General features: G+C 48.7%; 2 protein-coding genes and 1 pseudogene across 2 annotated transcripts; 1 reads left to right on the top strand and 2 right to left on the bottom strand.

The window, feature by feature from the left end:
* Positions 1 to 14,061: 14,061 nt before the first annotated feature.
* On the bottom strand, positions 14,062 to 21,688 carry LOC144110529 (uncharacterized). Its single transcript, XM_077643521.1, has 3 exons — positions 21,350 to 21,688; positions 15,551 to 15,772; positions 14,062 to 14,547 (listed from the first exon to the last, which is right to left on the bottom strand). Exons 1-3 carry the CDS (start codon positions 21,578 to 21,580, stop codon positions 14,359 to 14,361), a joined length of 642 nt encoding a protein of 213 aa, XP_077499647.1. The 5' UTR covers positions 21,581 to 21,688; the 3' UTR covers positions 14,062 to 14,358.
* A 1,725-nt stretch (positions 21,689 to 23,413) lies between these two features.
* LOC144109642 (uncharacterized) lies at positions 23,414 to 60,096 on the bottom strand. The gene is made up of 8 exons (XM_077642457.1): positions 59,595 to 60,096; positions 59,361 to 59,497; positions 58,684 to 58,788; positions 56,486 to 56,617; positions 47,381 to 47,629; positions 34,967 to 35,130; positions 24,699 to 25,020; positions 23,414 to 23,440 (listed from the first exon to the last, which is right to left on the bottom strand). The coding sequence occupies exons 1-8, from the start codon at positions 60,094 to 60,096 to the stop codon at positions 23,414 to 23,416; spliced, it is 1,638 nt and encodes a 545-aa protein (XP_077498583.1).
* A 6,346-nt stretch (positions 60,097 to 66,442) lies between these two features.
* Positions 66,443 to 69,592, top strand: LOC144109641 (uncharacterized; annotated as a pseudogene).
* The last annotated feature ends 2,091 nt before the right edge of the window (positions 69,593 to 71,683 follow it).

The following is a 71,683-nucleotide window of genomic DNA, read 5'->3' as shown; positions in this document are numbered from 1 at the left end:
ACCTTCTCCCTCCCACACCGCACACGGGACCTCATCACCATTCACCCCGTCCCCAAGAACATGCATCCCGAGCATCACGCGGCTCGTCGTGCTGCTCGGGCTGCAGCCCTACACAAACACTATGGCGCACAGCCGCAGAGCGTCTACGTCGACGCAGCCTCTTACACCTCCTCTTCCGCCTTTGCCCTGGCGGTAGTGTCCAATTCGTACACCCCTATTACGGCAGGCACTGTCATTGCCTCCACTCCTGCGGAACCGGAGGAGGCAGCCGTAGCCTTAGCTATCGCTACTACATCGGCGACCCACATTATCAGCGACTCAAAGACCGCGGTCCGTAACTTTGCGAAAGGCCGCATCTCCGAACCCGCTTTCCGGCTTCTAAGCCGGTCTCCCGCCCCTACCTGACCTATTCAGCTTCTCTGGGTCCCGGCCCACGCCGGCCACCCAGGTAACGAGGCGGCTCATTCTTTAGCTCGAGGTTTCGTCAGCCGAGCAGGAGCCGCCGACGCCTCGGGAGACGCTCGAGATCGAATAGTCGCGTATCACGAGATCACTCTACACTACCGTGAGCACCGGCTAACGTATCCCCCTCCGCACAAGTCTCTCAATAAATTGCAGCAGGTGACGTGGCGACAGCTACAATTCCGCACCTTCGTCACCCCTGCCCACTTAGCCCTGGTTCACCCGGGAATGTTCACGCCAGTACGCACCCTCTGCGGCGCTCCGTAAGCGGATTTTGTACACATTCTTTATTCTTGCTCTGAGCTCCTTCCACCAGCCGATTGGCAACTCAAAGACCTCGAGCGATGGAAGGCTGCGGTGTCCAGTTCTGACCCGGCTGCCCAACGGCAGCTAGTGGACTGGGCTTTGGAAGTCGTTGAGAAGCATCACCTTCCGGCCACGACACGCATCCAAGAGAAATCCCATAACTAGGATGTAACAATTAAGGCTTGCTCTACTTTATAAATTTTTTCACCACCACCACCGTGGTCGGGTTCGAACCCGGATACTCCTGATCAATAGCCGACAATTACAAGGGCCTTAATTGCGGGCAGCCCTAGTAGAGGCATGCGCAGGTTTTTCCCGACGTACACTGACTGCTCGCAGCGACTGTCTTTCCATCCGATTTCGGCCTGAAACTTTCCGCGCGTGCCAATGCTTGCATCACTTGGTCCTCTCAGGTTTTCTGCTTTGTCAAGATAATGCAGTATTCCTGGGAAAGTTTCCCCCACGACCATGACTTCTGCTCCAGTATCAACTTTCATTTTCACTTCATGGTCATTTATCTGTATCGTCACGAATAGCGCAGACGCCCTGTTTTGTTGCCGTGTCACTGTGCCGAGGAATTGGCCTCCGTTATCAGGTTCTATTACCCCGTCGAGTTTTCTTTCTCGGCTCTTAATGCGACAAGACTTTTCGAAATGCCCAAACTTCTGGCAGTAAAAGCATTTTTTGCTGTTTCGCTGGACAACTAGTTCCCGGGTGCGTTTAATCTGCTCAATAATTGCAACTTTTTGGAGAAGCGTGCTTCGGGCGACACGCAGCTGTAACATTTCCTTCTTCTTCTTCTCCTTCTTCTTCCTTCTCTTTTCTGTTTTCTTCCTCTTCTTCATCACTTCTGGCACGTATGCTTTGGCACTCGTACCTTCACGCCCTATCAAGTCTGCTTGCTGCCGCTTTACTGTTTCGCTTGTTCTGCCTTTCGCTAGTGCGGTGGCCAGTGTTAGCTTGGGATCCATTTGAAGCTCTTCCGACAGTGCTTCGTCCAGAAGGTTAACTACAAAGCGAACCCTAATTAAACGATTCTTCATGATACTCAATTTGCATCGTTCTGCTAACTTGTGGAGCTCGGTTGCAAACTCGGGTACAGTTTCCCCTGGCTGTTAAAGATATTGACTAAAACTGGAGCTCTCATGAACGGTATTCTTTGTGTGCACGAAATAGGCTTCAAACTGAGGGTTTATGATCATGAAGTACTTCAGGTTTTCGTCTCTGACAGCTAGGCGACCGAAGAACTTCTCTTGCCTTCCGGCCTATCGTGTAAAGAAGGTTCCTTACTTGAATTTCTTCGGTTTCCTCGCGGAGGCCGGATGCGAAGCTGTAGTCCTAGAATTCCTCAATCCAAGTAGGCCAGTCTTCGGCATTGTGGAAATCAAATGGCTGCGCACGCTTTATCCCCACCATTGTGATGTGATGCTTGCTGCTGCCGGTACTTCCGTTAAGACTTGCACCGCATGGAAGCTGCTGCTCCGCCCCGCCGGAATGCATATGCCTCTGACGGTCTATCTCGGGAGCGAGCCTCCCACTTCTGACAACATTTCCGACAGGCATCGTTGGACGGTGGTAAAGAACTGCCTTTTCGTTTAATACTTGATCATTTTTGTGAAAGACCTCTTTGTTGTTTTACATGGTGGGAATTATGTGTGCTTTGTTGATTAGTTCTAGTACTGTTTCCCTTGAAGTATTAAGTGTTTGTTGTAATGCTCCTTTATTATTTATTTGTGTAATGTTCTTTTAGTGCTGTATTTGTAGTTGCTGCAATGGAATTCTCTAGGTTCGATGTCTGTATTTTTTTTTATCTGAAAAAATGCAGTTTCCGAACAAAGAAAGGGTACAGGGACCTAGTCAGGTACACAGTACCTTTTGTCCGTGATCCTTTAGCTTTCTGTACGCAGAAAGGTAAGAACAAATGAAATGAAATGCTTAATATATACAGAAGCGCTGGTCACACGACTTCTGTGATAACGCTAATGTCAGAGCGAAAGAAGCGCGCTCATTCTTATGGACAGGCTGACGTCACAACGATCAGAAAGTGATACCGAGGGATCGCTAACGCATACTTTCGTTTTTTTTTGTGCGGTAGCTCATATAGTGGCCATTCCCAACATTTAGACGTTGTGTGTTTGTCTGTCTGAAGCCGATTTTTGCGGCATTCTGATCACGTGCCCACGAGGCCTTGTGTAACCTGCTCACCGTGTCGGGAACAAGGAGCCCATTTAATCGTGGGATTCTGCTTGGAAAGAGCAACCTGAGTCGCAACCAAACGCAAGCAACCCAAGTCACATGAAAACACCTGCCATAGCACCTGCCCTGCGCCACTGTGCCACTGGTCACCTGCCCACCGGGTGGCTTACGTGTCAAGGTGTAGCCGGTGGCAACCAGGCGAGAACCTGGAGTGCTAATCAGGCGGCACCGCCCCTAAGCGCAGAGAGCTAAGCGGAATGAGCAGCAGCGGTTAGGAGGAGAACTTGATTCGAATGATGCTTGTATACACTAGCTAAACGGAAGAAGTTGGGGTAGTAATTAGGTGGCAACCTGTCACCACCTAGTAGGTGGTAGCTGCAACCTACAATTGACGTCATGCTAGCCCACGTATCCGCATTTGGCCCAATTACCCAAATCGACTCGCATTATTTTTATTTATGACATACCACCCGAACAATTCCTATGTACGACAGCTTTAATTCCGGTATAAAACCTTGGTTTTATCGGAGAGCGGGACGTACAACCTAGGGACGACGCGATGGAAGGCCGATTCTAAATATATTCCCTCTAACCAATGTTAACAGAGAGCCTTGCGTGACCGACACAAAGGCACCGGCACGAGAAAGGAAATTCGTACACGACAGCGCACAGTGTCCAGATATTCGCATGGAGCACAGCGTACATCTGTACAATTAGCCTCGGCGCGTGGCTTAATCCTGGCCCTCCCTTCGTCGCCGCAAATAAGGTTCGCAGCCCGTTGAACGATGCCACCTGCAGGATGCACCCGGCAGGTGGTTCTACGCTGTGTCGCGACAGACTTCCCAAGGTAATCAGTTTCCCTCTCACGCGGTAGCGTATACAGCGCCTTCGGCCGAAAAGCTGTTGGCGTGGTATAGTAGTCAACACCGGGTGTCGGAAATAATCGGGGGGCTGCGTAACAAAAATCGTATCACGGTAATTTGTGGTTCTAGCGATTGATGATTGTCTAGTGGGTGATAGTTGATGGCGAATTAATGATATTGTAACCAATCGATTAATTAAAGAAATAAAATAATTGAAAAAGGCGGGTTCAAAGCTGTCGGAATGCTAAAAATGAAAAGGCAATGCTTGATGATGCTAAATAAGAAAATTTACAGACTTTAACTAATCAATTAATTAATAGAAACAATAGTCAAAAATGAAAAATGCGTTCAAAGGTGCCAAACTGTTCATAATGGAAAGCCAATCTGATGCTAAGTATCGGTGTATATCGTCGTCCTAATAAAGGAATCTTGAAAAAACAAGTTCTGAAGAGTTGCATCAGCATCAGATGGCGCACCAAACAGCGTAAACTATCGCGTCAACTCATGAGCGCAGCATGGGAGTCCTCCTTCGTTTTTTCTAATCTTTTCGCTGCATGTGGGTCACCGGGTGTGAGCTATACTTTACCGGCACTGGTTCTATGTGCAGTTCACTGCCCGTTCCCGCAGCATTGCCCGATGGCTCAAGTATTTTGACATAGTGTTTGGTGTGCTCGACAATATCGAGCTCCCGTTGCGTAGTGTCACAGGCCAAACGAGCGGAAAACGAAAGCGAACGCTGCTGTCGCGTTCGGGTTCGAACCAGACCGCGGAGGCCGCGTGTTGACGGAGGCGAAACGCTAAGGCGCCCGTGTGCTGTGCGATGTCAGTGCACGTTAAAGATCCCCATAGTGGTCGAAATTATTCCGGAGCCCTCCACCACGGCACCTTTCTTCCTTTCTTGTTTCACTCCCTCCTTTATCCCTTCCCTTACGGCGCGGTTCAGGTGTCCGCCGATATGAGACAGATACTGCGCCATTTAATTTCCCCAGAAACCAATTATTAATTATTATCACACGCACTGAAACTGTTCATCTTTTTCTGATACGGACCTCTACACTTCTGCGTTTTACATTCTTCTCTAGGGCAAGAATTTTGTAGCGATAGTTATATTACGATAGCATTTCGAGCCTTCAGCGTGGCAGCGCCGCCACACTGTCACGTGGTACGGAGCACCTGCCGGCGGTGCGGCGCAGTGGCTGATCACGTGGTTCTTCACGTGGCTGGTCATCAGCCACGTGGTGCGGAGCAGCTGCTGCTGCCGGCGGCTGGCACTCGGCGAGCTGTAGCTATCGCGTTACTCCAGGTTTAACCAAAGCTAAACCACCGCTAATTTTTTTTATTAACGTCGCACAAAAACTATTCCGGAGGTTTGCCAAGGAATACGCAGAATGAAAAATAGGTATGTTATCGTTAACTTCTCAAGGAGTAGTTATAACCTTTCATTAGTGATACCCATTGTCAACTGCAATAGTGACTTGTTCTGTGTCGTACATACAGAAAAGATACCGTTACTGCAAGTAAGGTGGTGGAGGACGGTGTAGCACCGTCCTGTGCTCGTCTTTCTTTGTCCCGTCTTTACGCTACGTTTTTGTTAAGAGCGGCCGATGAAAGGGGATAGTCCTCTCCCCGCATTGTCACGCCAGCCGGGCCACGAGAATTGGCCAACACCAATGGCTAGAAGGGAGTACTTTGAATTACCCGCCGCGGTGGCTCAGTGGTTAGAGCGCTCGGCTACTGATCCGGAGTTCCCGGGTTCGAACCCGACCGCGGCGACTGCGTTTCGGAGGCGAAACGCAAAAGGCGCCCGTGTGCTGTGCGATGCCAGTGCACGTTAAAGATCCCCAGGCGGTCGAAATTATTCCGGAGCCCTCCACTACGGCACCTCTTTCTTCCTTTCTTCTTTCACTCCCTCCTTCAACCCTTCCCTAAGGGCGCGGTTCACGTGTCCGCCGATATGTGAGACAGATACTGCGTCATTTCCTATCCCCCAAAACCAATTATTATTATTAGTAGTAGTAGTACTTTGAAGGGGAAAAGCCGTTTTGCGCCTTTTTTAGAAATGCGTAACCGAGACAGATAGCTAGCTTCGTTCAGTATATGATCGTTGCAAATTTCGTAAGTCAAAAGCGTTTAAGGTTTTTCGAGTTCGTTCTTCATGCTGCTATGAATTTCAGCGCGCACAACAGAGAGGGCATCAAAACAAATTTTCATGTTATGTCTGTTGTATGCCACGCAGCTGGCAATTCTACTTCTGCATGGCTCGCCGCCGTACCCCTTCTGATTTGCTCCGCTTTAAGTGCAGGACGCGATAGCTAATGGGTTAATGCCGACACATGCACAATTGATGTTTTTTACTTAACAATAATACATCTACCACTCCTGGCGCAGTTGTGCAGGCGTTAAGCCATGCGGCACTGCCCTGGGATGGCAGGTGCTGCCGCCAGTGGAATTTGTGCGCTACAGGTTGCTCTTCCCGAACAGCCTCGCGCGACCAATAATTAATTTAACCGCCACCTGCCAGGTTGCACGACGACGCCATTTTTTTCGAAGCGAAAGCTTCACTACGCCATGTCTTCACAAGAGGGTACCGTCAGTGCATCCTTGAACAACTTGGGTCGCAGAATCCCTAGTGTGGCTGTGGTAGCAGCAGCCATTTGCCAGTCAGTGGCACATTACTTAACCGTTGGCCCACTGGCTGGCAGTGGCATGAGGACTGGCCGCCATTTTTGAATATTAAGTAGAGAATTAGCAATTATGCGAATATGGAAATAAACCGCAAAATACATCGCGCCATGCCCTTAAGGCGGAGCTTAAGTGTCTCCTGCAATTGAAGAATCACCACCTGCTTTCGCACGTCTGCTCAGTTTAACTAATTTAAACCCCTACCTATTTGTATGGGTACCATTCAGTCTTAACACACACATACAAAGGGGTTCTCGCTCAATGGGGCAAGTAATGATGACGGCTTAATACTCTATTCTTGATTAACCATTTTTTCTCCATAGCCTGTCAGTTCCATATTTTTTGTGAAATTTAGTTATGGCTGGACATCGCTGCGCTTAATCCCCTCATTGAGACTGGGACGCAAAGCAGAAGTACACAGGAATGTCTCGGCGCTATATTCTATGGCTGCGCCCGATTTTTGCCCTCAAAAAAAGGTTTGGCAGCCGTGGTGATGGTGCTTGCACTGATCAGTGAAGCTGCTTTCCAGTTTTGAAATGGGTCGAAGCCTAGTTCCGTACTGGAACCATCTGCTAGCAATCGGTGCTAGCTTCTGACCTATAGCAGACGATGCGCTTGGGAAGCAAAACAAGCGGTTGACGACGGCACACATTGGATGCACCGGCATAATCTACAAAGTTATCATATAAGCGGTAGAAAAAAAATCGTAACCTACAAAACTACCAACTAAGCTTGACACACTTCAATCGCTCTTTTTCTTCGCTCGTTCATTGTGTCCTTTGCGCTGTTGTGCATAGCTTAATGCGGTTTAATTCAAAGCGGTTGCCTATCTGGCACGCGATACCGCTCTCATACAACGTTTTCGCGTCTCAGTATCCTAGCACTTTGACAGAAATCAATGATTCCCTGTGTATCGTCCTTTGCGTGGTTTTTGTTCTTAGTTAATGATTACACCTCTAGAAGCTTTGGACAGTGTTGTTGTGGCTGTTGTTGTGGCAGCCAGGGATTGTCACACGGGCTGTGCACATTTATCCACCTCCACTGCAGGACGCGTGCCTGGCTGTGTCGTACCTTTTAACAATGCTCTTGCGAATTTCTTCAATATGCGCCTACTACAGTTCACAATGTAGTGGATATCCTCGCTCCACATCATATTCTAAGGACTGCGGGGTCATGTACACTTCGTCTGGAATTTATGCTTCTACCGTTGCTTTATACCATTCCTTCCTACCAGGCTACGTTATGCGGCGAAGTAAAAATTCTAATAAAAACATTGATAATCGGTAGTCGAGGCTTTCATGCTACTTCCAGAGGAGTTAGCTCCCACCAAACTATACTCTTCTCTGGCCACTGTGGATTCGGTCCTTTGATTACCTGTGACGTTTCGTCGCAAGCAGCAACTTGCTCGTCGAGCTAATTGGGCGAATATTAACGCAACAGCGTTAAAAGGAGCTTGTCTCGTAGAAAGTCCGGCGTCGTCGCCGCTTTAGTTGGCAGTGAGCGAATATAGATAGACAAAGTTAATGAAACGAAGGCAAAGACATTGGCCAGAAAGACTGAAATTTGGCCTAGGAGGCAGGGCGGGCCCCCGATTTGTGAGCAAGCTTACTACCTTGGCAGGTGGCAGTTAAATTGATGATTCAATTCATTTTATTTTACCGGAAGTTTGGAAGGATATCTGGACTAAAAGCTGTGAATCACAGCTTGACATGGCCCAGACAACCTCTACAAGACAGTGCCGACATAGTTTTTAACAATAGTTACGAAAGCCAATGGATAGATCTAGAATAGCAGATACTATTGATCGCGATAGATTGATCGCGAGAGATCACTCAGGAAAATCAACCTGGGTCGCGAAGCCCGTTGACAGCCCCTCCCACTGCAGGGCAGTTGCGCATCACTAACCGCTGCACCACTGCGCCAAGAATGGTATCAGGAATCCCAGAAACCTATTAGTGTTAAGTAGAGAATGATTAATTCTGTATATATGGGCATTACCATGCTAAACCTATCACGTCATACCCTTAAAGCGGAGCTTAAGCGTTCCTTCCAATTTTTTTTATTGACTTGTCTGGTCTCGGGGAGTCTTCACCTCTCCTCATTCGTGGATAGTCGATTACCAAACTTCTGCAGCATTTCTCTGATACCTCCTACAGCGCCATTCGCTGCATCGTCAAGCAGGTATATTGTCAAGTGGTGGAAACAACATTGCGAACATCAGACGAGTGGACTGAGGTGTCATTGAAACGAACTTTCTTTATTGGGCTCACTTGCGCCTACAATAATAATAATTGGCTTTGGGGAAGGAACGAGCGCAGTATCTGTCTCATCTATCGTTGGACACCTGAACTGCGCCGTAAGGGAAGGTATGAAGGATAGAGTGAAAGGAGAAAGGAAGAGAGAGGTGCCATAGTGGAGGGCTCCGGAATAATTTCGACAACCTGGGGATCTTTAACGTGCGCTGACATCGCACAGCACACGGGCGCCTTAGCGTTTTGCCTCCATAAAAACGCAGCCGCCGCGGTCGGGTTCGAGCCCGGGAACTCCGGATCAGTAGCCGAGCGCCTAACGACTGAGCCCCCGCGGCGGGTTCGAAATTAATGCGGCTGCGGCGATAGCAAGAAACGCGCTGGACGGTTGTCGAAGAACGGGACCCCTGCCACTGCCGGCTGCGCTCAGTTTTAAGTAGAAAAGAAGCCTTCTAGACAAGGCAGAAAAGTAACTACGACAGTCTAGAACCACTTACAGCTGCGCGTGGCTGGCATCACACGAGACAACTGTCGTTACATGTAGCCTCACAAAGTTTTTAAGCCGAGCGCCACTGGCTTTGAACATGAACGGAAAACATTCCCCTCTCGAAGATGCATCGGCTAGATGCTTTAACGAAAAGAGTGATGAGTAAAAATGAACACAGAAAAGTAAAAATGAAAAGGCAAAAGGCAGAAAAAGCAAAAGGCTGCCATTGCCCTAGCGGAGGCAGAGGGCTACCGTGCTCAAAGGTCCTTAATAATTCTAACAGGCTCGCAAACAGCGTGCAGAAACTACATGAATGGCAAAATATGGGCGCAGCGCTCCACACCCTAAAGACAGGCAAATTACCGCCGAAGGAAAAACAATTGCAACACATAATAATGTGGGCACCGTTACACACAGGCATCGCGGGGAATGCCGAGGCGGATAGGAGAGCTCGACAGCTTACAAACCGAGCCTCCAACCAAACCAGCCTCGAGCAACCCGAGGCGGAACCAGTGCCCTTAAGATACTCAGAAATTTTGAATTACTATAAGGGGGTCAGGATTAGATGTCCCCCACTTCACTAAAATCTCTACCAGCAGGAAGCGGTCGATTGGAGACAGCTACAAACGGGAACTTTCCCGAACCTAAACATGCTAAGCACGATCCACCCAGGGCTATACAGCAGCAAATGCCCGTGGTGCGAGGACAAAGCCACGTTAATTCATACAATGTGGCGTGAAAAGAGAACAAATGCGGCTTCAATAAACAGAATCCCGAGTGCGGAGCAGTGGGAGAGGATGCTTTCCAGCGAGGATCCGGCGCTCCAGGCAGAACTGGTCCGGAAAGCCTACCTGGCGGCAAGACTCAGTGGGGCCCTGGGCTAAGGGCCCCAATCCTGCCACAAGAGCCACAGACCACGGCAGAAGATGTGAAGAGTGGCTCGAAACCGAGACCCACCCATATATTTCTATGAATAAGGTTACTACCCCCCCCCCCCGAACTTCCTCGGCAAATGGAGGAATTTTTTTCACTATCCGATGGATGGAGGAGGAAGACGAGAAACTTTTATTTCGGCCAGCAAACAGTATGCAATTGACTACAGTCCGCTTCCAACGGTTCATGCAACTGCAATCCTTGACTCACGAGCCTCTCCTTGCTGCAGCGGGCTTTCAGCATTTTGCTTTCCCTTTGAGTGTGCGCTTATGTTGTTCACGGACATGCGAGGTGTCTGTGTCCCTCTTGCGGTGTACAATTCCACGACAAAATCTATATTTGTTCCTATCGGGGTTCTCCCTGTCGAACCTTTGTGCAGCATGCGGTGAAATCGAAACACTAGGTCGTTTTCTTCTCTCCTGTCGATCGTTTGCTTATCTGCAATTCCCGTGGCTCGATTAGGGCTTCCCTTTCCTAGTCCGGTTCTTCTCTTCTTTGGGGCAAGCGCCACGGGATCTGGGAGACTCATTTCTTAATTATAGTTCACAATTTTTTCCCAAGCCCAAATTTCAACCTTAACAACCTAAAATGAGTCTAAATTATTTGACTGTACAAGACACCCTGGTCAATCACCAAAAGTGGGTATGCGCCACTACGATAGAGTACAACGAAGCCCCGATGAAATGAGCGCTTGCTCCGCCAAAGCGCGCTGATAATCTGCAGTGCCCGAATGAAGCCAAGCACTCCAGCAAGGAGAGGAAGGGTAAGGAAAATAAGCAGAGGTAACGGCATTGTTACATTACTAGCGCGTACTCCATGGGACTCTGGGTTCGCCGGCTTCTTTACTGGCTTCGCGGGATGGCTGAAGTGCTTTTTAGTGGATTCCAGCAAAAGGCGAGATCTCTAGAACCTGGACTTCCATGGCTTGTCCAGAAGCAAGTCCCGGTCAGGCACCGAGCTCGTAAAAATCGAAAACTAGCAAGCAGTGGTCAGGCCTTTACGGACCGTTAGGAAGAAACCACTGCATATCCACTGTACACTTTTTTCGCCGCCCCGGAAGCGGCGTTCGCACGTGCCATGCAATGACCATCGCACAGCACGCGGGCCTCTGGAATTTCGCCTACATCGAAATTCGACCGCCGCAACCGGGACCGAACCCGCGTCTTTCGGGTCAGCAGCCAAGCGCCACAACCACTTAGCCACCGCGGCAGCAACTACTAGCTATTGAAGAACGCCGGCTGTTCCTTAGAATGAAAGAAAAAATCGCCTGCTGCTGAAAGTGGACCGCTTTGCACATGCAGGCGTGGTAGAAACGGCGTCCGTCCAATATTAAGACCGAAGATAAGTGCCTTTGAACTTTGTGAAAAGCCGAGAGAGTGGTACCGCAATTACGTGACGGGAGGTAGAAATATTACCGAGCGGTAATCGCTTTTATTCAACCGTCATTATGTAGCAACGATGGAAATAAATGCCATTGAAAAATTTTTCGCAAATTTAGACAAAGCATCTCACACTCCTTTGCAATAGCTTTAATTGGAAGGCCAATAAAATCTTCTCATTGCATTCCCTACAATGTCTATAAAATTGAACTCTGCCAAAAATCTCCCAGCAACCTAAGTTACAAGCGCTCGGTGACTAAGAAAAAAAATGAATGTTACACAGTTCCTTCGGAGAGAAGCGACTTTACCCGTTACCTGTTTGCTCCATTATGATAATTCAAACCGATTTCTTTCAAATGGTATCATGCCAATATTTTAGAATTTATAGAGTACACTATTCAATAAATGCTATTTATTTGTAGTTTGCTTCCTCTGAAGGAAGCAACTCTCCTAAAGGGTCGAAAGCTCCCCGTCGCGTATCTAGATACGCACCCGGACAAACTCACTATCTTGAATTCATTTACATTAAATTCTTTACCATCTTCTCTCGACTATTTCGGTTATTTGGGTCAAAGGTTATTCATGGAAGGGAATATTGCTGTCAACCATACTGACAGAAAAAAAAATGCTTCAAAAAGCGCGGTGTTGGTTCTTTGCCTACCTTCATTTTTTTTTCAAGAAATTGAAAAAACGCTGGAGGACACTTATGCTGTGCTTATGAGTTGACGCGACAGCCTACGCCTCTCGGTGCGTCATCTGATGCTGCTGCGACTCTCTAGATTTGATTTTCTTTGAAGCGATAGCTTCACTACGTCATGTAAAGCCAAGGTCACTGGGCCGAGCCGGAGCCGTTAATGCGCATGCGCCTAGCAGGAGGCGCGCCGCACGTGACGGTATTGGACTCCGCAGCCTCGCTGCGCGCGTCACGCATGCGCAGTAGCTAGAGGTACGCTGCGCATGCGCAGTTGGGCAACAGATGCGCGGCAGTGCTCGGCCACTTTACAAACAGAGGGTGCGAAGCGCTCGTTCTTCAGATGAGACATGAGTGAAGAAGCGGAAAGTTAGCGTGTATACTGCAACCTTCATCGACGGCGACTGCGGGAAGCCGCGTCGACGGATCCCGAAGCTGTGGCGTGGTATAGGGCGAGTCGACAACGAGCCCAAGAAGCCAGGAATGCCAAGCCGAGACAACGATAGGAACGGCTCGCCAAAACGACGCCGTCAAGAAGCGAAGAAAGACATCGACATGCCGCGAGCGAAGCTACGTCAGCTTCGTGTCAGATATCGCGTACGCACTAGGTTTAACAGGAGCTAGACCATCAGCATTTTTTACAAGAATATTTTAAGGCGAAGGCCTTTAATGGCTCGTGCTCACGCCCGTCCGTTCGCTACGCTCTTCAACACGATAAGAAAAAAAAATCCTTATGCACCGGGTGATTCGAACCACTATCCCTCTGTTCCGCAGCCGAGCGTGCTAACGACTACGCTCCTTCCTGCCGAAGCATATGTAGTTCTCCTTGTCTAGGATGCTGGAGAGTGTTTGCAGAAAGGCGTCGAATCAGACGGATGCCTCCCAGAAGCCCTCCAGTGTCTCCAGCATTCAAGATTCACAAACAATTAACATCTTAACCACACATCAGTGGCACAAGCAGCAACACCGCACTAAAGTTTTTGGCCTCACCGCACTTTAGGTCAACGAAGTCCCCCCTGAATTTTTTAGGACGACGATATACACCAATAATTAGCATCAGAAAACATTGGCTTTCTATTCTGAGCAGTTTGACACCTTTGAACGCATTTTTAATTTTTCGATTGCTTCAATCGATCACTTACGCACTAAATTTTAATTCGCATCATCAAGCACTGGCTTTTCATTCTTAGCATTTTGCGACCTTTGAACCCCCCTTTTCCGATTTTTTCATTCATTTATTTATTGAACTAATGACAATTTCATTCACTCGTCATCGCCTGTCACACATCAAGTTATCATCACTAGAATCACAAATTACCATACAATGTTTTACACAGCCCCCGATTACTTCCGACACGCCGTGCATACTACGCCGACGGTTTTTCGACCAAACAAGCTGTACACGCTATCACGTGAAATCTTAAAAAAATTCAGCATATATAGGCAATATGCACTAGGTGCCTAGATGTCCGCGCCCCCGCGCAAGGTGCTATCATTCTTTGAAGAGCCCCACGCCGCCTCGGCCAGCTGTGACCCATAGCAACCACCATTGCACACCCCAAGCTCCTAGACAGCAACAAGCCGCTGGTCGCTGGGGACGCGTGCATTTATTCTTATGGGGCAAGATGACGATGGTAATGTGTGTCGCATTGAACGAACTGCTCCTTTATTAGCTAAAGGATGTGTAGTTTCCCAGCACAACCCAAAGGTGCGAATGCACTGGCTGTTGACGTCAAACGTCTGAATATGCAGACACATGTTAGGCCTTGGGTGCGAAGAGCAATCTATACGTGTTACGTTAAATTACATTGAATTCGCGGGTATATGACCTAAAATTTACCTGTATACGTATTCTCGATTGCTAGGTGCATAAGCGTGCGTCCGGCGTTGCTTTTTAGAGCGAGTAGCTACTACAGAGATGGCCTCCGTAGCTTAATTGTAGCCCCGGCCCAACGCTCCCAAACAATACTCAGACTCAACATCCGAGGTCAAACTTCACAGTACGCTACTGCAAACGTGACAGCTTAAAAAAAAGCAATGTCAACTGCCCGCTGGGACATGTCCATTCCAGGTCGCATCACCGGGGAGACCTGGAATAGAGGGGGCACAATTATCGACCAGGCCCTGTCTCAGCGATGGTCTGGAGCAGTGGTGCCTCCATGTCTGTGTCCTTGCATTGCTTGCGGGGGTCATCGTCCAGGAATACGTCGAACACCGCCACGGGTGCCTCGCCAAAGCCTTCACCGTACGACCTCAGCATGCGACGCTTCAGCTCTTGAGGTCCCGCCAGAGCCGCCACCTGCAACCACACAGCAGTCCATCAAAGACAGCGTTCGCTGGACAGAAACATGGTGCGAAAAAGTGTATCCGTCCATTCAAGACACATATTTCGGCAACGTGTAGTTGCGAGCGTAGTTAAGCTGCGAGTTCCTGAATATCTGACTTTGCTGAAATGCAAGCCGTGCGGTAAGCCTAAACATCGTGTAGCACTGAGCAGCGTAATACCCAGGCTACAAGGAACTTGCCTACGTGTTTTTCTCAAAAGGCTACTTTCATGCTCGTTGTTAACCCTCAAACAAAATTACAACTTAAGGCGCTTGTAAGAAGTTCTTGGTAGTGAACAACCGAAGAGCTTCGCGGGTGTTTTTTGTAACGATTAGTAGGGAGTCCGGAACTTTTTTGAGTTGGGTGGGGGCAAGACTTCGAGCTTATTTTGTTATTTATTTAATGCTCATTTACATATTAATTTTATATTTTCATTATTTAAGCTGCCGTGGTGGCTCAGTGGTTATGGCGCTCGGCTGCTGACCCGAAATAATGGTAATTTAGGAATGTTTTTCATCACCGGAAAAATTCAGATCTGACTTCGGTTCGCCTTCTTTAATTCGAAGGGCGAACATATTTAGGCAAAGGAAGAGCCATAAAATATACATACCGTTCGGCCAGGGCGCCCCCATTGAGCCCAAGAAGGGGACGGGACAAGGACTTGGAAGCAAGCCCTGCCCACGCCAGCTGTACACCCCAAATATAACTCTCTATGGCGTAACGCACGGTAGTCCATAACACAAGGTTAATCAAAGCAGCCAGGAAAAAAGGAAAGAACCAAGACCGGAGGATAAACAGGACAGCTGTAAGAAAGGCTCAAGTCTGGCTACAGGTATTCAAGAACGTCTAACGAGTATATAAAACAAATGAAAACGAGCGAATTACATGCCGCAGCTGGCCTGCGGACATGGGCTATGACGTGATGGAATCTTTCATAGCAGCCAGGGCTGAAGGCATTCACTCTGAGCATCACCCACCTCCTCAAGAATGCCGTCTATTCGGCTGAAAGTGCTCCGGCCCTTCACGACCCGACACTCTCCATCGGCGTCTTGATCCTCGGTCAACAGCTCACACACGTCCTTGTAGCTTGTCTTCCCCCACATAATTTCTCTCCCGTTGAATACTGAGGAGATGCGCAAAATTGGCGCTAGGTATCTAACTTCCGTCTCGTGCGCCAGATGGTAGATGTCTGCGCCCACCTGGAAAGGGAACAATTCTCAGCAAGTGTAATCTCGCGAGCATGGAACAGCGGCACCTTAAGTGTTCTTTTTTCGACTAATCAGCGATCTCAATGCTAGAGATTATAGATTTGACATGCATTGCAACCTTTGCTGCTTATCACCCTCTGAATGATACTAATATAGCAATATATATTACTTATATAAAGCATTCTAGTAACCACCTATAGTGCCAGTCTAGCCTTCGGTGTAGGATTGTACTGGACAGCTAATATATCTGCTGTATTTTGAGGCCTATTTGAGCGTACTAACTGATATGGCTATTACTGACAGCCAGCTACTAATCTAACTGCAATGAAGCGCCTAAATCTAAGAGTTAAAAAGTTAATTATTGAAAATAAGTGCTGCGTTTTTATGGAGCCAAAACGCCAAGGCGGCCGGGTGCTGTGCGATGTCAGTGCACGTTAAAGATCCCCAGGTGGTCGAAATTATTCCGGAGCCCTCCACTACGGCGCCTCTTTCTTCCTTTCTACTTCCACTCCCTCCTTTATCCCTTAACTTACGGCACGGTTCATGTGTCCAACGAGATATGAGACAGATACTGCGTCATTTCCTTTCCCCAAAACCAATTATTATTATTATTATTATTGAAAATTAGTGAACCAGCTTGGTTAAGGCGCTCGTCTACTGAGCTGGAGTACCCGGGTTCGAAGCCGACCGAGGCCGCCGCGTTTCGATGGAGGCGAAACGCAAAAGGCGGCCGTGTGCTGCGATGTCGGTGCACGTTAAAGATCCCCAGGTGGTCGAAATTATTCCAGAGCCCTGCACTACGGCACCTATTCCTTCCCTTCTCTCAGTCCTTCCTTTATTTCTTCCCTTACGGCGCGATTCGGGTGTCCACCAAGGTATGTGAGACAGTTACTGCGTCATTTCCTTCAATTCTAAAATTTTCAAATTTTAAGCCTGGAACTCAGCAAAAACGCTTGCTAAACGTATGATGCTCGTTCGAGGGTAAAATTGAAATTATTGATTGAAAGGAATGCGCAGTAAACTGTCTCACATACCTGGCCTGGACACCGAATCCGCAGCCGACAAGGAAGAAATAAAGGAGGGACTGAGAGAGGGAAGGAAAGGTGCCGTAGTGCAGGGCTCCTGGAATTATTTCGACCACTTGAGGGCATCTTTAACGTGCACCGACATCGCATAGAACACGGCGCCTTTGCGTTTCGCCTCATCGAAACGCGGGCGGCCTCGGTCGGGTTCGAACCCGGGTACTCCGGATCAGTAGCCGACCACACTAACCACTGAGCTACCGCGGCGGGTGAGCTTTGGTTGAAAAATTGGTTTTTCGAGAAAGGACACGGTGCAGTATCTGTCTTACATATAGGCGGACACCTGAACCGCACCGCAAGAGGAAAGGATAAAAGCGGGCTGAGAGAAGGGAAGAATAGGTGCCGTAGCGGACTCCGGAATAATTTCGACCACATGGGGATATTTACCATGCACTGACATCGCACAGCACACCGGCGCCTTTGCGTTTCGCCTCCATCGAATAGGCAGCCGCTGCGGTCGGGTTCGAACCCGGGAACTCCAGATCAATAGCCGAGCGCTCTGACCACTGAGCCAGCGCGGAGGGTCCATGGCAGTAGCCAAGTTAAGCCGCTGCCAATTTTTTATTTTTCAATGATATGATTGAAATGACAAAAGAGAGCCCCTATACCCCAGCCCCCTAAGGCCAGGAAGCTACACCAGTCCCGCAGGCCAACCCATCCTTCATGGGTTTTCAACACCTTTCCGGTGTTCGTGAGAACCCTAAGACCAAGGCTGCTCAGGAACACCCTTAAAGTGTTGAACACAGTTGAAGGATGCTAGCCTGGGACAAGACCGATGCGCCTTTAAGACTTTATGGTGTTAGGATGTTCATGAACACCTTAAAGTTTATAAATCTAAGTGTGTTAGCCCTAGCACACTCTTGTACACATTTTTTACACTTTTAACAAGTGTAGGAAAGCTACATGTAGTTTCCTGCACAGAAGCTTCCATGGAAAATTCTAACTTCCAAAAAGGTGATTAATAGAGCTAATCTGAAAAATTGAAAATTTATCATTTGTTTTTTTTTGCGAAACGATAAGGCGCCCATGTGCTGTGCAATGTCAATGCACGTTAAAGATCTCCAGGAGGTCGAAATTATGCCGGAGCCCTCCACTACTAAATCTCTTTCTTCCTTCTCTGTTTTTTTGTTTTCCCCGCCGCGGTGGCTCAGTGGTTAGGGCGCTCGACTACTGATCCGGAGTTCCCGGGTTCGAACCCGACCGCGGCGGCTGCGTTTTTATGGAGGAATAACGCTAAGGCGCCCATGTGCTGTGCGATGTCAGTGCACGTTAAAGATCCCCAGGTGGTCTAAATTATGCCGAAGCCCTCCACTACGGCACCTATTCTTCCTTTCATCTTTCACTCCCTCCTTTATCCCTTCCCTTACGGCGCGGTTCAGGTGTCCAAAGATATATGAGACAGATACTGCGCCATTTCCTTTCCCCAAAAAACCAATTATTATTATTATCCTTCTCTGTTTCTCCTTTACCCCTTCCCTGACTGCGCTGTTCGGGTTCCCACCGAGGTGTGAGGCAGATACTTCGTCATTTCCTCTCCCCAAAAACCAATTCTTCCTCAATTTTTCGCCCGCCGCGGTGGCTTAGTGTTAAGGGCGCCCGGCTACTGATCCGGAGTTCCCGGGTTCGTAGCACACCGCGGCGGCTGCGTTTTTAAGGAGGCAAAACGCCAAGGCGCCCGTGTGCTGAGCGATGTCAGTGCACGTTAAAGATCCCCAGGTGGTCGAAATTATTCCGGAGCCCTCGACTACGGCACCTCTTCCTTCCTTTCTTCTTTCACTCCTTCCTTCATCCCTTCCCCTATGGTGCGGTTCAGGTGTCCAACCATATATGAGACAGCTACTGCGCCATTTCCTTTGCCCCAAAACCAATTATTATTATTATTATTATTATTATTATTATCAATTTGTCTTTGAGGGAAGGAAATGACGTAGTAATGGTCCCACATCTAGGTGGACACCAGCACCGCGCTGTAAGAGAAGGCAGGAAGTTGGAAGTGAAAGAGGAATGATGGGGTGCCGTAGTGGAGGGCTCCGGAATAATTTCCACCACATAGGTATCGTTAACCTGCACAGACGTCACACAGCACACGGGCGCCTTTGCGTTTCGCCTCCACCCCTTCCGACTAAAACCCGCCGCGGTGGCTCAGTAGTTAGGGCGCTGGGCTAGTGATGCGGAGTTCCCGGGTTCGAACACGACCGCGGCGGCCACGCTTTTATGGAGGCAAAACGCTAAGGCGCCCGTGTGGTGTGGGATATCAGTGCACGTTAATAATCCCCAGGTGGTCGAAATTATTCCGGAGCCCTCCACCACGGAATTATTATTATTATTACTTCACTCCCTACCCCGCCGCGGTGGCTCAGTGGTTAGGCGTTCGACTACTGCTCCGAAGTTCCCGGGTTCGAACCCGACCGCGGCGGCTACGTTTTCATGGAGGAAAAACGGTAAGGCGCCCGTGTGCTCTGCGATGTCAGTGCACGTTAAAGATCCCCAGGTGGTCGAAATTATTCCGGAGCCCTCCACTACGGCACCGCTCTCTTCCTTTCTTCTTTCACTCCGTCCTTTATCCCTTCCCTTACGGCGCGGTTCAGGTGTCCAACAATATATGAGACAGATACTGCGCCATTTCCCTTCCCCCCCAAATACCAAAAAAAAAACAATTATCCTTCTCTCTCTCCTTAAGCCTTTCCCTTACGGCGCGGTTCAGGTGTCCGCCGATATGAGACAAATATTGCTTAATTTACTTTTCCCAAAAACCAATTATTATTATTATTAGTTCCGACTAAGATGAACAAGGAAAACCATGATGGTCGATGTCTGTCGCGGGCGAATGCCCTGTACCACCACTATGGCTGAAAGAAACACTTTACGTGCGCATTGCAGGACCCTACCACTTCAGGGGGAATGGTACACGGCTGCAGTCACACACGAAAGAAAACAGGTAGACGGCCTCACGTTCAGAGCGCCCAGCTCAACGCATGCGGAGGAGGTAGCGATCGCCCTCGCAGCCTTCCATGAAATGAAAATTAAAATGGCTGTTCGGGAAATGAAATGGCGTAGTATGTCTCACATATCGGCTGACACCTGGATCGCGCAGCAAGGGAAGGAATAAAGAAGGGAAAGAAAGAAGTAAGAGATGCCGTAGTGGAAGGCTCCTGAATAATTTCGACTACCTGGGACCTTTAACGTGCACTTACATCGCACAACACACGGGCGCCTTAGCGTTTCGCCTCTATCGAAGCGCAACCGCCACGGTCGGGTTCGAACCCGGGAACTCCGGATCATCAGTAGCCGAGCAAGCTAACCACTGGGCCACTGCCGACTCTAAATTCATCCTCACAGTCTCCCACGGAGCCTGTCGTAACTTTGAGCTCGGTTGGAACGCTCCCCTTGCTCACCAAATCCTTCGCCACAGTACTCGCGACTGCGACTATCGCTCAATCACATGGGCCCCCGGCCACCAATGCATGCCAGACAACGAAGTCGCCCATGAGGCAGTCCGAGGACTCACCGGGCACTAGGCATTCCTTGGGAGGACCTTAACCCAGATCACAGCCCCCTCCTTTCAATATTACTAAGCACTATCGTGCCGAACACCGGCGCGACCCTGCTCCTATGAAGGGAAATCCTTCTCTCCCCCTCAACGGCCCTTCCCCTAGCCGAGAGGACAGGGAGGCGGCCCTGCTGGGCTGCCGGGAAATACCGCCCCAACAGGCCTTGGTTAGGTGGACTAGTCAGGACCAACGGGATCCCGGAATGCGGACTATTGTAAGTTGCGAGACCCACTAGAGGCCTCTCCCCGAGCACGTCTCTGTAAATATAGTAAAAAAATTTGCAGTGGCTTAACTTGGCTAACCCTGGAGTTCTGCGAAAAGCAAGCCCGTTTAATAATCATCTGAGGCTCGCCCATGGCAGCTCCCCTGCATGCTCGCGACAGCCGTTCTATATATATATATATATATATATATATATATATATATATATATATATATATATATATATAACTACACGACCACGTGGCTATGACGTGGTATCACATGGGCTTACGACAGTCTTAACGGATGTTATCACGTGGCTCCACATCAGCCTATCGGATATTCTTAAGGTAAAAAGAATAACCCAAAGGTAACCCAATGTTAAGGGTCAAAGGTGAACTCAAGGTCAGAGGTCAACTGAAGGTTATGGGTCATGGGCAGACATCAAGGATTCGACCCCATAACTGTGCCACATATGGTCATACACGGCTAACGTGGCTGGGCTGAAGGTCGTTCAAGGTCATTCTCCGGCCTACGCGACCACTGCTTTACCTGGCGTAGTGAAGCTTTTCGCTTCGATAAACGCTTTTCACCACCACCACCACCGAAACGCGGCCGGTGAAACTGGGAGTCGGAACGCTGAAAATGCGTAATGAGCCCGAGACTACTCGGCAGAAACAAATTCCTTGGACACAGAAGCGTTACATGCGCGGAGTACATGTGCTACGACGCACCGATATGCTGTAGGCAAACTTTCGGAGCGTCTCGATGTCGTCTCTCGATTTGACGAACTGGTCCCTGATCTTGCGGTAGGCCACCGCTGCCAAGGCCCGTTCGCCGGTGCACGCGACCACTCCTGGCCGCCGGAGCTTGTGCGTCGCCACGACCACGTACTGCAATTTTGGCAGCACAATCGACAAGTTGTAAGCTTCTATGAATTCGGGCAGCGGCGGCACCGTGAACATTATCTCGTACTGCTTCACTGATGAAACAAAGTCGATCAGTGATTGGCTCCTTTGGAGCGAGTTTCCGTGTCCGACGCATGCGTCTCCCGGCCTGTTCCAGTCGAGATTGATGCCCTGCGATAGGGGAGACAACAGAACAGATGGCAGTGGGCTCACGCTGAAAGCGGTGGACAATCAGTTGCTACCATCCTATCAGTTTATATGCGGTATAATTGAAAGTCCCGATATTAGACAGCTTAAGTATCACGTACAGGGTCGGTAAAAAGTTCCCAGGCCAAAGGGTCTGCTCTTGAGCAGTACAGTAAACCAGTTGCGACACCTCTGCAGCTCAAAATCTGTAGAGGATAGAGGTAGTGTCGGTACAACATCTCATAACCTTGACAGCTTTCGTCATCATTTATTTTGTGAACCAATACATCAAATCTTTATTCAACCCACAGCCAGCTCGGCTAGTGAACGGTCCAAATACAAGATATTTACTGCCAGGATATACCGGCGAAAAGCAAACCCTTTGGCCTGAGATTTTTTGACCAACCCTGCACGTAGAAGCTTCGCGTACGTAGCGCTCTTACGTATGACCATTGCGCATGCGCAGAATGCAAATGGACTGCGTATGTCTCACGCACGTACGTGAGAAATGGATTTTTACCTTGCGGTCACGGGACAAGCTCACTGTTACACCGTGGTTGCGGTATTTGCGTTGCTTCCGTACGTAGCCTTGACATCATGGCGGCGCCCCACCCGCCCGCTTCATAGTGATTATAACAGCTTCGTTGATAATTCTTCGACTCGATTTCGGCATTTTAACTGTTGTATTCGCCCTCAATTTGCCCATTCTTACGCACGCATAAAGCTTCAAGCGACGAATGGCTTTTGTTCTTCCAGACAGAAGGGCGAATTCTCAGCTGTGAAGCCTGGCGAAGTACCGTTTGTAGTCGTCATAGCAATGCTCCGACGCAGTTCGACAAACTTGGTTTTGACTCGTCTTGTATTAGACTGGCTACAGCAGTGCCTGTATCGTTTAGTGTATATTACTAGGAACACGCGGCGTGCGTTGCGTACGTATAACTGTAAGGGATTCAAATGACATGCGTGTAGCCTACGTAGAAAATTAAAAATCGGTTTTGGGCGATCGCCCCGCCGCGGTGGCTCAGTGGTTAGGGCGCTCGACTACTGATCCGGAGTTCCCGGGTTCGAACCCGACCGCGGCAGCTGCGCTTTTATGGAGGAAAAACGCTAAGGCGCCCGTGTGCTGTGCGATATCAGTGCAAGTTAAAGGTCCCAAGGTGGTAGAAATTATTCCGGAGCCCTCCACTATGGAACCTATTTCTTCTTTCACTCCCACCTTTATCCCTTTCCTTACAGCGCGGTTCAGCTGTCCAACGATATATGAGACAGGTACTGCGCCATTTCCTTTCCCCAAAAACCAATTATTATTATTATTATTATGAGGGGATGGAAATGGCGGAGTATCTGCCTCACGTCTCGGCGGACACCTGAACCGCGCCGTAATGGAGTGGATAAAAAGGACTGAGAGAAGAAGGACAGAAAGAAAGAAAGGAAGAAAGAAAGAAGGAAAGAAAGGAAGACGGCCCGTAGTGGAGAGCTCCGGAATAATTTCGGCCACCTGGGGATCTTTAACGTGCACTGACATCGCACAGCACACGGGCGCCTTTTGCGTTTCGCCTCCATCGAAACGCGACCACCGTGGACGGGTTCAAACCCGGGTACTCTGGCTTAGTAGACGGGCGCCCTAACCACTGAGCCACCGCGGCGGGTCCATTGCAAGGCGCACATCTATGACTAGCATTTAAGGTACGATGAGCTAAGGCATCATTCATTGACAGGCTTCAGGCACTCCTGAGGGTTTCAAACAGCCCATGTATTGCGAAGGCTTTAAAAGTTAACAATTACAGGGTGTGTCACCTGATATGTTCTGAAATTAAAAAAAAATATGTGTCTTGCTATAGAAGAGCACTTTTTAAACATAGCATTTTTTAGCTTTTTAAACATAGCTACAGCCAAAATGTGGTAAATAGCAGGCTGGTTGACTAATATTGAGTAGTGAACTTTTATCTCGTACTGTTAGTCGCCTTAGTTGTTGAGGGGTGCATATTTGAAAATAAGTAACTAGCCATATCAGTCTTTAGAATTTCGATAACGCAGTTACAATCGGCACTGTGGCCCAACAAATTCTGGTTAAACTGTGCCAAAATAGATGCACTTTCGAAAAAGCTTTGCCGGCAAAGCAACTCTTCCAGTGCACGTAACTCATGGAAACATCCAAAACTTGTTGGGCCACAGTGCGAAAGGTAACTGCGTTTTCGAATTTCTGAAAACTGATATGGATATTGCGGTGCTATATACGTCTCTCGATAATTAAGGAGGCTGACAGCAATATCATAAGTACTCAATATTAGTTAACCAACCTACTAATAAACAAGTCTTAGATGTATTCTGATGCGCTATATCGCTGACAATGCTAAGGCGGAAAAGCCGCTCTTGTAACTCAAAAAGCGTACTTTTAGAACTTGCAGAATAAGAAAAGATACGGTATATCGCTTGTCACAGATTGGTTGGTTTATGAAGAAAGGAAATAAAAGTATCTGTCTCATATATCGTTGGACACCTGAACCGCGCCGTAAGGGAAGGGATGAAGGAGGGAGTGAAAGAAGAAAGAAACAGGTGCCGTATTGGAGGGCTTGGGAATGATTTCGACCAAGTGGGGATCTTTAACGTGCACTAACATCGCACGGTACACGGGCGCCTTTCGCGTTTCGCCTCCATCGAAACCTGGCCGCCGCGGTCGGGTTCCAACCCGGGTACTTCGAATCAGAAGCCGAGCGCCTTAACCACTGAGCACCGCGGCAGGCGCAGTGCTAATACTCCTTAGTCTAACTACTGACAGCCGTGAGATCGGATTGTCAGAAATTTCGTAGCAACCAGTTGGTGATTGACAAGAAGGTTGGGCGTTGTGCAAAACAGATATAGCGGTCAGCCGATGTCACATGCGCCCGGCTAATGCGAACATAGCTGGACTCCAAAACAACGGTGCAAAGTGGCCGCCGATTTCATCAGCTGTCGAGGGGTGCCCACCGCAAAACTGCACGCCACTTGCCTGAACACCTTGAGCGCCAGGAAGAAGTTCAATGGACGTATGCAACATGTTCGCCTTCAATGCTTCAGAGATTCCCGTGCTGTCATTCCGCGATCCGCCGACGGTCAAGTAGACGGGAATGCTCTGATTGCGGTGGCTGCGTCTGGCTGAGTACACGAGCTCCTCGAGGGCATCTTTGGCTCGATTCCTATCCAGTTTGTACTGAGCATGGTATCCGTGTGAAATGCCCACAGAGTAGTAGACCATCGCTGTGCAGTAACGATTGGGGATGGCCTTAAGGCTGTAGTGGAAGCCGTTGCTGGATTGTCGACTGAAGATGTACCTGCGGCAGCAAGAAGAGAAAACGCGTGTCATATAGATCGAGCCCATAGACCGCGATCATTACTGCAAGAAGGTCGTAGTGAAACACGAATTTATGCCTGCGTTTGCACACATTTCAAGATTTACCAGAGAAGCGCGCGAAAATTGTAGGTGGCGACGAGGCTTATGGCTGCATTAGTGCGATGGCACTTAATATATATATATATATATATATATATATATATATATATATATATATATGTAAACTGACACACGCTTAAAAAGTAAGAAGGATTTAGTGACGCTTCGACTGGTGACCAGCCTTCTTCAGAGTCGACTCGTCCGCAAACCATTGTTATGCTTTAAAGCGTGTGTGAGTCTAATGTGTAAGTCTATAACTTCTGGTTCGTAGTGCCTTCCTTTCCTCACAACCATATATATATATATATATATTATATATATATATATATATATATATATATATATATATATAGCCTTCTTTAGAGTCGAAACGTCCGTAAACCATTGTTATATGTTTTAGAGTGTGTGAGTCCACTGTATAATTGTATACCTTCTGGTCCATAATGCCCTCCTAACAATATATATATATATATATATAAAGAGCACCGGACGCGATATTCGGAGGTCGTGGGTTCGGATCCCACAGGCGGCATTGTTGTTTTTTCTGCTGCTTTATAAGTATTTTCTTTAAGCGATAGATTAATAGAAGTAATATCCCTCAGATCATCACTACACATTAAAAAAAATTAAACATTCCCCTTTGCATCTTGGTTTCGGTGACTGTTGGCTTCCTTCATGTATTTGTCAAAAGAGCCCCTCATTTCCCTTAACTTGTCTGCTAATAGCTTAACAAGGGTCTCGGTTCTGACAGTCTTGATGCCATAGGTAGCATAAGAGGGCTCTCGCACAGTGTCCGCCCTCGCCGTTAGATGACGTTCCACGGCACATTTGCGATAATACAGGACGTGCCACGTCCGCCGCTATGGACGAGGGTGGCGCTGGCGAACACTCCCAAGGTTCGCTTACACGCAATAAACATAAATACCCACGAGAACAGCAGATTGGACGGCCGTCGCCGTAGCTCAGTTGGTAGGATCACCGGACGCGATATTGGGAGGTCGTGGGTTCGGATCCCATCGGCGGCATGGTCGTTTTTTCTGCTGCTTTATAAGTAGTTTTCTTTAAATCAAAGCCTAAATGAAGTATTTTTCTCCCACTAATCCGCACAATAAATTAAAGAAAAAAAGAAAACATTCCCCAATGCACCTTGGTTTCGGTGACTATTGGCTTCCTTCATGTATTTGTCAAACGAGCCCCTCATTTCTCTTAACTTGTCTGCTAATAGCTTAACGAGAGTCTCGGTTCTGGCAGTCTTGGTGCCATAGGTAGCATAAGAAGCCTCTCGCAGTGTCCGCCCTCGCCGTCAGATGACGTTCCACGTCACGTTCGCAGTAATACAGGACGTGCCACGTCCGCCGCTATGGACGAGTGTGTCGCTGGTGAACACTCTCAAGGTTCGCTTGCACGCAGTAAACATAAATACCCACGAGAGCAGCAGATTGGACGGCCGTCGCCGTAGCACTGTTGGCAGAAGCACCGGACGCGATATTCGGAGGTCGTTGGTTCGGATCCCACCGGCGGCATGGTTCTTTTTTCTGCTGCTTTATAAGCAATTTTCTTTAAGCAATAGATTAATCGACGTAAATTGTCCCACTGATCACATTAAAAAAAGAATTAAACATTCCCCTTTGCACCTTGGTTTCGGTGACTGTTGGTTCCCTTTATAAGTTTGTCAAACGAGCCCGTCATTTCCTTATATATATATATATATATATATATATATATATATATATATATATATATATGAACCAGAAGTTATACACTTATACAGTAGACTCGCACACGCTTAAAAACATAACAAGGGTTTACGGATGTTTAAACTCTGAAGAAGGCTGGTCCCCAGTCGAAACTTCACTAAATCCTTCTTACAATTTTAAGCGTGTGTCAGTTCACTAGGCAAAGGAAATGAAGGGCTCGTTTTTGATAAGCATTTGAAGGAAGCCAACAGTCACTTAAACCGAGGTGCACAAGGGAATGTTTCTATTTTTTTAACTTTTAGTGTTGATCAAAGGGAGAAAAATACTTCGATTAATCAGGTTCTTAAAAAAAATTGCTTACAAAGCAGGAGAAAAACAACCATGCCGCCGGTGGGATCCGAACCCACCACCTCCGAATATCGCGTCCGGTGCTCTACCTACTGAGCTACGGCAACGACCATCTAATCTGGTGCTCTCGTGGGTTTTTATGTTTTGCGTGTAAGCGAACCATGAGATTCTTTAACGGCGCCACCCTTGTCCATAGCAGCGGACTTAGCGCGTCCTGTACAGAACATGTCGAACGAAATACGTTACTCCCACACTGCCTCAGGTGTGCCTCAAGTTCATTTTGCGCAGTGATCCCGGGTAGCTTTCTGCTGTGCTGTTGCCGGTTTGTTTTCATCTTGATGGCTACCTAGCGACTTTAGGAGGCTGCGCTAGAACAGAAGATGCTTCCGCAAGCCTAGTGCGAGCCTCTGCATGCTTACTAGGCAATCGCGTAAAGTGCGAGACCCAATCCAGGCCGCTGTAACCGACATAAATCCAAGCAGCATTGCTGCGTAATGTCAGCTGCGTAATGTCAGGGCAGAAGAAAGAATCTCAGGCAGTCAAAATAATCAGGATTCCTCTACTAAGGATTCTCTCGCGGCCTACCCACGGTGCTGGACGTTAAATCCCATGCACTTCTCCATGATCAAGGTAAAGGCGCTGTTGTGGGCTGCCTGTCCACAACACGTGCTCTTCTTTTTTATCATTTGCCACTCCCTTGGTATCGCCCGAAGAGCGGTAGGTCGCCTGGTTTAACCTGGCACCACCAGTCTTGCACAAGAGCATTTACTGATCATATGACCATTTCATTTATGGATAATAAGTGGTCACTCGTATCGTCCATCAAATTACAGCATATGCGGAGAAGCGATAGGACATGCACCATCATACAAATACCTAAGAATCAGCCGAACACAGGATCTAACTTGGACGCCCACATTATGAATATAACAGCATATATATACCTACCTGAAATGCAACATACGGCTTACCGCAGCCTTTTACCTCACGGCAACCTGAACATGCATCAGCTGTTGGGGACTCCATTAAGTGAATCTTAACAAAGCCCTGGAATCCATCCAGAATCGCGCGCCGAATTTCTTATATTCGTAATTATGTTTTTAAAGCGATGTTTATTGCCTGGGGGAGTAAAAGGGTAGGTAATGATAGATGACGAGGATGCTTAAATAAATAAAAAGGTTCGCCGATCTAATGAAGTCGAGGGGTGAACGATGATGTATATGAATCAGGATTGTTCGACGAGAGACCCAGTGCTGTCGGGTGCGAAAATCTCGTCGGCTTCAACACCGGGAAAACCCACAGCAGGTGGTGAATATCGGCCTCAGTATTTCTGGTCTTGCAGACTGGACACCAGGGGCGAGGTTATAAACCTTGAAATTGCGGCAACTTTCGTGTCACGGCGGCAGTTAGGGCAACCCCGACCGGGATCTTCCGAAGCGAAATCTTCTGTGTACGGGTAAGATGGCGAGGGAGGGTTACCGCACACGGAGGGATTAGAGCACGTGTGCGACGCCAGAGGTGTTCCTTTCTTGCTAAAAGGAGGGCGGTGTCATCCAGAGCGAGGACTCGACGCAAAGACGAGGTCAAGGCGGGTTGCAGAATCTGCACGGCTTTGTGAGCACAGTGCGTCAAGTGGGAACCACTCAATTATGATTCGCTGCGGGATGCGTGCTGCTAGACGATGGACGCTTTTGCAAGTATCTGGGGTGCAACTGACAGGTCGTAGTAGTCGTGTGACGTGAAGGGCGTCGGTGCGAATGACAATGCGGGCTGTAGGTAGCACGGGAATGGCGGCCACAGGGCAAAGTGCCTCTTGAACCGCAAGCATCTCCGCACGAGCGGAGGAAGGATATTCTGGGAGGCGAAACCTGGACGTTCTGTTCAGGGCAGGCTTGCAAGGGCTAAAAACTGCAGTTGTTTCGCAGGCCTGGACGCTCGCGTCAATGTACTTAACGATGGAGCCATGCGGCAGATTGGCGTCTTGCTCTATAATTCGGTCGCGAAACGACGACGCCGCGGTGATACCGCCGACGTATATCGTTGGTTTTTTTTGTCGCTTAGCTCCAAAAAACGGCAGGGCGAGAGAACTGAGAATGAAGTGCGTTGAAGCATATGCCCTGAGTGCACACGTTCTGTGTGTAAGGCTTGACTTTAGGCAGCGAGCATCGCGTCGTTGCTGCACCAGGTCATCTAGCGGATTCAGCTGCGCCTGTTCTCGCAGCACCACGATCGGGGTGATGCGGGGAAGGCAAGCGATTGTCCTCATTGCCTCGATTAGCAGCTTCAAGGCGATCCCATTGAGCCCTAGTCAAATGCTGGAATCGGGTTTGGTAAAGAAGGCGTGGTTGCACAACCTCTCGCACCAACTGCCAGCAGTTGGCCACCGCAGCGGTGGCGGAGTGGTTGAGCAACCGCCTCGCATGCGGGAGGTGCGTGTTTCGATACCCAGTAGCGTCGGGTAGCCGCCGGTAATACAACGGGTACAGGCGTTCCCCTGGTCTGGTGCTCGGTTTCTTTAGAGTGAAATTCTTGGGAAATGGGTCTTTGACCCCTCCTTGAGCAGTCGAAAATATATTGTGCCATGGCGCTCCTTGGCCACAGATGCCCTTGCGCCATAAAAATGCATCAGCAACTCTCCTGCAACATGAGAGCGGGCGCGACCTGTTTTAGTAGCAATGCGTCTAATCAGACGCAAATGCCTGAATCTTACTTTTTAGCTCAAGAAAGCCAAGCAGACCCTGTTCCTGATTCTTGTATTGTCAAGCCCACTATTTTTTTTTCGATTGAACTTTCTTGAAGTGGGGTTCAGGGAAGGTAGAGACAAATTAGTGTCGCAGAATGTTTACGAAACCGCCAGCGGTTGGCGACTGTGGGGTTTGAATTGGGGAGATAAGTACGTTCTCCCCACTCAATCGCGGCTGACACGGTTGAAAGCCGCCTGGACCCCACCCCGTGATCGCGTACGCTACCGAGCGCACGCCAACCACGGCGGGCCTTGCTCTGAGGGAACAAAGGAACGACACATTGGCTGACACAAACAGCCATTTATTGCTACAGAAACAATAACGCCAGCTAGCAACAAGGTGCGCTAATGAATCGAGGTCGTCTGACTCACCAGCAAGGTTCCGAGCGAATGTTCGCCCGCGCTAGGGCAAGGGATAAATACTCCGAAGGCCGGACGGGACGAGTACGGGAGCCTGTCTCCCCGTCGCTTCCTCGCCCCGCCGGCGAAGAGCGGAGCCGCGAGCGACGCGTCCGCTTGCGCCGACGATCCCTGCCGAAGCCCCTCTGCCCCCTCTCCCGCGCGTGGGCTTTGGCAGTCTCCGGCAGCGATGCTGGCGCCCCCTTTTGCCAGTGAATGGAACTCACAAGGGAATGCGCTCAGCCTCGAGGTGAGACCGCCGCTGCACGGTGCCTCGCGGGAAAGCAAACTCAGGGGGCTGCAGGGCAGGTCCCCACATCCTCCAACCTTAAATAGACCCACGCGCCTGAAAGTACATGCTATGGAGGAGTCTCCTGGTCTTCATGTCCTTCAGGCACGTCTTGCAGCGGAGGTCACGCCGACAGCATCCACGCAGACTTCTGCTGTATTCCGAAGGCGGCGTGAAGGTCTCCACTGGGACGACCCTCATGGCCCGCGGACTACCGTGTCCGCAGGCCCGCGAATCGAAGGCCGCTGGGAAAACTGCAGGCCAGGATCCTGCAGTAGTCGCCACTGCAGCAGCAGCCGGAGGTGACTGCTGACTGGTCTCGCCACAGCTGCCCCGGATGGATGCGGCGAACAGGACACAGGCCGCTCCGAAGCAGCAGGTGGCAGCGAGACGATGTGCACCGGACAGCAAGCCTGGGTGGCTCCACCGAGTCTGCAAAATTGCCGAAACACTCTCGGCGTGCCTTTAACGTAGGTCACGGGAGGGCAAACGGCATCTGCAAGGGCCTCGTGGCACAATGCCTTACTCGCTAGCAAAACGTGTCGGCGGCCGTGCAAACGCAAAGTTCGAGTGAACAAAGCCCTTTCTTGAGTTGAACAAGACTGCTCAGTTCGTGAGAGGTTACAAAAAAAACGGGCGGGCAGCAAAGTGCGCCCCCTCTCAACGACATGGTCCGGTGGCCATGTCTCTTTTAACGTGGTGCAGGCAGCTCCGAAAAGCCTCAGGCCTAACTACCACTCCGACAACGACCGTGACCACAACAAAGACCCGAAACGGGTTATGTGCGCGCAGCGGCGAGTTGACGTCAGCTTTGTGGGGTGGTCCTACCCCGCTCACTGCACAAAGCAGCTTCTGAGCGGTCGGCGCCCTACGTATCGGACGGTGTCCAAGCGCCCGGTGCCGAGCTGCAATACCAGCGAGCTCGTAGCGGCACCCGTGGCCCCAGGCCACCCGGCTCCCGTAGCCGCGGCTCCCAGAACCGAAAAAGAGGCAGTAGAGAAAATATATACAGAAACTCGGACCACCCATGCGGCTTCCGTACTCACTCGCTTCGGGCTCGGCGACTCCGCGGGCGCTAGGCCTCGCTCTCCCTCGATGCGGACCGATTCTCACGAAGAAACTCCAGGGGAAAAAAATGTGCTGAGCATGCCGAAAAGTTCAAACATGCTGCAGCGCAATAATACACCTCGCACTCAAGAAAGCATGCCGCAGGTCCTAGCGATCAAAATTCATTCTAGGCCTAGCACTTGTCAAGTCCGGACAAAGAGCGTTCCTCGAACCGAACCGACAGTCCAATGTTCCAAGAGCAGGCCCCACGTTGGGCGCCAGATGTGGGGTTTGAATTGGGGAGATAAGAACGTTCTCCCCACTCAATCGTGGCTGACACGGTTGAAAGCCGCCCGGACCCCACCACGTGATCGCGTACGCTACCGATCGCACGCCAACCACGGCGGGCCTTGCTCTGAGGGAACAAAGGAACGACACATTGGCTAACACAAACAGCCATTTATTGCTACAGAAACAATAACGCCAGCTAGCAACAAGGTACGCTAATGAATCGAGGTCGTCCGACTCACCAGCAAGGTTCCGAGCGAATGTTCGCCCGCGCTAGGGCAAGGGATAAATACTCCGAAGGCCGGACGGGACGAGTACGGGAGCCTGTCTCCCCGTCGCTTCCTCGTCCCGCCGGTGAAGAGCGGAGCCGCGAGCGACGCGTCCGCTTGCGCCGACGATCCCAGCCGAAGCCCCCCTGCCCCCTCTCCCGCGCGCCGGCTTTGGCAGTCTCCGCGCAGCGATGCTGGCGCCCTCTCTTGCCAGTTAATGTAACTCACAAGGGAATGCGCTCAGCCTCGAGGTGAGACCGCCGCTTCACGGTGCCTCGCGGGAAAGCAAACTCAGCGGGCTGCAGGGCAGGTCCCCACATCCCCCCAACCTTAAATAGACCCACGCGCCTGAATGTACATGCTATGGAGGAGTCTCCTGGTCTTCATGTCCTTCAGGCACGTCTTGCAGCGGAGGTCACGCCGACAGCGTCCACGCAGACTTCTGCGGTATTCCGAAGGCGGCATGAAGGTCTCCGCTGGGACGACTCGCATGGCCCGCAGACTACCGTGTCCGCAGGCCCGCGAATCGAAGGCCGCTGGGAAAACTGCAGGCCAGGATCCTGCAGTAGTCGCCAGGGCAGCAGCAGCAGCCGGAGGTGACTGCTGACTGGTCTCGCCACAGCTGCCCCGGATGGATGCGGCGAACAGGATACAGGCCGCTCCGTCGCAGAAGGTGGCAGCGAGACGATGTGCACCGGACAGCAAGCCTGGGTGGCTCCGGCCCCTGAAGCCACCTGACCCAGTACCTCAGGGGCACAGCCATGGACCTGGCCTCCAAGCCATCGCAGCCGGCGCCAGGGAGGCGGTCGATCGAATTCACCGGAACGGCGCAGCCGCGCAAACTCGGAAGACTGTGACAGGGAGCAAGATGCCAAGCTTCATCGTGCGGGAGGCCAAGCCCTCGGAGCGAAGCAGCTGATCGGCGGGGGCGTGGCGCGGCCGTCAACCGATGCACCTGCGGGAGCTGAAGAACTTCGATCCCAGGATGGCGGAGAAGATCAAGTAATGTTGCCCCTGTTTCTGTGTTCGGGAGGCTTCTTAAGGAGGGGAGGAGGATGTGGGATACACAGGTATCCCCTCCTCGTCCCCTGCGCCAGCGGCGACCGTGACTTACACGGGTGCGCTGGCCACCAGGAATGTGGGGAGAAGGCACCCCCGCGACTCTGCTCATTTCCGCCCCAGCACTGACGTGACGTCACGACAGCGCGCTGCCTTCTGCGGAGAGGGTAGCACGCCTAAGCTTCATGGCAACGATTTACTGCCAGGGAGGAAATGCCCGAAGGGATAAAAGGGGGGAACGCGCGGCGGGAAGGGACTCTCGCTGCCGGACCTTACCTAAGTGCCCCACGGACCCCATCCGCTGCCCGCCGGCCCCCGAACACCAACGCCGGTCGACGTCAACGACTTGGTGAGCTACTGAACATCAATTTTACGGATAGAACATTGTTCCGCAGTGTGCTTTACCTCGCGTTAGGATAATAAACTGTTTCCTAGCGTGCCCTGCCGTTGCCTATTTCGTCCGGACCTGCCGTGGCTGCGACTCTGCGCCACGGGTTGGGGAAACGTTTTGCTTACTTGAATAACGCCTGCGTGTAGCTTGCACGGAAGCTCGCCTTCCGGGCCGGCTGGACGCAGAGTGACCCCATACGACTCACTCGTATGCAGTTTAGCACACTGAGAACTGAAGACGAATTGAGGAAGCATAAGTCGACGTAATATTCTCACGGTGTTGGTGACAAGACAGGGACCCGGCAAGAGAGGGCTCGGTAGCACGTCCTTCGGTGCGAGAAAATGGCAAACTTCAACGTCCTTCAATCCGCGCGACCAGGTCCGAGCGCCGTCGTCTAGACTGAAGTAGAGGTTCACGGGCTGGGCGGCGTCATCCCACTGGTTAAACGCGGAAACTCGCTCGTAGTGCTGCAACCAGTTTTCCACGTCCTCAAAGATGTCGACGTGGAGGGACTTCGTGATGCGGGAGTTCTGGAGCGTGAAGCAGGGTGTGGTCGCGCCAAGCATTGGGGGGGGGGGGGGAAGTCGCGGCAGGCATTGAGGCGGCGCCAAAGTTGTTCCAAGGACATACCCGATGGTTCAGGCTCAGGTGGTAAGCCTCGAATCCGGCGGTGAGCACGGTGGACTGGCGTCTTGACGGGTATAGGACTGTAGCGCCGGCTAAACGTTGGGGTATGGGACACGAGATCGATCTCACCTCCACCAGAATATCTTTGACTGACTGTAGGGCGGCGGCTTGAGTCAGCAGGTCGTGGTCAGTGCTCCACACCGTGATACTCAGATTATTCGTACCACTCTAGCTTTGCATCACTAAAATATCAAGTTAACCTCTCTTGCCTTGAATCTCGCTGCATTATAACCAGACTTTGCCTTTGTCATAAATTCTACCATTCAGCCCTGAGCACTTCCGTCATCTCCCCAGTCCACCGTGATTCACGCCGTATTAACCACCCGAAATTTGTGCATCCACCTCTGCCCATCTCAAGTCATTCTTAAGCCAGACTGCCAGAGAATGGAACAGCTTACCAATGGAAACTGTGCCATACAGTGCCCACGATTGGTTCGAGGCACCACTACAGGAACTAATTGCTTAATGCTGATGTAGGCCTACCCCTCATGTGATGCCCTTGAGGCAAAAATAAAATAGAGTGCAATTATACTCCGACTAATTGAAATACTAGCGATAATTCGCGCAGCAAAACAGGTGAAAGGCCAATGAACCAGGGTCGTTTACTCACATGGCATCCACAACACAGATAACCGGCCTGTACTGGGGCTTAAATGTGCTGGTGGTGGTAGTGGAGGGCTCGGGCGGCATTGTTAAACTTGCATCGCTGGGTGCAATCTCGGCATATGTGCATGCAGGCAGAAGTCCCGTCTCGTCCTCGTTGTAAGCGTCTTCCTGCAGTGTGAAAATTGACGCACCAACAATATGCACACAGTAAGAAGCTCGCACGTAAAAAGCGCACCCTATATGAGCAACTATTGGTACTGCGCAATTATAGTACTATAGTTGCGCAGACTATAAAGTATTGTGCATTTTTATCGTGAAGATTTTCAAAAGTTTCCCCGCCTCAGCCGGTGGCTCATTTGAGATGAAACTGCACACAGGGCTTGCGTATTATGGTAACTTTTGTATCGTAGCAAGATTGACAACGGTACTTACTTAGTTGAGCCATGCATGATGCGAAAACGTAATCGTCTACGTAGATATCGGCGAACTAAAACCCGCAGACGACGTTTTTCGCTGAATGGCGGCAGCGGCGCCACCTGTTTTTGCAGTAGAAAATTTCACAGGGCCGCCGAGGCGAACATTGCAAGAAGCGCGGGCTGTTTGATTATGCCGTTCCGGCCGTTTCGTCTGCTTCAACTGAAGCGCTTAGAACATTTTGGGCTAATTGAGCGGGAAAAAAAATATTAGAACGACTGCTTTCACCTTCAAAGAGTATTGTTCGCAATGCTCGCCTCTGTGGCCTTGTCGTGACGTTTTCCACTGCAAAAACAGATGGCGCCACTGCCGCTCTTCAGCGAAAAAACGTCATCTGCGGGCTTTGGTTCGCCGACCTCTACGTAGACGATTACGTTTTCGCCTCATGCACGGCTCAACTAAGTAAGTACCGTTGTCAAACTTGCTACGATACAAAAGTTACCATCTGCGTGCAGTTTCACCGCAAATGAGCCAGCGGTTGAGCCGGGGAAATTTTTGAAAATCTTCACGATAAAAATGCACAGTACTGTACATGCGCCTTCCTACGTGACCTGGCATACGAATACTGATGTCGCATTTTAATGTAATAAAAACGCTGTCTAAGAAGTTGAAGCAGTGCAGTTGTAGATGCATTGGAGAAATGGAAAAGCATTTGCGTTTCGACGTCAGAAATGTTTTTAGAAGTCATCTTTGACACGTGACACTTACCACGTGACCCTTGGATGATGTCAGCAATTTTTCTACGTCATCGTTGTCACGTGACACTTATCACGCCACCCTTGATCATCGTTGTCTAAAATCAGTAGACATACACTACACTGTGATACACACTACAACGCGTCCACTTCGTCCCCCTCTAACGAGCTTGAACCAACGACCCTTCGTGGCACACGCGAGAACGCAGAAGGCCTGGGTTTGAACCCGAAATAATAATAATAATTGTTTTTTGGGGAAAGGAAATGGCGCAGTATCATTCTCATATATCGTTGGACACCTGAACCGCGCCGATAGGGAAGGGATAAAGGAGGGAGTGAAAGAAGAAATAGGTTCCATAGTGGAGGGCTCCGGAATAATTTCGACCACCTGGGGATCTTACACGTGCACTGACATCGCACAGCACACGGGCGCCTTAGCGTTTTTCCTCCATAAAAACGCAGCCGCCGCGGTCGGGTTCGAACCTGGGAACTCCGGATCAGTAGTCGAGCGCCCTGACCACTAAGCCACCGCGGCGGGTAAACCCGAAAGCCGGCGAATTTCTTTTTTCGAATTAGGTCACGTGAGAGCTAGGTACCACTTCCTGTCGACACGTTTTGTACCCACATTTTTCGGACAACTTCCTGTGACAGTTTTCCTTCACATGAGGCATATATTACTTTCGCATTGGTGACAGCCGCACGATCCTTAAATATTAGATTTGAGGTAAACAACACTTGACGCTGACGAATGGCGGTGATATTATTCTGCATTAAGTTTAAATTTTATAGCGTTGAACTGCACTGAAATTTTTGTTGGTCGCTGCCAGAAAAATTTTTTTTCCAATGCTGAGAAAAGAAGCCGAGCTGCGCTATATTGGTGTGTTCCTCTCTAAGTGCTATGTACAGTTACATGTATTAATTCACCCACACGAAATTTACGGCCGCGCAATAATCACGTTAAAGCCATTCTTCTGCTGCGGCCTTCAGGGACGTACGTTGAAGCAGAGAAATAAAACCTTCATTAGCTAAGAGCATGGTCCGCTCGCTGGTGGACCATGATTTAGGACATCCTTGTATTTCGACTTTTGGCCTATAAATAAATAAACTGTATCCCTGTTTCAACAGCTGGTAAATAGGGGCATCAGTCATAGAGGTACAAACAACATGAAAGCAACGCGAACGAAATGAAAGCAGTAGCCAAATGCCACCTCAAGCTTCAGCAGATTTCATGCGTTAGTTTCTTGCGCTCAATAACCTCCGCTCTGGAATGCCTGGTATACAAACACAGAAAAGGTGCGCAAAATGTCGAAGTCCTCACGCCTTAGAAGGAAAAATGGAAAAATGAAGCATGAAGACATAAATCTACTCGATTTAGAAAACATTATGCATACATGAACGTGACTGCTTGTGTTGTGGAAAGAGTGGACACTGCGACTGACTAATCTGGTCAACAAGACTCGGCGCAGTCTTACCGCACATCCAACGGAAGCCGCCTGCACCGAGAGCACAGCAATTCCCCTTCCAATCTCAACCACCAGTAGTAATTATTAAGTCAGAGCCAAATTTTCGCGTTTTTTTAGAGCGAGAGCTCCACTCTTCCGATACGAAGCTGAAGGTCATGTGGCTATGAAATTTGACCTTCAAACCAGGGGGAGTAGAGGCTTGGCTCTGACGTCGTGCCACGTAACTCAGCACAGCTGCGCGCGTTGAGCCGACAGCGCTCGATCTCCTCGCAACTCGCTGAATCACGTGAATCGCTGCGCCTAGCCACAGCTGCGTATGCGGAGCCGACGGCACTCTCGCAACTGCCAGAAATGGAGTGACGCGCCGTTCGCTATGTGGAAGCGTGTGGCGTGTGCTGCGACTTCGACTCCGGCGACTCTATACTCTCTTTCTCCCCTTCCTCTCCTCCTCTACCTATTCTCCTCCTCCCTATCTGCACGCTGGGAGTGGTGGTAGTGGTGACGACACATCAGTCACAGACCCGTGCATTTTTTCTTTCCTCTTCTATTCAACTAGTTACTACCACTACTACTACTACTACTACTACTATTACTACTACTACTACTGCTTACCTTCACAAAAAGCCATGCGTGAGCAACGTGCCGGAACTAGTGCTTCGACGATTTATCGTCGCCATCAAGTGAAAGCTGATGACCTTTACAATAAAGAAAGGCGTCAGGTTGGACAACCTTCGTTCGTCCTCTTAGGTTCAGCCGGGTTGAACCACGGTTAATTTTTTTAAAGGAATGTTAGTAACGTCATGCGGTTGTCATCAAGCACATGAAAACAGTTTCGAAATATTTTCTGTAAATAAAAGAGCTGCTCTTGATGGCAACAGCACTAGCCCAGAAATTGGGAAAATGAAATGTGCAATCTGGTGACAAATATTCGAGAAATTTAGGTCCAACGCCTCTTTCAATGCCAGTAGAAAAGGCAAGGAAAGGAAGAGGGTGTAGAAAGAGAGAAGATATAAGACCATGTGATGAGACTGGCAACACAAATAGCACAGGAACGAACAACAGTAGAATAAATTGCGAACTCTGGAACCGAAAAGTGACCCTTGGAGCTCTTACATACCCAGCAATTCTAGACAAAAGCATTTTTGAGCGGAAAACCATTAATGAATGGATTTTTTTCCTGTAATGTAAGATTTCACTTTAGCAATCAATATATCCGCAGATCACCCGACGGCAGTATTGAATTATTTTTTCAATTAACGTTTTGCTCTGGTGAATAGAATTCCCCTTTGGCTCTCTACGGCAGTCTTGACTTTTTGATGCGACAGGTGGAAACACTTTAAAAGAAAGATTTCGCTACATATCAGAAGAATGGACCATTATGTTCAATATTGCCGCAAAAGTACGTCAAAATTTTACAATTTTCAAAATTATTTTCCGAAATTGGTGGACTAGAATTGAGGAAAACAGAGTTGAATGTTTTCTATTCTTTTTTAAAATGTGGTCTTAATCGATAGCCGAAAGACAATTTCTTAGGAAGTAAAGTAAAAAAAAGAACACTTAAGAAAAGCAATATATATATATATATATATATATATATATATATATATATATATATATATATATATATATATATATATATAAGATAAACGTATTTGGTAGCTAGAGGCAAAATGCAAAGTTCGAAACGCTTCATTTAGCCATAGATTTGAGTCTACGTTTCGGACACAGCCTGTCCTTTCTCAAGACTGCGGTTACAGGGATCTTCTTCCTCTTAGGAGTTGGCACTGGCACACATGTACGACACATGAACAAAACAAACAGACGGAGGCAAAGAATACTAGAAAAAAAGAGAGAGAAATGAAAAAAAGGGGAACAATTAAAAAAGAAAAACGCGCTGTCCCCCGCCGCCCACCCCGCAGCCGCAGGGAGCCGACGCGGGACGAGAAAAAAAAAAGAAAAACAAGGAGCGTAAGGGGATAATGGCCACCCCTCAAGGCAACAGAGCGGCGGCGAGTAAGGTGCACAGGAACAGACGGTGGCGGGATCGCCCAACACAGAAAAGTTAAGAGACGCGTGCACTCGCGTGCCCCGGCCATAAAGAGCAAACAAATAAAGAGAATAAAATGCAGACAGGGCCGGAGCTTCCGTCATCTGGAACCACTTCGGCAGCCGGAGCCAAGGCCGAATCAGCGGCGCCGTGAGCTTAACTAGACACACGTGCACTGTGCATGAAAACACCCAGACACACAATGGTAAAACATCCGAGCTCATGCCAGTGTCGTGTGGGGGCTAAATAACAATGGCGGGAGCATTTAAGCGGGTAAGGTGTACAGAAAGAGATGGTGGCGGAATTTTCCAACAAATAAAAATTAGAGATGCGTGCACTCGCGTGCCCCGGCCAGAAAGAGTAAGCAAATAAACAGAATAAAACGCAGACAGGACAGGAGGCTTCCGTCATCTGGAACCATTTCGGCAGACCGAGTCAAGGCGGAAACTTGGAGTTCATCCAAGTTTTGGTAGAGTTTCCATCTTGTCATGGCATATTTATAACCTCCTCCTTGACTACGAGCGACATTTCCTGACAGAATGGCAAGACCGCCTGCCGACAAGAGACGATTACAGCCGGTTCCCCGTCCAGTGGCACACCCAAGTAGCTCGCACCTACTGAGAGGTTCTCAAGAGCCACCAGGAAGAATACATACAAGCCGGAGACCCACAGTTCCCGACCATCGCGGAGACGCAGCGACAGGTTGAGGACGGTAAAACACGGGTCCTACAAGGGTGCCGCCCCAAACAACCGCAAGAAAACTCAGGGCTCTTCTCCGAGATGGCCGGTGCAAGATCAACCGTGACCCAACACAGAGCTCTACTGCCGACACCAACGCGGCCACCACATCTTCGCAAATTGGAGAGTAAAGTTGTTCCCTCTATCCCGAAGTCGCCCAGGGACACCACACGAGACAGCACCGCCGAGAGACCCACCTCAGCAACAAGCTTATCCACTGGAACCCACCGACAGCAACCCCCATCTAAGGCCAACCATGTGTACACCCCCACCACTCCCAGCAAACACTGAAATCCAGAGCGAGCAGCGCCAGCACTCCAGCAAGCCCAGGCGGAGCATCAAGCCCTTCTAGTGCAGCGCAGCGTCAGCCGACTTCCACGGTGGAGGGCCAGGTTGATACGATATCCAGCCAGAAAGAAGAACTTCCCAGCACCCCTCTATCCCGCTACGATCTTCGAAAGCGCTGCGGTTCGGCACAACGGGTTCGTCAACAGTGACATTCAGGCCGCGTGAGTACGCCGACTCTCTCTCGCTCATCCTACCGACAGCCTTCCTCAAATAACTCCAAATTTTTAAAATTAAGAAAAACTTTGGATAAACCAATTAGGCATGAACTGCATATTCATAGCCTAAAGGCCTATCTTGAATCAAAAGTCGTACCAAAAGGTTTACAAGTGTCGTTAACACCATCAATGAGTGACCTGTGTAAAGAGAAGGATAATTGGAATCGTATACTACAATCTGCCTCTATAAATTTGCTTGCAGTTACCATTGCCCACTTTGAGAAGGCATTGGTGGCTCTGAGAATGGAGGAGTCGTGCTCATCAACAAATTACCCTTACCGCGCCGGAGGCCACACAGCTTATGTTTTTTGAGGAAAAGAGAGCGACTGAGGTACGCGAGACCAAACGCAAAAAATTCATTGGAGACGGGGTTCCACACCACGCGTGGTCAAATTCAATAACAAGCGAAAAAGAATCAAGAACCGAGGCAGCTACAAATATTAACCCCACTATTATAATAAGCTCCAACAACAAATCCAATAGAACGACACAAACATCAAGCGTTCAAAAAACACGCGTAGAACGATCTGAAATGACAGCATCTACTAATAATAATCCTGCGGTTCCAAGCGCCTACTTTGCTTTCCAGCATAATATTATTAATCTATCAACCAGGGCCTTATCGACAGTGGAAAGATCCGTCCTTTCTCGATACCTTACATTCTGCCCTACCACCGGTAAATACAACGAATTCTCGGTGTTAAAAGATTTGGACAACTTTGCACGAATGTTGCGACTCCGTGAATACTTCTTTGATCGGGCGCGGGTTACCGCGGATTGCAGAGAATTCGTCGTTACTAACCACCACTGGACTCCTAATATAGGAAGGGACAAACACTTGGACATGTACATTAACGCCGTCCAGAAAGACATTATCTACGCCTACAAGAACCACACTCCAGAGAGACAGAATTTGTCTAAAAACGAACGGGATGCATTGAAGGCTCTGAGCAGGACAGATATAATCATAAAGCCAGTGGATAAGGGAGGTGGTATAGTTGTCATGGACAGCGAAAAATACATTGAAGAAGGCTTGAGACAGCTCTCCAACTTTGGTTTCTATCAACGCCTTGAAGCAGACCCAACTCCGCAATACCAACATTTTGTAGCGGAGACCCTGGGTCAACTTGCGAAGAATGGGGACATATCCCTACGGTTATCTAAAGCCCTCACCGCACCACACGCGTCGCCAGGCCGATTCTACATGTTACCGAAAATCCACAAAAAGAATAATCCTGGCCGCCCTATAGTATCCGACATCGGCACGGTTACAGAACAAATTTCCAGTTACATTGACACATTATTAGACATATTCCAACAACACACGCATCATACATACGCGACACAAACCATTTCCTTCGCGCAATAGCAGGTCTCAAACTCCCGGAAGGAGCCTTCCTTGCCACACTAGATGTAGTCTCTCTCGACACAAACATTCCTCATTCCGATGGCTTTAAATCTCTGATCGAAGCGCTGTGAACAAAACAGAAAGGAGGAATCCCCTACCCCACGTGTTTTAGAAATACTGGCGAAAATCGTACTCGAATGTAAAAACATCGAATTTAACAATGAACACTGTTTGCAAATTAATGGCACAGTCATGGGTACAAGGATGGCACCCACCTACGCCAATATCTTCATGCATAGTATTGAATCCAAATTTCTGAAAGATTGCCCCATTAAGCCCACCCTATACAAACGCTACTTGGATGACATCTTTTTAATATGGACTGACACAGAGCAAGGACTCATACGTTTTATTGAAAACTTCAACCTCGTCCACCCCAACATATATTTCATTTACACGTACTCCGACACCACAATTAACTTTCTAGATGTTGAAATTTCGGCAAACGAAGGCTCACTTACCACCGGTGTTTATTGAAAACCGACGGACCGCCAACAATATCTACACTTCCAAAGCTGCCATCCTCGTCACTCTAAAACAAGCATCCCATACTCTCAGGCACATCGATTTAAAAGAATATGTTCCCAAGACAAGAACTTCGTAAAAAATTCCAAACGCATGCGAGAAGTCCTAATTAAGCAACGATACCCCCCGCCATTGTCGACGATGCCATTGAAAAGGCATCTGAACTCAACGAGGAAACAGATCACCGGGCAAATCTCGTACTTACCTTCACCAGTAACCCGCCTAACGTAAACAAAATCCTCAGAAAACATTTCAACATTCTCGAAAAAAGCGAGCGCCTCACCAAAATTTTCACTGCTCCCCCTCACGCGGTCTACAGACGACCAAAAACATTCAAAATATTCTAGTACACTCAAAAACAAATAACCAGCCGGTTTTGGGGTGCCGGCCCTGTGTAAAAAGTAGATGCCAGGTCTGCAAACACATACAAACACCAAGCACAGCTTCAGGCTTTAAATGGGAAATTAATGGCAACTTTGACTGTGATTCCTGCAACGTAATATACCTCCTAGAATGCAGGGTGTGCAGTATGCAGTACATTGGACAGACCGTCAACCCTCTACGAATTCGCTTTAATAACCACCGCGCGCATATCTTATCCCTACCCAACCTTCCCTTGTCAAAACACATTAATGAGCGAAACCATTCATTTGATGCAATTAAGTTAACAGTCCTACAGGGTGGGTTCCACAACACTCGGGAAAGAGAACGACGCGAGTCGTATTTTATTTACAAATTTGGAACATTTCCTCACGGCATTAATAAAATTCCCGGTGTATTGTTCTCCATCCGCCCCTTGCAGGGCCGTTGCTGACATTACGAGAGCCAGTTTCACATACCTCGGTCGTTTCTTGCCAGCGAAATCTTTTCCAAGCTCACATTAATTGCTTCATCCCCCACCCCATCCCACCCCTATCTCCACAGTTTGATTACCTTGCCGAGCGGGGTGCAATTCAAGAACCCTTACCTAAGTGCTCACGCCATTCACATTTACCTCCCACACGACACTTGACCGAACTCGGATGTTTTGCCACTCTTTTTTCTTTTGTGTGTGTCTGGGTGTTTTCAGGCACAGTGCACGTGTGTGTAGTTAAGCTCACGGCGCCGCTGATTCTGCCTTGACTCGGGCTGCCGAAATGGTTTCAGAGGATGGAAGCCTCCTGTCCTGTCTGCGTTTTATTCTGTTTATCTGCTTACTCTTTCTGGCCGGGGCACGCGAGTGCACGCATCTCTAATTTTTATTTGTTGGAAAATTCCGCCACCATCTCTTTCTGTACACCTTACCCGCTTAAATGCTCCCGCCATTGTTATTTAGCCCCCACACGACACTGGCATGAGCTCGGATGTTTTACCATTGTGTGTCTGGGTGTTTTCATGCACAGTGTACGTGTGTCTAGTTAAGCTCACGGCGCCGCTGATTCGGCCTTGGCTCCGGCTGCCGAAGTGGTTCCAGATGACGGAAGCTCCGGCCCTGTCTGCATTTTATTCTGTTTATTTGTTTGCTCTTTATGGCCGGGGCACGCCAGTGCACGTGTCTCTTAACTTTTCTGTGTTGGGCGATCCCGCCACCGTCTGTTCCTGTGCACCTTACTCGCCGCCGCTCTGTTGCCTTGAGGGGTGGCCATTATCCCCTCCCGCTCCTTGTTTTTCTTTTTTATTTTTCTCGTCCCGGGTCGTCTCCCGCGGCTACGGGGTGGGCGGCGGGGGGCAGCGCGTTTATCTTTTTTAATTGTTCCCATTTTTTTACTTTCTCTTTCTTTTCTAGTATTCTTTGCCTCCGTTTGTTTCTTTTGTTCATGTGTCGTACATGTGTGCCAGTGCCAACTCCTTAAGAAGAGGAATGAGATCCCTGTATCCGCAGTCATGAGAAAGGACTGGCTGTGTCCGAAACGTCGACTCAAAATAAATCTATGGCTAAGTGAAGCGTTTTCAACTTTGAATATATATATATATATATATATATATATATGTATATATATATATATGCCCATCGTACAAAATACTACGATGTAGCAAACAGTCCCGAGGGGGAAAAACATGCCCACGATTGTTGTGTGAAAGATTTCAATGGGACAGATGATGTGAGCATCCTCGACTACTTAGAATTAAATTTGGATTGTTTTAGTGCTGAAGAAAATGTAAATGCATTGTGGTGAAAGTTAAAAATAATTGCCATGATTGTATTGCCATGCTTGTTCCCGAAAGGGTTAAGAAAAGAAAACATAATGCTTGGGTTACGAGACATATAATTCACAGGAAATGAAAGCATTAGAGAATGAGGCGCTCAGGTCGGCCTCGGTATTCTGTTATGAACACGCTAAGTACCGCGCTGAAAACGGAGATGAGAAAAGCTAAGGACACCTTTTCCACCGTCACTTTAGGCAATTTTCTTAAAGAAGCGCCAGATAAATTTTGGAGGCGCTTAAGCGGCAATAGATCTAGGAGTATTTCATTATTGGTTGACGGCTCACAGGTTTCAGATGCTATGCTAAAACAGTTGCCGATGAATTGAACAAATACTTTCAATCCGTATACGCTTCGAAAGATAACAGTGCTATTACTGATCCAGAAGAGTTTTTGTCTCCCATGTCTGATGTTGTTTCCCAGGAATGTATTTTTAACTTGCTTCTTGATCTTGATGCTAAAAAAGCAGATGGCATTGATAAGATACCCGCAGTTATCTGCGCCGCTATGCTGAATGGATTTCGCACTATTTGTTGATAATATATAAGGCCTCGCTAGAGCAGTGCTCTGTTCCGTCAGACTGGAGGAATGCCAGCGTCATTCCCATATACAAATCAACCGATCGCAGGTCCGTTTCCAACTACTGCCCGATTTCCTTGACTTCGACAAACTGTAAAATACTAGAACACCGTTATCTTCCGCCACTTGACTGCATTTCTGGAGGAAAATAATCTCTTATCAGACGCTCAGCACGGGTTTCGACATGGCTTGTCGACTGTGACACAAATATATGTATTTGCATTCACACAACTATTAATTGCGACACAACTGTTAATTTGCATTCACAGTACCTCCGGTGTTCGTGATTTGAGTTGCACTCGGCGGACCTGTTGGCAAGTTAATCCACCTCTTACGCTTTGTAATAAATGTGCTGCTACCAAAAAGCACGTTTTATACCTTCATAGACCCTGCGTCTTTGCCCTATATAAAAACACTGAGATACCTGCGTAGCAAGCAGGTGACGAGATAGTTATGCAGCTAAACAGAACTGGTTGACCGTCTGTTCTAATGCTTAATTTGGTCTTCATTTTATTTGGTCGTCCAATGTTCGGGTGACGTACGCCGCGAAGTTTGACTTCACCTTGGTCATGGCAAAATCTTGACCCCCATGCCACTGAACACAATAAACGCTTCATCGCCCTCGCAGAACTGACGGATAAGCACCGACGACTGACGGAACGCGCCGACATATTTTAGACGTCGGACCTGCTTTTTGTGCCCGCCGCGGTGACTCAGTGATTATGGCGCTCGGCTGCTGACCCGAAAGACGCGGCTTCGATCCCGGCTACGGCGGTCAAATTTCGATGGAGGCAAAATTCTGGAGGGCCATGTACTGTGCGATGCCAGTGCACGTTAAAGAACCCCAGATGGTCGAATTTTCCGGAAACCTTCACTATGGCGTCCCTCATAGCCTCAGTGGCTTTGGGACGTAAAATACAATAAACCAAACCTGCTTTTTCTGAATGAATGAATGAAATAATGAATACTATTGTCCACCGAGAAGAACCCCCGAATCCCCGGTCCCGGCACGCAGGCCTGGGACGCGGGTAGGGGATGCTTAGGCACAAGTGAAGATGCATTGCTTCTTCACGGTCTCAGCTGCCAGGCGGGTGGCTTGCTGCTCGATGGCGGGGTCCTCGCTCTGCAGGGAAACTTCCCAGGCTTCTCTACTGATGATGTTTAAGCCGGCGCCCGGAAAATCGACGAATTCTCAAATTATGTGATGAAGAGTGCCCCCTTTCACGGCAATTTTTACATTTTGAATCTCTTTCATCCCCGGTCTGTGTCAGGTAGACGCAGACTGGGCAGATGTAATTTCCAGATTGTAACCGCCTCCAAATGCGCGCCTCATTATTGGAGAGAGACCGATCCGGGGGTGCAACTATCCTTCTATGTAATTTGAAGTGTTCGGTAAGTTCGTGGTATGTAACGATGCAATCTTTGATACCCTTGCATCCGGGCTACTTTTGTCTGAGGCCTTTCCGTTCATGGAAGCAGACTAAACTTTGCTTTTGGGACGAATCTGCAAAGCATAGTTCCTGCGACAAGGCCACACTGGAACCACCGGCCATGAATGTGATCGGCCATTTGTTGTCCCCACCTCATGTTGGTTTCGTCACGACATATAACTACCATGTGAAAAGGATACGGAACGAACAGTTTCCAAACACAATCCTGCTTGATTACTGTATCAGGGTGCACTAGTTTGTTGATCCCCTGGCGATCAAGGAAACCTCCACATGGCTGTCATATCGTCTCACCAGAGGGATCATGGGCGCTCGTGGCTTGTGAGGCGTCACTATATCCCACGAGTCGCTGGTCTGCGTGTCGTTCTCAGGCCGCTCGCGTGGGTAGACTTGTCCCTTTTGGCCCATCAGCAGGAGGATGAGGGGCAGCACTACCACTATGGAAAAGACGACGGCGCCCAGCCACGCGTTGGACCAGGTACACCACCACCACCAGCCCTCGGCCTCTTCCACGTCAGTGCCTCCGTCGTCTTCCCCCAGAAGCTGGAACGCACGCAGCGTTAATCACACTTGGGGTTCCATCAACAAGTGTATCAGTAGACACCTTTAGCATACCGTGTACCGTGTTAGCGTTACCGGAGTACCGGGAGCCCGCGCGCAGCCAATCCGCATGCGTAAATCACCTTGACGGCGCCAGATGGCGCCAGGTACCAGGCAGCTACGCGCGCGCCTGCAGCATCGGGACCAATCAGCGCGGGTTCCCGGTACTCCTGTAACGAACGGTTGTCACGATTGTAACAGACGACGCGCTTTTTCGCGGCACCGCTCAGATGCGAAAAGACCGTGAATTTTTGTGCCAGCTATGAACGAACAGTGCTTTAGAATATGAATTTGAGGGGACGACAGAGCTTAAGATTAGATGCCACGGTCTCTCCTCAAGACGTATTCGCTGCCTCTGCCCACAGGGGGCAAGAAATTGTGATGCAGCCACATTTTCTTGATGTTTCAAGATGCGCTGTGATGTGTAGTCATACAAAAAGGCTACACATTAGCAGAAACCTGTGCTGATTAGTCGAAAAATAGATCTTGTTTTTCCTATCAAGCTCCTGTGTCCAATAAACACAAAGCTAATAAAAGTACAAACGATATTTTTTTATGACTCAAGGGCCTCTCCAGCCACGCAGCTCCGAATACAATGTTAGTGTTAAACTTAGTGTAATAGCTCAGGCTGCGGTAGCATTTTTAAAGGTGTAAAAAAAAACCCGTGAGTGTGTCGGGCTTAAAAGTATGAGAGTGGCTTACGGTGTCCAATGATGATCTTAAGTGCAACCAAATTAATAAAAAGGCAGTGCGCACGACTTATAAAGTGGTTAAAAGGAATTGAAAAACTTGATTGCAGTTGCCGTCAGGCAACCTAGGCCACAGTCCTTATCAGGACAAGATCAGCTATAGGACCATGACGGGTAGTATAGAAAAAAAGTCATCAGCAGCACTACTGAAAAATGAATAAGTTGTATAGCCCAAGTCAAAGTTTAAATACATGGGCAGGATAACATGCAGATGTTAATACTAACGTGGTAATACGCTAAAACGCTAGTATGCCTTCACGTTTTGGAGCTTTCACATGGCACTGATTCCATTCCAAAAACTGTAGCGCCAACTTCCTTAAACATTAAGGCCCTTGGCTGTAGAGACAAATGAAACAAAAACGAATAGACTTCGAGCTTCATCTGATACATCCTACGAAATTTTTTGGCGCGCAAAAAAGCCCCATTTTTCAGCAAATATTTTGTAACTGGTTTCAATTTTCTGGCATTGATGACTGACAGTTCTGACGTCATGACTGAGACATAAAAGAGCGGTGTCAGTAGCCGGCTGCGGCGCCAAAATGGTCGGTGTAGGGGGAGAGGGGTGACCAACTGCAGGAGAACAGAATAGCCGTTCTCTAATGAATCGCGACAAAATACATCCCAACGTGTCATTTCAATGTCAGCGGGTTCGCTTCTCGGGCGAGATTCGTCCACTGTGGAACATTATAGTTATAATGTATCGCAGGGAGTTTTTTTTTGCCTCACACTGGTAACATCCATTAAATACACGCTTGGTCTGCTTCTATTCCTGTCTGTCAGCAGCCCGACGCAAAACTGGGCGAATGTCCAACTCGCATCTATCTCTTGAGTCTCCTTTGCACTCATCACATGCTTCCTTGGCATCTTACATTTTGGCGGTCCTCGCATTCTTGCCGAGAAGTTGTAAACATTCCAGTTTTTTTACTGCGACTAACCCCAGTACACAGATAAACATGCGCTCAGACAGCAACGCAACTCTGCAATGCTGCCTGCTTGCGTTTACGCTTCGTATTCTGTATGTGCGGTTGGCATGGGCATATCGCCTGGCATGTCCTATATATCTTTGTCTTCCTCAGCACTCGCCGCCTCACCGCCTCACTATCTGCGACAAAGTCACCCAAGCGCGGAGGCTAACGGCGAAAGAAATACCTCTGCCGCTACGAAGACACTTAAGGGCCGCCGCGGTGGCCGAGTGGTTATGGTGCTCGGCTGCTGGCCCGAAAGACGCGGGCTCGATCCCGGCCGCGGTGGTCAAATTTCGATGAAGGCGAAATTCTAGAGGCCCGTGTACTGTGCGATGTCAGTGCACATTAAAGAACCCCAGGTGGTCTAAATCTCCGGAGCCCTTAACTACCGCGTCTCTCGTAGCCTGAGGCGCTTTGGGACGCTAAACCTCCATAAACGATAAACCGAAGACACACCTAAGTCGGTACTTTTACTTAAAATGAGTGGATGCGCTAGCTGCAGGTACTGCCGCGAAATTATAGCAATTTGACGACTGCGGAGTCAGCGCCAATGACATAGATAGGGTGAAGGCCTAGTCACTAAATTCAGCCTGCAGCTGGGCATGCTGAGCCAGTTTCCATACGCTCGGCGGAATAGCACTCGGAAAATAAATTACGAGAGTGGTGTCTCAGTGTGCGTGTGTGTGTGTGTGGGCGTGAAAAATTCTCTCTAGTGAAAGAAACGAGTTGTGCAGTCTAAGCCGCACAAAGTTCATCACTATCTACGCAAGTAATACTGCCCGACAGACTAACACACAGGTTCAATCAACACCTATTTTTATAGTTACCCTTGCAGACATGAGATTACCCGCTCTGAAAAGGTATGCACAGCGCGGATATGTTCGTGAAGTTAAAGAGCACCCGGAGGTGCATAGCCCACAAATAATCTTCTAAAGGGCACGCCGCGGTGGCTCAGTGGTTAGGCGTTCGGCTACTGATCCGGAGTTGCCGGGTTCGAACCCAACCGCAGCGGCTGCGTTTCGATGGAGGCGAAACTCTAAGCGCCCGTGTGCTGTGCGATGTCAGAGCACGGTAAAGATCCCCAGGTTGTCGAAATTATTCCGGAGCCCTCCACTACGGCACCTCTTTCTTCCTTTCTTCTTTCACTCCCTCCTTTACCTCTTGCCTTACGGCGCAGTTCAGGTGTCCAACGATATATGAGACAGAAAGTGCGCCATTTCTTTTCCCCCAAAACCTATTATTATTATTATTATTATTATTATTATTATTATTATTATTATTATTATTATTATTATTATTATTATTATTATTATTATTATTATCTAAAGGGCCCCTGAGCCGCTTTATCGCTTTGTTTGTGATGCAAGATGCGACCAGATTTATCTCTATTGATCGCAACCAGGCGCAGCCGATTCTACGTCGTTCCGGAATGTTGTAACTTTGCACGCCGAAACTTCGAAAGTTCGCTATCAGCTTTAAATTGAGCACGGCCGAGAGCGGCGGGCATTCCGTTCGACGACCGCCGAGCACTCTTGTTTACGCCGCAGCCGAGTCATTCAGTCCATTCTGGGCGCAGGTCAGCCCAATAAACAGTTTTCTGCTAGAAAAACTTTCGGCTTCTTCCTCACTGCTTCGACTGCTGTCACCACTACGTGACATCTGGTGCAGGTGCTGTACCGTGGGCCTGCACTGCTACCGAAGATGGAAATCATCATCGCTCGTTCTTCAACAGCCACGTGATGCACCTGAATTCAGTGGTCTACCCCTTGAAGACGCCGGGGAATGGTTGGACCAGTTTGAGCGTGTGACGACATTCAACCGATGGGACGACCAAACAAAACTACGGTACGTCTTTTTCGTCCTGAATGGCTCAGCCAAAACCTGGTACGAGAGTCATTAGGCTTCCCTGCGAACATGAAAGGAATTTAGAATGGAACTCGTGAAAACATTTACAAGCATTTTCCGCAAAGAAAAGGCCGAATTACTGCTCAAGACTCGCATTCAACTGCCAAATGAGACCTACCTAGTGTACGTCGAAGAGATGTGTCGTCTGTTCCGACGCGCTGATGCTCACATGACAGAGGAGAATGTGCGCTTCTTGATGCGGGGTGTCAGAGAAGAATTTTCCACCGGACTGGTCCGAAACCCGCCCAAGACCGTAGCCGAGTTCACATAACTGAAGCGTCTACGATCGAGAATATTCTCGACATCAGAGATCGGCATTACGACCGGACACCACCAAGCTTCGCTATAAGGCATGCAGACACCTCAACGACCACCAATGTCAGCCTACGGGACATCATCGATGAGATCGTCCGCGAAGAGCTACGGCGACTGCTGCCATGCTCCTCCCTGACGCAAGCAGCGACTCTCATGGATGTGGTACGCGAAGTGCGCTAGGCACTTGGCAGCCCGGCTCCGACGACCACAGAACCCCATGCCATGACATACGTCGCCGCACTACGCAATCCTGCACGCCGACGAGACACCCCAAGCCCTCTTTGACGGGAACCATCTCTACAAGAACGACTTCCCCTAGCTTCTGGAAACCCGCTTTACGAGCGACGCAACGGCTACAGGAACTGCGACGAACGGAGGACTCCGGACCACCGCCCACTGTGCTTCCATTGTGGCTATGCTGGCGACATACTTTGTCAATGCCCGTATACAGACTCATCGGCCTGAGCAGTTTCGCCATTGACGCCCCACGACCGCTCCCCAGACAGCGACCACGGGAAAATGACAACTACCTTCGCAGAGGGGAGTACGTGTCGTCAAGTTGTCAGTACCGCTCTCCGTTGCCGTCCACCATACATTTTGCGTCGCTGGTCTCCCCCAGCACCCGCAGGGGAAACCAAAGAAGGCAACCTTTGGAGGTGAGGTTGCTCCCCAGCGAAACGACGAAGATCATCCACTGACCACGCCGCATGAAGACGCTGCACTCGCTACACCGACGCCGCACACAACGAAAACCTCGACCACGACGCGAACCGCCGTCAAAACGACGCCGCCACCCAGGAAGGCTTCGACGACACGCCCTGAAATGCACAAGCCGAAGTGCTGTTGACTAACTTCAGCGAAGAATATCGGCACGTTAACAAAGGAACGATGATTCCTTTCTGAGACGAACTATGCGACGTTCGCGACGCCATCGTTCTCTCTGATCGAGTCCCACAAGATTCACCTAAGGGCGACTGCCAGCACGTTTTTGACATAAACACAGGTCTGCCCCGCAACAGACAAGACCAGATCCGCAATCTGCTTCGAAGCTACAGCGAGGGCTTTTTTGTCATTGCCGAAGGTCCGACAAACGCCGATTGCCAAGCATCGCATTATAACAGACCAGCACGCCCGACCTCTCCCCCGGAGCCCCTACCGTGTGTCGCCGCGAGAAAGGCAAGCCATCCGGGACCAAGTGGAAGAAATGTTTCGCGACGGCGTCATTCAGCCATCGAAGAGTCGCTGGCTGGCACCTGTTAAACTAGTGAAGAATAAAGACGGCGCACTTGGATTCTGCACTGATTACCGCCGCTTGAACAACATAAAAGGAGGACGCCTACCCGCTCCCCCGCATCGACGACACACTGTACCGGCTCTGATACGCCAAGTAGTTCTCATCGATGGACCTCAAGAGCGGCTACTGGCAAATTGAGGTCGATGAAATGGATCGCGAGAAGACCGCACTCATCACTCCGGATGGCCTCTTCGAGTTCAAGGTGATGCGATTTGGTCTCGCTTACGCATCAGCGAGGTTTCAGCGAGTAAGGGATACTGTGCTGGCAGGCGTTAAGTGGCAAATCTGTCTAGTATATTTAGATGACGTCGATGTCTTCACCCGAGCTTTGAAGACCGTCTTGGCTTCGAACAGTCCTGGAGAAAATCAAGTCGTTCGGCCTAACCTTGAAAGCAGAGAAGTGCTACTTTGCCTATGAAGAGCTGCTGTTTCTAGGCCACATCGTTAGCAAGGAGGGAATACGCTCAGAGCTGAAAAAAAAAGCTGCTATCGCACTGTTTGCAACGCCGGCCGATAAGAAAGCTGTGCACAGATTCCTCGGACGCTGGGCGTATTACCGATTTGTCAAGAACTTTTCGCGCATTGCTGAACCTCAGACCCACCTGAAACAGGCAGACGTGCATTTAAATGGGAAGCGCCGCAAGCAGGAGCCTTCAAGGAACTTCAGCGCCGTTTACAGTCCCCAGCGACCCTCGCGAATTTTGATGAAAACGCTGATACTGAAGTTCATACCTACGCAAGCGGCGTGGGCATAGGCGCTGTGCTTTGTTCAGAAAAGCAACGAACCCGAGAAAGTAATCGCATACGCTAGCCGTTCCCTTTCCAAGGCCGAGGCTAACTATTCGAGAATTGAGAAGTGCCTTGTCATCATCTGGGCTACGTCAAAATTCCGCCCCTATATGTGCGGACGATCGTTCAAGGTGATCAGCGATCACCACGCACTGCCCTGGCTTGCCAGTATAAAGGAGCCCTCCGGCCGCGTAGCTCGATGGAGCCTGCGTCTCCAGGAGATTGAAGTCACCGTCGTTTACAAGTACGGACGTGGGGACTCTGACACCGACTGCCTGTCACGAGCCCCTGTCGATGCACCGCCGCCGGACGACGATAAAGACACCTTCCTGGCACCCATCAGCTTCATCTCTTTTGAACAGCAACAACGCTCGGACCCCGACCTAAAACGCCTCATCGAGTACTTGGAAGGCAAGGCCTCGTCACCCCCCGCCTCGTTCAAGTGAGGATTGTCTTCCTTTTGTGTACAAAATGATGTCGTAGTGAGAAAGAACTTCGCAGCAAACAAAACAGCCGACCTCCTTGTTGTACCTGCAAGTCTCCGCGAAGAAGTTCTTCAGGCTTCAGAGGACGACTCGACAGCTGGACATCTCGTGTTTTCTCGCCCCCTCCGCCGAATTCAAGACAAGTATTACTGGACCCGGCTGTCTGCCGATGTTGCATATTATGTGAAAACCTGCCGAGATTGTCAGCGACGAAAGACCCCTCCCACCCGAAAAGCAGGATTTCTGAACCCTATTAACCCCCCCCCCCCAAGACCTTTTCAGCAGATCGGCATGGACCTGCTTGGCCCGTTCCCGAAGTCAACGTCTGAAAATAAGTAGATCATCATAGCCCCCGAGTACCTGACCCATTACGCCGAAGCAAAAGCACTACCGAAAGGAACAGCGGCAGAAATCGCCGTTTTTCGTGGAGTGCACTCTTCTGAGACACGCACCCCCGATGCGCTCATCACGGACAGAGGAACAGCATTCACGGCGGAACTAACGCAAGCCACCCTGCGTTACAGCTAAACCAGCCACCGGAGGACAACTGCCTACCATCCGCAGACCAGCGGACTGACCGAGCGCCTGAACAAAACCATCGACGATATGCTCGCCATGTATGTCGATGCCGAACACAAAACCTGGGATGTCATCCTGCCTTACGTCGTCTTCGCCTACAACACCGCAGTGCATGAGGCCACCCAGACTACGCCTTTTATTCTCGTCCATGGCAGGGAGGCCACGGCCACGCCAGACGCCATGCTACCCAACGTCACTGAAGAAGAGAACGTCGACGTCGCCGCCTACCTTCAACGCGCAGAAGCAGCCCGAAGACTTGCCCGATTAAGAATCAAAGACCAGCAGCGGACCGACGCGAGACGCTACAACCTACGAACGCGCAACACGGAATACAAGCCAGGAGACCAAGTCTCGGTTTGGATGCCCATTCGCCGCCGCGGGCTGAGTGAAAAGCTTTTGCGCCCTTATTTCGGCCCGTACAACGTCCTTCGTCGGCTAGGTGAACTGGACTTTGAAGTCGTCCCTGACGCATCTCAGCGGCGCCGCATACGACCAGGAATTGTCCATGTTGTCCGTCTAAAGCGCTATTATGCGCGCTAAAGGTCGCAGTGTTTTCACACTTTGTGTTAATTTTTTCACAATCCATTTTATTTATTCCTAGTTGCCTTATGTTTTTAAAGTATCGGGCCGATGCTTTTTGAGAGGGGAGTAATGCCGCGAGCATTCGTAGTGCTCGTTTGTTCATTCTTCAATGTTGCCGGCACTCCGCTTTATCGCTTTGTTTGTATAAGGCAAGACGCGACCAGATTTATCTCGATTAATCGCACCCAGGCGGGGCCTATTCTACGTCGCTCCAGAATGTTGCTAACTTTGCACGCCGTATCTAGAAAGTTCGCTATCAGCTTTAAATTGAGCACGGCCGAGAGCGCCGCGCATTCTGTTCGACGACCGCCAAGCATGATTGTTGCTTTCGCGGCCACCAAGTCACTCAGTCCATTCTGGGCGCTGGTCAGCCAAATACGCAGTTTTCTTTCAGAACAACTTTTGGCTGTCCTCCTCACTGCTTCGACTGTCGTCACCACTACGCGACAATATTGAGACCACTGCTAGCACGCGTTGCTCTGCACTGTGCACAGCAGTGTCGATAATCGTTTTCTTAAGCGTGGAGCTAAAGCAACATAACGCACTGTTCCCACCCGCCGGATGATATCCGGGATGCTTTTGAATCAGGCACGTACGGTGGGGCCCGTTCCAAAGTGAAAACGACTGTGAACTTCCTAATCCCAAGGATGAACAACGCATCCGCCAAGAACTTCGAGTTGCAAAAAAAAAAAGCGCACAGAGTATGGAAATGCCACCGGGAGCGGCTCCGCAAATACTCCCGGCAGCAAAAATAGAAAAGTATATTTGTAAAGGCGAGTGATAACGTAGGCACCTGACGTACGCCTATATCCTGTCTCCCCCTAAAATCGGACTGAGTGGAGAAATTTTGCCTGCGTTGGCTCGTCGACCTGATGAAAAAAAAAATCTTCCAAGACTGTGTGAGAAGAAAAGGCCTCTCGAAATCACTTGAATGCGACGGCTACAACTCCGCTGTTTGTTAGTCTTGAGGAAAGATTTACGCCCACGCATCTCCCGTTTAAGGTCAACAGTCCACCAATCGTTGAAGAGAACATTCACTGACGGTTCAAAGCCGATAGAATCACTTATAATAGAGCACAAAAACATGTTACGGACGTCCCCATCACCGCTGCCACTTGGCACTGAGGTCAACCTACCGACTCGCTCTCCAAGTCCCTCGTGTGCACGCTCAGCGGTGTGTCGTAAGGCTGCACGTAAGACGAGGACTGAGAGCGGCTGTGCTGTCGGCTATGAACAGCTTCCCCGGGCAGCTGCGGATCCCTCTCCACCTGCGCGGCAATGTCCGGAGAAAGGGCACATTATGTTGGAGCAGCAGAAGTATAGTTCGACAGTTCCCGCTTCAGGCAGTGGAAACCGGTGGTGCATCTGTCATCATCATCATCAGCCTTGCTTCGCGCACTGCAGGAAAAAGGCCTCTCGCAAATATCTCCAATTAACCCTGCCTTGTACCAGCTGCGGCCACCATATCCCCGCAAACTTCATCTCATCCGCCCACCTAACTTTCTGCCGCCCCCTGCTACGCTTGCCTTCCCTTGGAATCCACTCCGTTACCATTAATAACCAGCGGTTATACTGCCTTGGCATGCCCTGCCCAAGCCCATTCCTTCCTCTTGATTTCGACTAGGATGTCATTAACCCAAGTTTGTTCCCTGACCCACTCTGCCCGCTTCCGGTCTCTTAACGTTAAACCTGTCATTTTTTTCCATATCTCGCTGCCCAGTCCTTATGTTGAACCCTTTTCGTTAGCCGCCATATTTCTGCCCCACAGGTGACTACCGGTAAGATAGAGCTGGTATATGTTTTTCGCGGGCATACTATCTATGGTGTATATCCTAACAAACACCAACCTAGCCGCCAGTATTTCGCACCAAAGAGTCAGTGGAAGCAACAAATGTCTTGTAGTGCACCTGCACCTGTGAAATACCTAATTCTTTACTCAAATCCTTTACTCCCATGCAGCCCACAGTGGTAACCTTGTTAAGGACACCTTCCTAATAACGGCCGCTTCGGTGGCTCAGTGGTTATGGCACTCGGCTGCTGACCCGCAAGACGTGGTTTCGATACTGGCTGCGGCGGTCGACTTTCGATGGAGGCAAAATTCTAGAGGCCCATGTACTGTGCGATGTCAGTTCATGCTAAAAGAACACCAGGTGGTCGAAATTTCCGGAGCCCTTCACTACGGCGTCAATCATAGCCTGAGTCGCTTTGGGACGTTAACCTCCATAAACCAATTAGATTGATTTCATTAACCAGTCATTGCCTATCACACACTAACCAATCACGAGAACCACAAATTGCCATGATAAGATTTTTTTTACGCGGCCACCGATTATTTCCGACACGCGGTGCCGACTACACTACGCCGACGGCTTTTTGACCGAGCGAACTGTATACGCTATCGCGTAAAATTATAAAGGCGAAAATGACTGACAACACCAAGACTACATGCAAGAAAATTAGCTGCGGTTTAACTAACTACTGCTGAAACTGGTTGGAGACCGAAAGCTGTGGTGTATCGGGCAAGTAGATGCGGCCTGGCGTCAGTAACGTTGCGTGCGTTCGGCACACAGCATGGATAGGCAGCGCACCTGCTCTGGCAGATGGCAGTTAAATTAATGGTTGACCGCGAGATGTTGGTCCCCCAATGAACGCTACAGCCTATTCTACCGCCATCTACCGGCGAATCTAAAGGTCAAGGTCAAAGGACAAGTCTTGCGACTCCATAGTGGACCACATATGGTAAGGCATATCACCACACTTGACCTCTGGCTCACTTGCAGGTCAACCGGCAACGCACGGTGAAATCGGCTTTACCTAGCGTAGTGAAGCTTTCGCTTCAATAGACAGCCTTCCGAAGGACTACGTGTGCAAAAATGAGGCATGCGGGAGCTGTTCTCGCATTGCATGGGAACGGCAGCCTGGGTCTCTCAAGACCCATCGGCGGCTGTACTTGCCATCTGCCAGAAAAGTGGCCCGCTGCCACGGTAGTAGCATGAGTACGCCCCGCGATATATCAGTGTGACACGAGGTGCACAGTTGCGCACTTATAATTATAATAGAATAAGATTTGGAAAAGGTTAGAAGGAGGAATAGAATTGAATGGAATAGAACGAAGAAAGCCATCGCTTTTCATCCCTTTTAATTAAATTATCCGTCCCTAAACGGTGCTTTAGGGGTTTTATAAAGTTTTCTTTTTACATATCCCTCATAATGCTCATTTCGTAACCAACAGGGCCTTTTAAAGCTTGCATGTTTAGTGGCATACATATGACTATTCGTTGGTCACGCCTGATCTAAGGGGGTAGAGAAGCTGCAACATTTTGGTGTGACGTACCTTGAGGTCGCTCTTGGCCGGAACGGCCTTCTGGCGGCCCACCCTGGGACCAGGAGTTCCCGCTTCGCTCTGGGGGACATCTAGAGGGGCAGGAGCGGTGCCACGCTGCAAGCAAATTGAACAGTTATCTTTACCGGACTGTGGAAGATCGCGGCAACATTGCATTTGTCTCAGTCTTATCAGCGTACTCAAAAGTTATCCACAAATCCAGCCAGAAAAAAAATAGCGAAAGGAATCAGATGCTTAGAAAACATCCCTCCGCCCATGAAATTCGTCTTCTTGTTGGAGTAGCGGTTTCAGGAACCTGAGCATAATTTGCCGGAATTTAGCCTGATTCAGATTTTCATAGCTTTCAACATGGCGTGTACAGTGAAGAATCGCATGGAAAACCGTTACACTCGGTGACGCTTAATATAGAGGAAAAATCAGTGCGTTAGTCGCACCAGCCGCCTAGAACTGGGCGTGTTGCTAGGCGCCAATATAAAGGAGCGTCAATTGCTGAAGAATTTCGAGATGAGGGGGGAAGCAGATATCACATTCCCACGGGCCTCATATCGTGTGGCCGACTGTGCAGAAAAATATGCCGGAACTATACTGCCACTGTTTTCACTTCCAAAGGAGTGCAGGAACCGAAACCGAAGCCGACGGTTAGTGAAGAATGAGTGGTAGACACATACCAAAATGTTTAGCCATCCACCAATGAGTTGCGGCTCTGGTTTCTCGTCGGCAGCTTCTTCGTCGCCTTCGCCCTTAGGTGTAGTGGGGGACGCCTCCGAGTGCTTCGGAAGTGATGCGGGAGAGCTGCCTTTCTTTCCTTGTGAAGAACCTTTTCCAGCCGCGCTAGGTTTCGGTTTTGCGCCTGATACTCTTTTGAGGGCGTTCTTCCCTTTCGCTATAATTGCTGACCTTGCCGGCAGCATTAGCGGGGCTATCGGACGCCGGGGATCGCTTGTCTTCGTCTTGTCTCGGCCGTGCTTTTTTGCCGGCAACCGCTGAAGCAGCAGCCGGCACGCCACGGTCCGAGCGGATGCTGTTCTGGCTCTTGTCCCTTTCGAGTCCCCGTTTCTTCTGGCCGACAGGGGCACCACGGCCAGGCTTGTACGATGCAGACTTAGCCAGGTTTCGTAGTGCAACAGGCTCCCCGTCGGCGTCCGCGTTGGACTGCCTCCGCGACTTGTCCGGCTCATCTGGGCCGGGTGAGGCAGCGTTCTCAGGCCTTGTAGGGCTCGGCGAGGGTGGAGTTTGGTTGCCGCCGTCACGGCCCGTGCGTTCCACGCTGCCGGCTTCGCTGCCGGACCGCGAGTGCTCCCGTTCCTCCTTTCGGTCGTAGCTGCGTGCCTTCGATGGGGCCTTCGGACGTTCAAGGCGGCTTGCCTCGACGCTGTCGTCTTCCTGTCGACCACGCCTCTCCATGACCTCGGGGGATGGTTCTGAGGCTTCCTATAGGTGATGGACCTCGCCTCTTCGCTGAGTATTAGTCCTATAGCAGAAAATTCTGGACGAGTGTGGATGCAGCGACCAGTCTCTCGGTAGAACGCCTTCTTCTGCGTGACGCTCGAGCAAGATCTGGCTCTTCATCTTCTTCGTCCGATGTGGATGAGTGGCACGCGATATTAAACCTTGTCCATGACCCTCTTGGACTGCAGAATGCGGCGACTAAATCTTTATTTAGGTCGATCGGGGTTATCTATGACCAAGCTTTGTAAGTCTTGTGGCGAAATTGAGTCCATAAATCACTTTTTTTCCTCTTATGCCGGCGATTTGCTTCTCTCCGTAGAATTTAGTTGCAGATCCTCCTAGCTCGACTGAGGCTTCCTCTGTCTAATCCGATTCTCATCTCCTTCGGGGCAAGCGCCAACGGATATGCCCTGAAATAAGTGTGCGATTATTTTTACGACTATATAATTGCATCAGGAACATTTCTGTCCTAGAATGAGAATTCGCTGCTTTTTTTCGTCTTTTCTTTCATTTTTTGCTACAAATTCTAGTCCAAGACAAGAAGTTATCCAAATACTCCACTCTTTCTCCATGAGTGCGTTTGTATCCGCACTGCAGCCTGGCCACTCCCCCGCCGTGGGTATGTGTCATTAAGCCTGAGGATATCATCATTATAAAGTACCAATAAAAGGCAGTCGTGCGTAGACCTTGTGACTCTAAATTAAAGTGCCACATACAAGAGCATATTGAATAGGGCGAGTTGTATTGCCTTCATATTGCCAGGTGGCTCTCAGGCAAAAAGACGTAGACGCTGGTGGCTCACGGATTGAAGGACGTTGAAGTTATCATCTGATAACTTGGATCGCGTTCACAAACTTCTCTATCCCGTGTTAGGGGCCTCTGAGCGTTCCGTGTTCACGGTGCAATCTACGCTCAAAAACAAACAGCCTTCCCTGTGGTGGAATGGTGAGTGTGAGAGAGCATATCGACTTTTAAAAGATGCCTGGAAAAGCCTGTCTCATAACCATTGCCCGCGGATTTGGATAAATTAGAAATTTTTCGCGGTTTCATTTAAAAGACGATTGGTAAGGTGGAGTACAATGCGAATTGGAACAGTTATCTATCAAGCCCAAATAACTGTAAAGCCTTGTACCGATTTATGGAACCCAACCATAATACGCCGTCCTCTCATGTTACACAGTCAGTGGTGTTAACAACCGAGGATGCAAAAAGAAAAACAATTTGACCAGATAGCACAAGACCTTGCTCTGTGCTTTCAAGCGCGGTTGGTGGTTCCATTCGTCCTACCCCCTCCGCGCGCACGCTTCACTGCGGTTACACTCTCTGAATTATTTGCCATAGTTGTTGGCCTCAAACCTGCAGATCCTGGATGCGATCGCGTCTCTATCGGTATGTTGAAGCCTCTTGTGGAAGAATTTACCTCTGATGTATTGCACGTAGTTAAAGTGCCCCTGGAGACAGCTTGGCTCCCTCCTCAATGCAAAATTGCGAAAATCATCTCACTTCTCAAAGATCCAACAAAATTTTCTGTAATTGATAACATTCGGCCAATTTCCCTTTTGTCTAATTAAACTTATTGAATGTATTGTTCACAGCCGTCTTACAGATCATGTTCTTGCAATACAAGCCTTAAGTGCTTCTCAGGTAGGGTTTCGTCGGGGGTTCTCGATTTGGACTGCACATTTAGATTTGGAAAGCAGAATTAGGGTTGCAATGGAGAAGAAAGAGGTCGCGGCTTTAGTCACTTTGGATATCGCTTAAGCATATGACAGCATAGAGCATTCAATACTGCTTAAATCTTGACGAAATTCGGATCCCTTTTTACATTCTTGCATGGGTGCAGGAATACCTACAAAGTAGATGTTCCTTCTCTTCTGACGGTTCCTTAACTTCCGAAACCTTTTCAGAGACTAGAGGGGTGCCTCGGGAATCGGTTCTGTCTCCTTCAGTTTCTAACATACTAATTCAGGGTGACGTCAAAGTGTTTGTGTATGCGGACGACATCAACTTTTTTGCTTCTGCTAGAGACATTCATTCACTTTTCCAGCTATTGCAGGCCTACCTCAATGTCCTGGAAGTATGGCTGGGCAACTTAAATTTAATTCTCAACGTGAAAAAACCTTCCGTTCTCGTTCTTTCTCCCGCGTCCCCTTTTTATATGTGTCTACTGTATTGTGGCGCCCAAACCCCGCAAGTTGAGTCCTGAAAGTACCTAGGTGTAATATACGACCCTCATCTAAACTGGCGACCTCATTTCACGAGTATAGTTCTCAAAGGTGAACGAGCTCTCGGTCGCCTGACGCGAATCAGCGAAAAGAAATTTGGTATGCTCAAAGACACTCTCTTATTTCTCTGCAAGACTTCCGCAAGAACGATTTTGGAGTTCGGTTGCGTTCTGTTCTCCGGTTGTCCCAGATGCAAAATTAGACCTTTGGTTCTTTTGGAGAGGCGCGCTGTACAGCACGTACGGGAGTTGCCGTAGCGCACGTTAAAGACCCACAGACCACCTGTGGGCCTTTAACGTGCACTGACATCGCACAGCACACGAGCGCCTGTCGAGATTCGACACCATCGAAACGCTGCCTCAGCCGACTGGATTGATCCCGCGTACTCTGGCGCAGCACTCGAGTGCCCTTATCAATGAGGGGCCGAAGCTTCGTGGACATGACTGCAAAATTCTTCGTAACCCTCGCCTCATATTCGCACTGTAAAACATTGTGTCTGCCTCTGACATCCTCGCATTAACTTTCAGTTCTTTAGACATGTCGATTGCTGTTCAATACCATTTGAATTAAGGAGCAATACACTAATGGCGAGAATCCTCAATCGATACGTGAGAGAAATAATCAAATTAGCTTATCATGCGAAGGTTGCATTCATTAATTGAAACATGCATTCTTGCAAATCGAAGAACCTGAACGCCTACAATGCATTTAATGAAGCTAGGTGGATCACCACGAATGTAAAGAAAATTTATTTAATGGAAAATTTTGCAGCCGAGCCCAAGACGCGAGTTGCATGGCAAATTCACTGATTGAGTGACTGTATTCAGCTCCGTATTCAGCTCCGTCCGTAATGATGCTCTGGGTTTTGGCGCTGGCAGTCATCACCATCAGTGTTTCTTTTTGTCCAAAAATTCACAGCAACTCCTCCTGTTCATTAAGGAACGCGAAATTAGCGTTGAGCGCTGAATATACCCTACAGGGAAAAAAGACTTCATGATGATTTATAATACCACAGATAGCGGGATAAGCTGAACAAAAGGATTTCTCGATGCCAGAGTAGCACAGCTTGAATCAGCAAACTTACCATAATGATGCAAGGTGTTCACTAAGGTAATCGCTTGAAAAGTTTGAGGAATCTCACACTTTCGTTGACCAAACAAGGAGGGTGGCCTTTCACACGGTGAAGCTTGTGCTAATCAGGAAAACTCTAGAAGTAAGAACGCCGTCGGCAAAAAAATGGCGCCGGCAGCACTTCCACGCTCTTCTCAAGAAATCCATATCCAGCGAAGAAGTGGCTATCTGCATAAGTGAACTGCGAAGTGACGAAATAGTTATGGAATATCTTACGGATTGGTTGAACACGACCATGAATTACTTCAAAGGAACTTTAGCATAAGCCGGCGTTAACTATACGTAAAAACATTCAGTGTTTCAATGCATCGAAAAAACGACGAATTGTAATTCGGCATGATACGGCAATATCGAATATAGAACAAAACCTTCCAGCGGAGACGGAAACACAAGTCAAAAGTTCGTTAACGCTCCAGATGTACACTTTTAATATATGCAGTATATAATATGAGTATCTATATAGTGTAAAGATGCAAATCAAACAAGAAGTGTGGACGGCCACAATCTTTGTTAGCACAGCACAGCTCACTAATCTAGCGTTCGTGAGCGCCAAACTGTACTTCTTCAGCTTCGTTTTCCGTCTGCTTTGTCTCCTTCGTCGGAACTGGCCACTGGTGTATCAAAGCCCAGTTTTGTCTCACAATACCACCGGGGTTGAAAGGCGCCGCCCTGGTGGCCTAAGGGCACGAGATGATAGCGGGGTCGAAGTACGGCTTCAGGCGGCCGAAGTGGACAATTATCACGGTCGCGGCGGCGATGATCAGGTGAAGGCGTGAGGGGCTCGGCGAGATAATTAAATAGAGATGTCTGCTGAACTCCGTGATGGGGGCCCCGGTATTTGCTCAGCAGTTTTGTAGACAGGACCGAGCTTGAGTAGGGCACAAAAAGCGAAACCAAGGATTCAGGAAGGTAAGCCGGCGACAGACAGATATAGAAGTGGCATGGCGGGGTGGCGAAGTGCGGCGAAGCTGACGAAGGTCGGTTTGGCGCTCACGAACGCTTGACTACTGAGCTGCGCTGGTCTAACAAAGACTGTGGCCGTCCACACTTCTTGTTTGATTTGGGTCTTTACACTTGTGGAGGGGTGGGGTAGAGGCTGGTGAGTCAGTGGCAGTGTTGGGGTGGCCGGCGGCTGAAGGAAGACGGCGCCAGGTATTGCATAAGCAGGACCAAACGGTTCAGGTTGTGGCCGCGCGTTTCAGCGATGCGCCACTGCCCTGCGATGGCAGGTACTTCCAACTGCGGGCCTTGCGTGACCCTGGTTGCTGTTTCCGAGTGACCAATCATTAATTTTAACTGCCACCTGCCACGGTGGGCAGCTTGATCATTCGCCGGTGGGCAGGTTGCGATGACGCCGCAATGTCACGTCACCTAGGTGGCCCACCTGCCTCCTAGGTTTCTCTCTGAAGACTACCTGTCTTAGCCATTCCCGTCATTCTTCGCTCATAACGCCGGTGCCGACAACGCCAACACCGGATTTTCAGGGGAACGGGCCTTTAACACTATCGCGTTATTAAGCGGCAGAACGCGCCTACGTAAAGCGCAAATGGGATAATGCCAGCAAATAGAATTTTCCAATTAGCAGAGAACCGGCTTCCTAAGGAAGCCAAGGAGACCGAGGAAGCTGCCAAGCTGATACTAAATAGGACCAAGAGGCCGGCAGGAGGTCCAGCACTTACAAACATTTTTTAGGCGGTCTATGTACTTCTGTCTATAAAGTCTATATATTCTCTACAGACAAACCCTGTTGAACATTGTGTATCAATACAAATGCTATATACAATCTATAGATCTATAGATAAGCAGCGAAATCCAGCAAGCAAATGTGCCTTGGCTAAAAGGCTCTGACAGCCCGCGACCAGCGTCAACTTAGCGCAGTCCTGGAATGTGCTACGCCCTTCATTATTGCGTTTCAAGCTCACCCCTATTCTGTGGGGCGATATAATCCGCAATTTCTCGATGTGCTAAGCAGAGCGCGTTAAGGAGTTCAAATCATTTTTTGCGAAGAAATATTTTATTTCTTAAACTTAACCTAGTACGCCGCAACGTCCGTTTATACATTAACCACCTGGTTTCCTAAAATACTTACTTTTAGCAGCATTCAACTAGCGACGGCCACAGGTTCACCAAAGAAAATATCGACTAGCTGTTTGCGCATGCGTGCTTTTAAGGTTTGCTTAGCTTACTGGGGTTTAACGTCCCAAAGTGACTCGGGCTGTGAGAGACGCCGCAGTGGACTCCGAAAATTTAGGCCACCTGGGGCTCTTTTTTTAACCGCCGCGGTGGCTCAGTGGTTAGAGCACTCGGCTACTGATCAGGAGTTCCCTGGTTGGAACCCGACAGCGGCGGCTGCGTTTCCATGGAAGCGAAACACTGAGGCACCCGTTTGCTGTGCGATGTCAGTGCACGTTAAAGATTTCCAGGTGGACGAAATTATTATACCGGAGTCCTCCACTACGACACCTTTCTTCCTTTCTTCTTTCACTCCCTCCTCTATCCCTTCTCTTACAGCACGGCCAACACCACCTACACTTTTAAGGCCGCTCCACGAATTCTCCTCCGACGCGTGACGTCACCGCACTACGACGCGGGAGCAGCCACCGCCGACCGCTGCGGCAGCACCTCCTGGCGGCCGCTGCCGCCGTTCTCCTCCCGCGCTGTTTCAAATTGTTCAAGTGCGGAGTACTCTGAGGCGTATTTGCGTATAGCAAATTGAAGAAAATGAATTTCACCGTTTTAAAAGACATGAAAGATATCTGGTTCAATGTAACAATCTTCGTTCGCACTTCTGGAAACTGTTCAATCTTTTAAAAGCTTACTTTGTGCAGTTTTTCTAGTAAATTGTTGAAAGGAATCATTTGAAAGGAGACATCGCGACTGCTGTAAACATCACTACCGTCGTGTTTGAGCATGTGCTGCACGTGTCATGTGTTACATGCTGTTCCTCCGCCGTTCTTTCTTTCTGTGTCATTTGCTGAAGCTTCCTTGCGGGCTGTGAATACTCGAAGTGCAATCCTGGGAAACGTCTGTGAAAGTGCTGTGCGCGTGTGACAGTTCCTGGGCCATTTGTTAAAATGCCAGGACACTGTTGTGTTCCCGGCTGCCGCGGGAATTACGATGGAGAAAAGACTGTGCGCGTCTTCACTTTGCCAGGTGATGCTGACAGAAGGAGGCAATGGTTGAAAGCCATTCCACGTGCTGATTTCGAACCCGGAAAGCGCTCAGTGGTAAGTCGAAAAAGCGTGATATTTATTCCGCGACGTAGCTGTGTGTACATAATGCGTTACAACATGGCCTAGTGGGCGAGCAGGAAATATTCTAAATTTGAAATATTTCACTGCGCTAATTGCCATTGCACCCATGGAATTAATCATCTTAAATATGCTAACCTTATCTGCGCTGGGCTTTGCAGGTCTGCGAGCGGCACTTTAAAGAATCAGACATTCGGACTTCTTCTAAGTATGTGGACTCAAAAACGGGCAAAGTCGTCGAGGCAAAATTGAAGATCGCTCGTCTCAGCTCCGACGCCATTCCCAGTGTATTCCCGAACTGTCCCGCGTACCTTTCTGCGCCCGCCACTACGTCCCGAGAAGCACCGACTGAAAAGAGAATGTGTCTTGAAGCAGCTTCTTTACGAGATGCCATCGCCATGTCACTCCAGACACACGAGGAGGAAGAAGCAAAGAACAAGATTGACACTTTCCAAGTTCTACTGGAGTGCCTTCCTCAAATCAAGCTTTCTGATTTTTGGAATGTTATTTCTCGACCTGCCTGCGTCCTTTTTCTCAATCTTGCTGTTGATGACGTCCCTCGTGTTTTGTCGTCAGTCACGGTCTTAGAGAACCTCACGGTGAAAGTTCATTACCGAAATGTGCAGCTGACTACAATTGATGGCATAGATACCATCCCTCACACAGTACATGATATCCGTTGCTTGATAGGTCTGCTGGATGCTGTAGAGTCGTTTCACGAAAAATTGTTCTCTAAGCATGAAGAAAAAATTGATGGTTTGCTTAAGTTTGCACTTTCCCTGCTTGAAGATGCCTTAAATTGTGAACTGGCAGATGTTGAACAACCGAATGCAGTTAGTTTTTTGAAAGAGCAAGTTTCTCTTCTTCTTGTCAAGCATAGCAGGTCATCCCGGTATTCTGCAGAGTTGCTGGTATTATCAAGCATTTTATTTACAGTTTCTCCGCATGTTTATAGGTTTCTTCATAGTTCCGGAAACCTTATATTAGCCCATCAATCTACAATACGTCGTATATGTAACTCCTACAGCGTAAGCCCGGCAGCTGAACAGCAAGGCACTTCTTTCCTATCGTATGCAAAGAAGCTTGTCGCAGCAATGACGCAGCATGAAAATATATTTGTACTCATGATAGAGGAAATTCACCTGCAGCCGTATTTTGATTATAAGTGAGGAGTAATTGGTGCGGATACAAATAGCCCTAATGCAGCAAAAACAGCCCATGTTTTTATGATGCAAAGCTTGCTTTCGCGTCAGAAGAATGTTGTGCACATACTGGCAGTATTGCGCATCAACGCACAACAGCTTCACACTATTCTGCATAGCATCATTACTCAGCTAGAGCATGTTGGGTTGCGTATAATCGCAGTCATAGCTGACAACAACTCAATGAACCGGAAAACAATGTCACTTTTTGGGGCCCCCTGCAAACTTCAGAGTGTGTATCCACACCCTGCAGACTCTAAACGTCCTCTCTTTTTTTCTGATTGATCCTGTACACTTAATAAAATGCGTCAGGAATAACTGGATCAATCAGCGAAATGCTTGAACATGCATGTTCTTTCCTAGCCCCACAGGACCTAATATAAAGTCACCTATACTTACAGCTTCATTTAAAACACTTCGAGAACTTCACTCGAAAGAAGAGGGTCAGCTGATTAAATCAGCACCAACACTTTCGTCTAAATCTCTGAACCCATCGAATATTGAGCGACAGAATGTCAAGCTTGCGCTAAGGATTTTCAGCCCGTCTACGGCAGCAGCTCTGGGTGCATGTGGGCCCAGACTTGAGCTAGATCATGTGTCTGGTACTGCACAGTTCCTTGAAACAATAACAAAGTGGTGGAACATTGTCAATGTAAAGACATGCAACAAGGGTACTCGACTTCGTGATGAGCTGCAGTCACCGATTACATCAGCGTCAAGTCCACAGATCCAGTTTCTGTTAAGTATAGTGGAGTGGCTAGTTCTGTGGCAGTCTCTCAAATTTGACACAGGTATACTTACACGAGAGACTCACAGTGCGCTCCGACTCACGACAGACACCTTGGTAAAGGTGACTAGGTATTGCCTAGATGAAATTAACTTCGAGTATGTACTTTTAGGAAAGTTTCAGACTGATTGCTTGGAGGAGAGGTTTGGCAAATACCGCCAACTCTCCGGTGCGCAATACCACATTTCCATAAGACAAGTCTATGAGTCGGAGCGAAAGCTTCGTCTGCAGAACATTCTGAAGCTCCCAGAGTTTGAGGCTGCAACAGATGCGGTGGCAGTAAACGATGCAGTACTTGAAGTGTTTGACATTGAGGTAACGGACGACGATTATGCGAAGGCGCCAAATCTCCCAGCAACCACTTACGTTGCTGGCTATTGTGCCCACGCTGCGTTCAAAAAGCTGTCATGCATGACTTGCAAAGAAAATTTAATGCTAGAAGATGAAATTGAAGTAGAAGGTGGGGAGTTAGTCAAGGCCATGACTTGTGGTAGTCTCAAGTTTCCACAGCCTGCCATAGTAAATGCTGTTCTTACTGCTGAGATAGTTCTTGACAAACTGAGAAGCGAACAGCATGCGACACAGTTTCATGCACTACCAGATCAAAAGGAGGCTGTCTTGGCACTCACACATGATGTGTTAAACGATAGCATTGACTTTGATGTGTGTGAGAATGGGCACACTCCACAGTTGGTAATGCACTATGTCCTAAGTGCAACAGCAAACACGCTTCTAAATAACCTTTGTAAAAGAAAAAATGATCAACTTATAGTTGAAAAGGCTGCAAAAGAAAAAGAGAGAAAATTGGACATTGAAGAATTGACTACTCTTTGTGCTTGTGACTGTTTTTGTTAGTTTTTTTTAGTTTCGAAACCAGTTTTTGCGTTGTATTAATATATATTCTGCATATCTTTGGTTTGCTCTCCGTTTACAGCTTTTCTGTTGTTGGCTTCACTTACTGCATTTTATGATTCAGTGCTGTAACAGTTTCCTTACCTCCTACTCCTACTGATCGTGTTTCTCATCTGAAAATAAAATACGACTTGTGAAAGTCCTCTGCGTTGTTCATTTTAAATAAAAAAACATTACGAACGTATCTTCACACATGCGCGCTTTGATATAAAGTCAGTAAAAGTCTGCTAAAATGTAACTCCTTATACTTTCAAAGAAACAAGAACAAAAAAAAGCATTCGGTTAGGGCGTGGGCAAGCAAAACACGATTAAAAAAAAGTAATTTTCTTTTCGAGAGACATAATCAGCACTTTGAAATGCGCGAAATGCGTGCGAGCGCGGAAGCCGAACCTACTGGGCCGTCGCAGTGCGGTGACGTCACGCAAACGTAGAGAGGCCTTAAAAAGTCTAGGTGGTGTTGGCACGGCCCAGGTGTCAGCCGATATCTGAGACAGATACTGCGCCATTTCCTTTCCCCAAAACCCAATTTTCATTTTCCAGAGATTCTTTAACGTGCAATGGCATGCTACAGTACGCTGGCCTTTAGAATTTCGCCTCCAGCAAGAAGCGGGTTTAGAGAACATTTCTCGACATGTTGATATTTCGAGGCTCTTTCTGCAATATAGTGTAAAACCTGAACTAGTAGTAGAAATAAGTAGTTTGATTAAAATAAAATAAAAGGAAGGAAACGATATTTGCTAGCCCCGGTATCTGCCATCGACACTAAAGCACCTGAGCTGGGGCAGCGGAAGTAAAGGATAGCAGGCAGAATGGAGAAATGAAATGAAAGAGGTGAGTGGGCAGGAAGAGAGGATAAGGGGAGAGGTAATATGAACCTTACGAGAAGATTTATTTTTTCAGCCTGTTTGTGCATGTAGAAAAAATTGATACTTTCTGGTAATTTAGCATCATGTATGTTCCAAAAAGGATGCTTTTTTAAAACTAGCAAACAAAGTAAGTGCACAAGAATATGGGTGCAGGTTATGAGATCCATGGGCAATGACTCATATCTGTAAATTAGAAAGGGCACAGAACAAGGCAGCATGCTTTGTTTTCAATATCTTAGCGAAATATTTTATCTGTAACATCTGCAATACACAGTCTCGGCTGGAAAAAACAAAGAGAATACGATCGTTTGAAAGTATTCCGCAATATGTTTCATTCTAAAACAGGTATACTACCCCGTCCATACATGCTGCGTTCCGAATTCATTTCGTCACGTCTGGATCACATAAACAATCTCAAAGATACAATGTGTAAAACAGATCTCTTTGAAATGGCATTTTCCCCAACTATTCGGGAATCAAACCGAATTGAATGTGCTGTTGCAGTTGTATCGAAAGATTCATTTGTCATCAAGGGTGAAAATATATTCTTGAAATTTTCCGATTTTTTTTGTAAATCACATTCACTATGTTCTTGCTTTGGATTACCTCTACCCCCCCCCCCCCCCCCCCCCCAACCCCCCTAGGTTAAAGTGGTACTGTCGTCTTGGGTATACTAGTAAATAAAGAAATAAATTATTTACACATAACAGTAAGCTTCGATGCACGCTCTCTGCAATTTAGCCGCCAGTAATAATATCACATTTTTCTCTGAATCTCGTGTTGTTTCTATCTTGGCAACATAATCTTGGCAATAGAAATTACTTCCCGCTATCGGGAATGTTTATTATACGTCGGTATTTTTCCTTTCAAGAACCGACGTACGTCTACTGTTTATTCTTGGGAATACATTTAGGCTGTAAATGTTTTGATAGACATGACGAAATGCTCCTGAAATCCTTGAGGCGAACTGCGTCCCGCAGCTACTTAGACCCTGAAGGTGGCCTTGTAGGTCAAACTGAACCCGAATTGTCATCTGAAGTATTCCTAACATTCTTTCTGCCACAATGGTTCCCAGCGCAAACTTCAGTCCATGTAGGCGACTAACCCGAGCTAAAAAACAGCCTTTGGTTGCTTTCAAAGGCCCGTTCAGGTGACGGATTGAAAATTG

The sequence above is a fragment of the Amblyomma americanum genome, chromosome 11 (genome assembly GCF_052857255.1).
Source record: "Amblyomma americanum isolate KBUSLIRL-KWMA chromosome 11, ASM5285725v1, whole genome shotgun sequence".
Taxonomy (NCBI): domain Eukaryota; kingdom Metazoa; phylum Arthropoda; class Arachnida; order Ixodida; family Ixodidae; genus Amblyomma; species Amblyomma americanum.
Note: the sequence above shows the minus strand (reverse complement) of the source record. Positions and strands in the feature narration are given on the sequence as shown.

What these genes read in the sequence shown, in the direction of transcription:
- LOC144110529 (XM_077643521.1), bottom strand. Translation starts at nt 21,580, where the DNA reads ATGTTCACGGTGCCGCCGCTGCCCGAATTCATAGAAGCTTACAACTTG. An exon ending in AGTTTGCCTACAGCATATCG is followed by an intron (nt 15,773 to 21,349) that starts GTGCGTCGTAGC and finishes TTCCCTTTCCAG; the next exon opens with GTGGGCGCAGACATCTACCA. An exon ending in TAGACGGCATTCTTGAGGAG is followed by an intron (nt 14,548 to 15,550) that starts GTGGGTGATGCT and finishes GTGTGGTTGCAG; the next exon opens with GTGGCGGCTCTGGCGGGACC.
- LOC144109642 (XM_077642457.1), bottom strand. Translation starts at nt 60,096, where the DNA reads ATGGAGAGGCGTGGTCGACAGGAAGACGACAGCGTCGAGGCAAGCCGC. An exon ending in GGGACTTGGAGAGCGAGTCG is followed by an intron (nt 47,630 to 56,485) that starts GTAGGTTGACCT and finishes CGTGCGTTCCAG; the next exon opens with CTTCTGGGGGAAGACGACGG. An exon ending in CTGGCGCTCAAGGTGTTCAG is followed by an intron (nt 23,441 to 24,698) that starts GCAAGTGGCGTG and finishes TGAAACCCTCAG; the next exon opens with GAGTGCCTGAAGCCTGTCAA.